Source organism: Rhinatrema bivittatum, chromosome 3 (genome assembly GCF_901001135.1).
Source record: "Rhinatrema bivittatum chromosome 3, aRhiBiv1.1, whole genome shotgun sequence".
In the NCBI taxonomy this organism is placed as follows: Eukaryota; Metazoa; Chordata; class Amphibia; order Gymnophiona; family Rhinatrematidae; genus Rhinatrema; species Rhinatrema bivittatum.
The window spans coordinates 310,107,425-310,179,513 of NC_042617.1; the positions used below are offsets into that span (position 1 = coordinate 310,107,425).

Sequence of the window (72,089 nt, forward strand, 5' to 3'; positions counted from 1 at the left end):
CGCGAAACCCGGCACTCACCTCCCACTTGCCTCAGGCCACGCCAGGGCTAGCAGTGCTCCAGCCGGGGCTTCCTGTGAGTCGTGCATACTCTGTGTAAGGCCATGCGTGATCATGAACATAAAGTGCGTGTGAAAGAATTTGCATGGGCGTCTATAGTGTGAGAGAGAGGGAAGAGGAGGAGATCATGGTAGGAAGGGAGGATAACAGGAGGTGGCTTGACAGCATTAGGCGGGTTTAGGACTGTGTACGGTGTAGGACCTGCCAAGCAGAGGAAACTGAAAGTAGTTTTATCCATGAGAAATGGTAGCCGGAGGGCACTATGGGCCAGGAGGTCTTTTTCACATTTCTCTCTCATGGCACGTGACAGAGGAAAATGGCAGAGTTGCTTTAGGTAAGCATTTCTATTTTTGCTGTGAGAAGAATAAAAAAGAGAGTGTGTCAAAATCGCTCCCCTAGTTTTCCTCGCTCTTGTTTTTTTCTTTTCTATGCTCTCCTAGGTTGGCCGAGTCCACCTTCTGATTTTTGGGGGGTCTAATGAAGACTGATTTATGTGCTGTTGTCAGATACTTCATGCATATCCAGCATAGCTCTCTGCTTCAACGGCAGGGGAGAAGAAAAAAGGATTCGCACTTACAAAGCGGGGAGTAGCTGGCTTGTTACGGCGGTTACTACCCCAAACCAAATAAGCCTGATACTTCACTTTCAATGCATATCCAGCATAGCTCTCTGCTTCAACGGCAGGGGAGAAGAAAAACTGATACTTCATGCATATCCAGCATAGCTCTCTGCTTCAACGGCAGGGGAGAAGAAAAACTGATACTTCACGCATATCCAGCATAGCTCTCTGCTTCAACGGCAGGGGAGAAGAAAAACTGATACTACACGCATATCCAGCATAGCTCCCTGCTTCAACGGCAGGAGAGAAGAAAACCAACCAATAAGGGCTGAATAACATAGTCTGGGTAAAACAAATAAGCATGGGTGTAGCTTGCTTATTGCGGCGGTTACTTCCCCTACTACCCCTAACTAATCAAGCTTGATATTTCACTTGGATGCAGCTCCATTACTGCTCTCTACATTAATGGTGGGGGTGGAAGGGAAATAGAACCAAAGAGCTAAGAGAAACAGATAAGTATGAGAGAAAATGTGTGAAGCTTGCTGGGCAGACTGGATGGGCCGTTTGGTCTTCTTCTGCTGTCATTTCTATGTTTCTATGTTTTCTATGTTTTCGATACCTTGAAATGTGAATGTTTTTTTTTACGTACATCGCTTAGGCCATTGTGTTACGCGATTAATAAATGTTAATAAAGCAAAGCGAACTGTGCATAAGCAATACATTTTTTTTCTGGCTAGATATGATCTGTATATGTATATATTTTTAGATTGACTGACTTCCTATATGTCTTTCCACAAGGTTTTCTTGTGATGTGCGATACTGTAATTTATTTTATTTATTTATTTATTTTAAATAAATAAATAATTTGAAAAAAAATGTAAAACCTGCCTCCTGTAGAATGGGATGCGCAGCTGCGGTGAGGACCTTCAGGAGATATTCCTTCCCCAGGCATATTGTGGTCTGAGGGCTTTAAAAGGAGAATGAAAGAGGGTGAAATAGCCCATTGTGGGCAGGTTTCATGGGGAGCGTGGGAGCACTAATGGATCATCTATGGAGTCTCCTCTTCTGCTTACCAAACAGCTGTGCCAATTATCTGTCTGACCTCCAGGAATGTCTCTGGAATACCCCCATTTTCACTCCCAGTTGCTGTTCAGCAAATCTTGAACACATCAGGATATGTAAGCCTTTGGAGCCCAGCAACACAGAATGAAATGAAGCCCAGGGCAGGGCTGGTGCTTCCGTAAGGCAAACTGGGCAGTCGCCTAGAGCGCCACATTTTGGGGGGCAGCAAACTCCTGCCAGCACGAAGCCCAGAGGGGTCCTGTGCCAGAAGCAATATTGCCAAGGAAGGGAGCGCTGTGTCAGAGCATTGGCGTCGGTAGGAGGGAGCGTGGGGCTGGAAGTGAGTTAGGGGAAAGGGAAGCACGGCCGAAAGTTTGCCTAGGCTGCCAAATATTCTTGCACCGGCCCTGGCCCAGGGGACTTAACGTTTGGAGGAACTGCAGAGGAGGTCTCTCAGGAAACACTTCAGACTTTGGGGGAAAGGAAAGGATGGACGAGGATGGGGCTTCAATTTGAAAAGGAAGGATCTCGGACACCCACTTTTACTGATACAGTTTTGTCATCAGGACTGAAAGGAAGAGGGAAGGAGGAATCTGGAAGGGCGAGGGAGTAGTGGACTAGCAGGGGGTGCTGCAGGGCAGAGGTGTGTGTGGGGGGAGGGGCAGGATCACATACACATTTTGAAAGAGAAAAACAAAATGTCCTTAATTCATATCTCTCAGGTTGAAACCATAAATAACTCTTTCATTCCCCTCCCCCTGATAAGACAGGCCAGGTCTGACTTAAAAAAAAAAAAAATTTTTCATTCTGTCTTCGCACATCCACACAGGACAAGGCAGCATGAACTTTCATATCTCTGACTCTTGTGGGGAGAGCTGTAGTTTTATTACCCCGCAGCAGTTAATGGAAAAACAAAAAAATTCCTAATTTCCAAGGTGGGTTGCATACAAAGTAAAAAAAAACCCAAACAAACAAACCACAAAACCAGTAACTGCTTGTTCCAGTTGTAACAAGCCAAGCAAAAAAATACAACAGAGGGCTAAGTAAACAAAACAGACATAAAATATTTCCAACAGGAGCAGGTCTGTGCGACAGAAGAGGAGAGGAAATGCAGGAGCCAGCAATGTGCCGGAAGCAGCACCTCCAGTCCCTCCTGCACCACGAGCTGGGGTCCCTGGCACACAAGAAGAAGGGGGCAGCTGGGCATGGAGCAACGCAGACTGGCAGCCCTCGCCCTCTGACCTCATCTACACATTCTAAGGGGAGGAACAGCTCAGGGCTAAAGAACACAGCTGGGAAACATCTGGATACACCGCAGGCATGAACTACGATGCAACACAGAGGTTTGAGGAAGGGAGAAAGGGAATTTTTATTGTTGCGGGAAGTGCTGTGAAAGTAGCCCGGTTATTTATACTGTACATCGTACCTTTAATACAGCGTTTCCCAACCCTCTCCTAGAGGCACACCTAGCCACTGGAGAGCCGGTGTATGCAAATCGACCTCATGCATATTCATTGAGGCAATCCTGAAAACCTGACTGGTTAGGTGAGCCTCCAGGAGAAGGTTGGGAAATGCTGCTCTAATACTCCTTTAACTAATAGTGCTAGCTGGCAGTAATAAGAATTCCCGAGTAATTTTTCATTACCTGTTGTTTAGACTGGAACTTAGAATCATAGCACTAACGAAGCACACGGGCACCCAACGCTGGGGTGCAGGGTCTGCTTTCAAAATTGCATGACAGCTTTTAAAGTGAAGATCCCAAAGAGTAGATCCACTCCTTGTTGCTCACTCCCAGGGATAAGCACTGGCTTTCCCCAAGTCTTCCTGGCTAATAATTGTTCATGGACTTTTTCCCCAAGAACTCGGACTCCAAACTGTTTTTAAACTCAGCTGTGCTAGATGCCTTGACCATGTCCTCTGGCAACTAATTCCACAACTTGATTGTGTGTTCAGCAAAATAAATATTTTCTACAATCCATTTTAGATCTGCTTTCTAAGGGGTAGGCAACTCCTATCCTGGAGGGCCACAAACAGGTCTGGTTTTCAGGACATCCACAATGAATATGCATGAGATGGAGCTGCATATTTATTTGTTTAAAATATTTTCTATACCGTCGTTAAGTTATATACCTTCACAATGGTTTACAATAAGGCACAAATACTAATGTTACAAAAATGACAGTGAATAGTACGATATCAAAAGTTATAAAAAGTGCCATCAGGATTCCGGTAACAGAAAATTTCAATATAAAGACTATTTGTTGAGTGACTTTATATCTTGTCCAGTGCATGCAGATCTATCTGGGCTCCACCTTAACCAGAGTGGAACCAAGCTGCTGGCACTAACTTTCAAAAAGGAGATAGAGCAGCTTTTAAACTAGAACAAGGGGGAAAGCCGACAGTCACTCAGCAGTGCATGGTTCGGAGAAATGTATCCTTGAAGGATACTAATGAAACAGGAGGGTTAGGGCATCCCAACAGAGAGGTTCCATTAAAAGCAAACATAGTCCATGTGCCTATATGTAAAAAATCACCGAAGCTATTGATTTCCGAATTATCCCTAACAACTAAAAAGCAGGTTGTTAATACAAGCAAAAAATGCACTTTGAAATGCCTGTATGCCAATGCCAGAAGTCTAAGAAATAAGATGGGAGAGGTAGAGTGTATAGCAGAAAATGATGAGTTTGACATAATTGGCATCACAGAGACTTGGTGGAAGGAGGATAACCAATGGGACAGTGCTATATCAAGGTACAAATTATATCGCAATGATAGGGAGGATCAACTTGGTGGGGGTGTGGCACTTTATGTCCAGGAGGTATAGAGTCCAACAGGATAAAGATCATACAAGAGACTAAATGCTCAGTAGAATCCATATGGGTAGAAATCCCATGTGTGTTGGGTAAGAGTATAATGATAGGAGTATCTACTGTCCACCTGGACAAAATGGTCAAACAGATGATGAAATGCTTAGAGAAATCAGGGAAGCTAACCAATTTGGCAGTGCAATAATAATGGGAGATTTCAATTACCCATCTAGACAGGTGCAGGACAGAAAGTGAAGTTCCATTCAAAATTCAAACGTGTATTTATTATATAACTGAATTTTCATAGTTCATTCAATACGGCAACTCCTTCAGGTAAACAAAGAATATTTTAAATACTTGTCCCCCGACACGGTCCGTGTTTCGTGTGAACTGCATCAGGAGGGACCGCAGTATATTATGATCTACAATAAAACGATACATATCAAGAATGGAACAAAATAGGCTGCAAAAAATATATATATACAAATGTAACGTGACAGGTACATACCTTTAAAGAGATCACAGGAGCGCGAGCGCCCTATAGCAATGACAGCCATTTAAAAGGAAAAAAAGGCGCGAAAGGAAAACCTCTCGCGAGAAGCTGGAAAACGCCGGAGCGCACAGCCACACACATGTCGAATTAATAGACTATTAATAAAATTGGTACCATTCGATCTCCTTGTTTAAGCCATTGGGGAAAACTGAATCCAATGTGAAAATCCAGCGCTGCTCTCTCCGTCCTAGCATCCCGGAAAAGTCTCCCCCTCGTTGGGGACATGCGACCACCTCCAGGACCAGGAAGGAGAGAGCATCGATGGAATGGCCAGCCTGGAGCCAGTGTGATACAAGAGGCTCGTCAATCCTGGAGGATCTGATATTACAACAATGCTCTATAATCCTTGTTTTTATCATACGCGAGGTTTTACCCACGTATAACAAAGGACAAGGACATTTAACCACGTAGACCACCCCTCTAGTTGTACAGTCAGTATTGGAAAACAGCTTAAATACCCGTCCAGTTTTGGGGTGTACAAATTCCCTCAATGGTTCTGTATGTCGGCACGTAGCGCAATGGCCGCAAGGGGAATGCTGACCCCTCCTATCAACTGTACAACTAGAGGGGTGGTCTACGTGGTTAAATGTCCTTGTCCTTTGTTATACGTGGGTAAAACCTCGCGTATGATAAAAACAAGGATTATAGAGCATTGTTGTAATATCAGATCCTCCAGGATTGACGAGCCTCTTGTATCACACTGGCTCCAGGCTGGCCATTCCATCGATGCTCTCTCCTTCCTGGTCCTGGAGGTGGTCGCATGTCCCCAACGAGGGGGAGACTTTTCCGGGATGCTAGGACGGAGAGAGCAGCGCTGGATTTTCACATTGGATTCAGTTTTCCCCAATGGCTTAAACAAGGAGATCGAATGGTACCAATTTTATTAATAGTCTATTAATTCGACATGTGTGTGGCTGTGCGCTCCGGCGTTTTCCAGCTTCTCGCGAGAGGTTTTCCTTTCGCGCATTTTTTTCCTTTTAAATGGCTGTCATTGCTATAGGGCGCTCGCGCTCCTGTGATCTCTTTAAAGGTATGTACCTGTCAAATTACATTTGTATATATATATTTTTTGCAGCCTATTTTGTTCCATTCTTGATATGTATCGTTTTATTGTAGATCATAATATACTGCGGTCCCTCCTGATGCAGTTCACACGAAACACGGACCGTGTCGGGGGACAAGTATTTAAATTATTCTTTGTTTACCTGAAGGAGTTGCCGTATTGAATGAACTATGAAAATTCAGTTATATAATAAATACACGTTTGAATTTTGAATGGAACTTCACTTTCTGTCCTGCACCTGTCTAGATGAATACTTGCTTATGTGCAAGGTTGGCTTCTGTTGATTGTTAGATTTCAATTACCCCAATATTGACTGGGTAAATGTAACATCAGAACTTGCCAGAGACATAAAGTTCCTGGATGTAATAAATGACTGTTTCATGGAGCAATTGGTTCAGGAACCAACAAGAGAGGGAGCTATTTTAGATTTAATTCTTACTGGAACACAGGATTTGGTGAGAGATGTAATGGTGGTGGTGCCACTTGGCAACAGTTATCATAACGATCAAATTTAAACTAATAACTGGAAGGGGGACAATAAGTAAATCTGCAGCTCTAACACTAAACTTTCAAAAGGTTCAACAGGCATGGACATCGTTTAAAAATACAATCCTAGAGGTGCAGTCCATATGCATTCCACACATTAAGAAAGGTGGAAGGAAGGCAAAACGATTACCGTCATGGTTAAAAGGTGAGGTGAAAGAGGCTATTTTGGCCAAAAAAAATCCTTCAAAAATTGGAAGAAGGATCCATCTGAAGAAAATAGGATAAAACATAAGCATTGTCAAGTTAAGTGTAAAACATTGATAAGACAGGCGAAGAGAGAATTTGAATTGAAGTTGGCCATAGAGGCAAAAACTCATAATAAAAACCTTTTTTAAATATATCCGAAGCAAGAAACCTGTGAGGGAGTCGTTTGGACCATTAGATGACAGAGGGGTTAAAGGGGATCTTAGGGAAGATAAGGCCATTGCAGAAAGACTAAATGAATTCTTTGCTTCCGTGTTTACTAATTAGGTTGTTGGGGATATACCAGTTCCAGAGATGGTTTCCAGGGGTGATGAGTCAGACGAACTGAATGAAATCTCTGTGAACTTGGAAGATGTAGTAGGCCAGATTGACAAACTAAAGAGTAGCAAATCACCTGGACAGGATGGTATGCATCCTAGGATACAGAAGGAACTAAAAAATGAAATTTATGATCTATTAGTTAAAATTTGTAACCTATCATTAAAGTCATCCATTGTACCTGAAGACTGGAGGGTGGCCAATGTAACCCCAATATTTAAAAAAGGCTCCAGGGGCGATCCAGGTAACTGTAGACCAGTGAGCCTGACTTCAGTGCCGGGAAAAATAGTGAAACTATTCTCAAGATCAAAATCATAGAGCATATAGAAAGACATGGTTTAATGGAACACAGTCAACATGGATTTACCCAAGGGAAGTCTTGCCTAACAAATCTGCTTCATTTTTTTGAAGGGGTTAATAAACATGTGGATAAAGGTGAACCGGTAGATGTAGTGTATTTGGATTTTCAGAAGGCGTTTGACAAAGTCCCTCATGAGAGGCTTCTAAGAAAACTAAAAAGTCATGGGATAGGAGGCGATGTCTTTTCATGGATTACAAACTGGAAACAGAGAGTAGGATTAAATGGTAAATTTTCTCAGTGGAAAAGGATAAACAGTGGAGTGCTTCAGGGATTTGTACTTGAACCAGTGCTTTTCAATATATATGTAAATGATCTGGAAAGGAATACAATGAGTGAGGTTATCAAATTTGCGGATGATACAAAATTATTCAGAGTAGTTAAATCACAAACGGATTGTGATACATTACAGGAGGACCTTGCAAGACTGGAAGATTGGGCATCCAAATGGCAGATGAAATTTAATGTGGACAAGTGCAAGGTGTTGCATATAGGGAAAAATAACCCTTGCTATAGTTACACAATGTTAGGTTCCATATTAGGAGCTACCACCCAGGAAAAAGATCTAGGAATCATAGTGGATAATACTTTAAAATCGTTGGCTCAGTGTGTTGCAGCAGTCAAAAAAGTAAACAGAATGTTAGGAATTATTAGGAAGGGAATGGTTAATAAAACGGAAAATGTCATAATGCCTCTATATCGCTCCATGGTGAAACCGCACCTGGAATGCTGTGTACAATTCTGGTCGCCGCATCTCAAAAAAGATATAGTTGCGATGGAGAAGATACAGAGAAGGGCAACCAAAATGATAAAGGGGATGGAACAGCTCCCCTATGAGGAAAGGCTGAAGAGGTTAGGGCTGTTCAGCTTGGAGAAGAGACGACTGAGGGGGGATATGATAGAGATCTTTAAGATCATGAGAGGTTTTGAGTAGATGTGAATCGGTTATTTACACTTTTGAATAATAGAAGGACTAGGGGGCATTCCATTAAGTTAGCAAGTAGCACATTTAAGACTAATCGGAGAAAATTCTTTTTCACTCAATGCACAATAAAGCTCTGGAATTTGTTGCCAGAGGATGTGGTTAGTGTAGTTAGTGTAGTTAGTGTAGCTGGGTTCAAAAAATTTTTGGATAAGTTCTTGGAGGAGAAGTCCATTAATGGCTATTAATCAAGTTTACTTAGGGAATAGCCACTGCTATTAATTGCATCAGTGGCATGGGATCTTCTTAGTTTTTGGGTAATTGCCAGGTTCTTGAGGCCTGGTTTGGCCTCTGTTGGAAACAGGATGCTGGGCTTGATGGACCCTTGATCTGACCCAGCATGGCAATTTCTTATGTTCTTATCTAGGATTGCCAACTTTTCTATAGACCAGGACTGGACAGTTGAGGACTGGGGGGTGGGGTGAGGGAATGGTACCCTCTCATTTGCATATATCTTAGATCCTGCCAGCGAATCTATGTATCTGCAGAGCCACTGGGAGCTGAGGGCTGTGCTGTCCAATCACAGCATGGGAAAGGAGGCAGGGATACAGCACAGCTCGCCTCCGATAGGCTCCGACCTGCCTTTCTCTTCCTCTAACTCAGAGGCTGTGGGAAAAAGGAGGATCCGCCTGAAAATCCGGACATTTAGTGTCCGGTCGGTACTTCTGACTATATAAGAACATAAGAACATAAGAACATAAGAAATTGCCATGCTGGGTCAGACCAAGGGTCCATCAAGCCCAGCATCCTGTTTCCAACAGAGGCCAAACCAGGCCACAAGAACCTGGCAATTACCCAAACACCTAGAAGATCCCATGCTACTGATGCAATTAATAGCAGTGACTATTCCCTAAGTAAACTTGATTAATAGCAGTTAATGGACTTCTCTTCCAAGAACTTATCCAAACCTTTTTTGAACCCAGCTACACTAACTGCACTAACCACATCCTCTGGCAACAAATTCCAGAGATTTATTGTGCGTTGAGTGAAAAAGAATTTTCTCCGATTAGTCTTAAATGTGCTACTTGCTAACTTCATGGAATGCCCCCTAGTCCTTCTATTATTCGAAAGTGTAAATAACCGAGTCACATCTACTCGTTCAAGACCTCTCATGATCTTAAAGACCTCTATGATATCCCCCCTCAGCCGTCTCTTCTCCAAGCTGAACAGCCCTAACCTCTTCAGCCTTTCCTCATAGGGGAGCTGTTCCATCCCCTTTATCATTTTGGTTGCCCTTCTCTGTACCTTCTCCATTGCAACTATATCTTTTTTGAGATACGGCGACCAGAATTGTACACAGTATTCAAGGTGTGGTCTCACCATGGAGCGATATAGAGGCATTATGACATTTTCCGTTTTATTAACCATTCCCTTCCTAATAATTCCTAACATTTTATTTGCTTTTTTGACTGCTGCAGCACACTGAGCTGACGATTTCAATGTATTATCTACTATGACGCCTAGATCTCTTTCTTGGGTGGTAGCTCCTAATATGGAACCTAACATCGTGTAACTACAGCTAGGGTTATTTTTCCCTATATGCAACACCTTGCACTTGTCCACATTAAATTTCATCTGCCATTTGGATGCCCAATCTTCCAGTCTTGCAAGGTCCTCCTGTAATGTATCACAGTCTGCTTGTGATTTAACTACTCTGAATAATTTTGTATCATCTGCAAATTTGATAACGTCACTCATCGTATTCCTTTCCAGATCATTGATATATATATTGAAAAGCACCGGTCCAAGTACAGATCCCTGAGGCACTCCACTGTTTACCCTTTTCCACTGAGAAAATTGACCATTTAGTCCTACTCTCTGTTTCCTGTCTTTTAACCAGTTTGTAATCCACGAAAGGACATCGCCTCCTATCCCATGACTTTTTAGTTTTCGTAGAAGCCTCTCATGAGGGACTTTGTCAAACGCCTTCTGAAAATCCAAATACACTACATCTACCGGTTCACCTTTATCCACATGTTTATTAACCCCTTCAAAAAAATGAAGCAGGTTTGTTAGGCAAGACTTCCCTTGGGTAAATCCATGTTGACTGTGTCCCATTAAATCAAGTCTTTCTATATGCTCTACAATTTTGATCTTGAAGATAGTTTCCACTATTTTTCCCGGCACTGAAGTTAGGCTCACTGGTCTATAGTTACCCGGATCACCCCTGGAGCCTTTTTTAAATATTGGGGTTACATTGGCCACCCTCCAGTCTTCAGGTACAATGGATGATTTTAATGATAGGTTACAAATTTTAACTAATAGGTCAGAAATTTCATTTTTGAGTTCCTTTAGTACCCTGGGATGCATACCATCCGGTCCAGGTGACTTGCTACTCTTTAGTTTGTCAATCTGGCCTACTACATCTTCCAGGTTGACAGTGATTTCGTTCAGTTCGTCTGACTCATCACCCCTGAAAACCAACTCCGGAACTGGTATCTCCCCAACATCCTCACTAGTAAACACGGAAGCAAAGAATTCATTTAGTCTTTCTGCAATGGCCTTATCTTCCCTAAGAGCCCCTTTAACCCCTCGGTCATCTAATGGTCCAACCGACTCCCTCACAGGTTTCTTGCTTTGGATATATTTAAAAAAGTTTTTATTATGAGTTTTTGCCTCTATGGCCAACTTCATTTCAAATTCTCTCTTCGCTTGTTTTATCAATGTTTTACACTTAACTTGACAATGCTTATGTTTTATCCTATTTTTTTCAGATGGATCTTTCTTCCAATTTTTGAAGGATGATTTTTTGGCTAAAATAGCCTCTTTCACCTCACCTTTTAACCATGACGGTAATCGTTTTGCCTTCCTTCCACCTTTCTTAATGCGTGGAATACATATGGACTGCGCCTCTAGGATTGTATTTTTAAACAATGTCCAAGCCTGTTGAACACTTTTAACTGATGCAGAATGCCTGAAAACCTGGGTGTCTGGTCCAAAACCGAACAGTTGGCAACCCTAGATCTATCTCATATATATTCATTGTGGATATCCTGAAAACCAGACCTGTTTGTGGCACTCCAAGACCAGAGATGCCTACCCCTGTGATGTTCATTTCAGGGCCTGTCCTCTTGGTAAATAGCATTCGCGTTAGCCTATTCCACCCCACTCATGGTTTTATAGATCTCTATCATATCCCCCCCGTCAGCCATCTCCTCTCCTAGCTGGTGCCCTAACCTATTTATCCTCTCATCATAGGAGAGCTGTTCCATACCCTTTCTCAATTTTTGTTGCCCTTCTCTGTACCTTTCTTAGTTCTACTATATCTTTTGTGTGATGGGGGTGACCAGAACTGCACACAATACTCAGGATGCAGTCACACCATGGATCAGTAAAGAGGCATTATGATGTTCTCCATTCCTTTCTGAATAATTCCTGAATAAAATAGTTTGGCTACCATGTTTGTCCACTTGAAAAAAAAAAAAAAGGTTACCAAATAAAAACTAAAAATGTATCAGGTGATACCTTTTCATTGGGCTAATTTAATATAGTTCTTGACTAGCTTTTGAGAGCTAATACTCTCTTGTTCAGGTCAGAATTCAAATGAGTAAACGATGAAATTACCAGGAAATATAAAGTAGTGTGGCTGCAATAAGTGGATCATAAAAGGCATGAGGGTGAAGGGAATGGGTTGGGGGTGAGGGTGAGGGTGAGGGAGCTTTGATGGGCCATCCAAAGGTGACAGGCAATATAATTTTATGGCTCATAATGTATTAGGAAACCTAAGGCTTTACTGAGTCCTTTTTTTTTTTTTGGTCAGTTCCAAAGTGTCTGATCATTTTGACTTCAAAAGTCTTGCGTTCCTGGATTGTTTTACTTTTTTTTTTTTTATTATTATCCTGATCATAAAATCACTGATGCAGAAGTCTGGTTCAGAAAAGTGCTCCCCCAATGGAGGTGTCGGCCTGATCTTCCCTGTGGTGTTTGATCTTGTGTCTGCATGAATGAACTCTTGCCTTTAATGTCTGGCCTCTCTCCCCAGTGTAGCATGCTCCGTCTCCTTTCCTGCATTGAATAATATGCACTGCATTAGAGGAGAGACATGAGTGGGATCACTTTATGTGGAATGTCTTTTCCATGCAGGTGATTATGGGGTCCTGTCACATGTCCTGGCACAATTTGCAGTGTGGTACATTGCAGGGGTATGTGCCATTTTCTTCTTTACAAGTGTCTGTCAGAAGCTTGCTGTTCACTCATTTTTTGCTTCACATTAGGTGCTTATCCTAAGGCTGATGCTAGTGGATCAGGGAATATGTCTTTCAATGCCTCATCTTCCAGTAGTAGTTGCTATGATTTTTCTTAGTTTTTCCAGCTCTGGGTTGTATGTAAATGCAAGGGGTACACGCTCTATGGGTTTCCTTTTGTTGTATTGCAGTAGATTTTAAATGAACACGCAGTTTTTTGGTTTTTTTGGAAATTATTTTGAGATTGTAGCCCTTTTGTTTAAAGGATTCAGTCAGGTATTCATCCCTGTCTTTTGGATCAGATGACATACGGTGATACCGTGTGGCTTGGCTGTGTATAATGGATTTTTTTTGTATGTGGAGGTTGGAAGCTGGAACTGTGACAACAACTGCATCTGTCGGTTGGTTTCTTGTATACAGATGTCTGTAGCTTGCCATTGTTGATCCAAACGGTTAACTCTTTCTGTGGAATAATCCATTTTGAATCTGATGATTAATGCATTAAAGGAACTGTAAAGTTGTTTTCAAGTCTTTTCTACTTCTGTGTAAGTCATAAAAATGTCATCAATATATCAGTAGTATATGAAGAGTCTAGTCCAATGTTTATTTAAAAATATTTCTTCCAGTTCTGCCATTAAAAGGTTGCCATAGTAAAATAAATGGAGGAGTTTAATATTTAGATGTAGATTTTGTGTTTACACAATCTTTGTATTTTCCAATATGACTTATTTTGCATATACTGGATATTGTTTTGTAGTGGATTTCTGGAATGGCAAATTGATATTCACTTGTTATATGTTTTAGATTTCTTCTGTATTAACACACACACACACACACACACACACACATATATATATATATATATAAGATTGGCATATTGTGGTGCCATCTTGGTGCCAATGATGGGTAGATAGATACCATTAATAAAGCTCAAGCAATTGTGAGTTAGGATGAATTTGATTAATTTTGTAATTGTTACCGGTGTGTATTGGGAACCCTGGCAGACCAATTATACCCAGTACTGGAATGCTCACAGGGGAAATATCTGAACTCATGGAGGGGATTTTCAAACCCTTGGTGCGTAACATGAACAGCTTTTACAAGACGCCACAGAATTTTCTGAACAAGTTAAACAGCATTGAACAGCTAGCACCTAACACTCTTCCAGTGACAATGGATGCAGAATCACTATACAGCAAGGTTCCCCATGCAGATGGCATAACATTTCTAAAGACATTCACCCTGGTTTATTCCCCTTCAGCCTCATATCATGATCTCTTCTGCCAGAACTTAATTTCCCCTGAAAAGTTTCTTCTTCTGTCTTGTTTATATGTTTGCGGTATTTGGCATTATGCCCTCTCTGCTCTAGGGTATCCATGTTTAGGTCCTTAAATTTCACAATTACAAGGCATATTGTGCAGACTCTGCATCATTCTAGCTCTGCTCTAACAGAATTGTACTTAATCACTGCTTGAGGCTCTTGAGGACCGGAGTAGGTATTTCATTACCCAGATATCTGGCTTTCTTTGTATTTTATTATTGTTTTATATTCTAGGCTTTAATGTTTTAGGTTCAGTGAGTGGATGGGTATGGGATGGGGAAGAAGGAGTCCCAATGTCATTTGAATGGTGGGGGGAGCAGAATTAGGAATGACAATCAGGCATGGCAGGTGAGCAGCCACATGCCTGCATACGTCAGAAAGAAAACTGGAAGGCTTATGGGAATGCATTCCAGCGCAGGGAGAAAGTTTATTCCAGCACGTAGGCGATAAACCCAGGCCTGGGAAAAGGGCCTCTTTTATAGAAAGGCTAAGTGCAGATTTCTGGCAGACTCCCCTCCAGAAGGGCATGATTCCTTCAATAAAAAAAAGAAATGTACACATACCAGTGAGAAGATCTGTCAAAGGCACTGTCAAAAAGGACAGGTAATAAAAGGCAGATGCACGCGCACACTCACTGCACCAACATCCCCACCCCTGAGAATAAACTGAGTCTCAGCTCATGGGTACTTTTCCCAGTGGGTACAAATACATGCAGAGTTACACAGAGCATATATTTGTGCTTACAGAGAGGCTTGGCTATGTTCTGATATGCAATGCATGCACATGCTGATGTTTGCGCCAGCCCGGAAATGTGTAAAAGGCCAAATTGATTTTAATTGTATTTCTCTGTTTAATTATAATTCCTGTTATTAATGTAAATGTAATTAACGTACATAATTTGAAGCCATCTTCCAACATTTGTTTTAAAAATGCCCATTTGCTCTGCAATAAAGCAAAGCTTGCAAGCAAAATAATTGTGAATCAACAAATGTGGAAAACTGAAGGACAAAATATTTATCAGAATATCACTGGTTTTTACTTAGGAACATATTTTGTAGGAAAATTTGTATTCACTCAATTGTTTTTTTAGAGGCTGCAGTACCTGTCCAAGAAATGCCAGAAATTGCAGTACCAGCAGTGGACAAAAGGTGTCAGTATTGTCTATTATGATAATAAGCTGGATTATCTATTATGATAATAAAATTGATTATCTATTATGATAAAAGAATGGATGTTTGTAGGTTTGTCTGGCCTATTATCATAACAAACAAATACTTACACTACCACTGTGTTTGTATATGTATTATATATGGCCCTGTTAAGCCAGTAGTCTGTTCTATGTGTATCATGGGGATCTGTCCAGTAACAGGAGGTTCTAGCACAAGGGTAGGCAAATCTGGTCCATGAATGCCGGAAGCCGATTGTGTTTCCAGAATATCCAGAATGAATGTGCATGAGAAGCATTGCATGCAATGGAGGCAGTGTATGCAAAAACATCTCATGAATATTCAATATGGATAGCTTGAAAACCCGACTGGCTTGAGGATCTTGAGGACCGGAGTAGCCGATCCCTATTCTAGGAGGTGTATCTGGTTGTTGAGTGCTGGTTTTGGTAAAGAATATAAAAAGGTGCTTCCCCAAGAGTCCACAGCCGAGTTGCGTTGAGAGAAAGGAGTTCTGAGGCTGAGGAGCACAGCCTGGGATGTTTTAGCCTTGAGGATTTCAGAGTTAAAGAGTTTTAAGGGTTGATTCTAGCTGGGGAAGCAAAGGGAGTTTTGCCAGGAGGAGTTAAGGACTGTTTTGGAGGTAAAGGATCCCTCGGTCAACAGAGATTCCTTGCTCTGCCTTGGGAAGTCCACATCAGGATGATTGTGTTGTGGTTTTTTTTTTTTTTACCTGGGGCTTGGAATAAGTAATGGGCTTTGGTGGGAACCTGGAAGGATGAGATTCCTTTGTGTCTGATAACTCAAGCTGCATGCGAGAACAAATGAGTAACCATTGTGAGTTCCTGTGAACTGTAGAAGCATGATTGCTGTTTTATGCAGTCTGGACTAGTGTTTGCTGGTTTTGATTTTTTTGAACTTGTCCATAAATTCCTGCTTTCTGTTCTGGAACAGCATTTTGACTGTGGCCCACTGCTTTTTTTTTTTTTTTTTCTGGTGTGTGACTCCCCTCAAGCCCTATAGCAATAGCCATTTCCCAGTGGTGCAGCCAGGCTTTTCCATCCCTGTAGTGCTTGAATAAGACTCCCTGTGAGGGGGGTGCTATATATATTTTAGATTTGATTAAATTTGATTACATCGGTGGGTGTGACGATGCAGTAAGAGTCAAGGGAACAGTACTGAGCCAGGGACTGAAGCTGATTGCTACATTTGGGATCAGGAGGGAATTTTTTTCACTCTTACAGGTTTTAGCTACAGATGCAGAGGGATTTTTCACCTTCTCTTGGATTACCATGTGCAGGGCCTGATTTACATTCGGTTTTTTTTCCCCCCATAGACACAGAATGAGATGAAAGCCTTAGTAAATCAAGCCTAGAGAGAGCCATTTGGCAGTCAGCAGGAGGTTGGATTTGATCAACCTCTGGTCTTCTTTCAGCCTAATGGACAACGTAACCCAAGTAACTATGGGGATTTCTTTTGCTCACTTTCACCCAGATGTACTAAATCTCATTCCTGCCCAGCAATTACTTAAATTAAAGAACTCTTAGCTTGCAAGGATATTTTTTTTTGTTTTATTTTTAAATTTAACCCTCCTGCTTTGGCGAAGGTCGTTACATCATTGTGTCCTCAGTGGGGATCGGATACCACAATGTTAAACCCCTCTGTATTGCTCAGGTTCTCGGTCTCAGCAGTAAGGCGAAGAAGGGGGCCATCCTCAGCTCATAGCTCAGCCCCACGAAGTAATACAGGTTAATATAGAAATTCCTGAGGCCTGGGACATTGCACCAATCTCTCTATATCTACCACCTGCTTTGGGTGATAATTCTAGTTCTTTCATTGGTGCAGGATGTTACCAGCTCCTGGTCTGGAGCATATCAGTGGGAAGAATGGTATTTGATTTTTGAGATGAAATCATTACTGGTTTGATCCCCCCGGGTCTGCCCTCTGCTAATTAGTAAACCCTCTCCATCATGCGGTTATTGGGGAAGTGCATTTGAATACATTAGAGATATTTGTGTGGTTAATCCCAGGCCTGCCTTGGTGCTGTTTACTCTCAGAGTGAGGGGATTAGGACCTATTTGAGTTGGATAACGGGTGGGAGAGGGAGGTGGGGGGGGTGGGGGGGGGGGGGTGGCAATGATTGCCCTGCATCTGTCTTTGCAAACCTGCTAAGGGATAGGAGGAGCGCTGAGCCAGCAGCACACACAGATAGCAATGTGTCTCCAATCTGTCTCTTTCTATTGATTTCATCAGTGCAATCTGCTGAAGTGAGACCTTACCCCACTCTTCCCTGTCCCCTCCCTGTATAAAACTTGCTTTGGTCTCTTAAAAGCTGACCTTCCCCCCATCCCCAACAACACCCTTTCAGCTTGAGGAAGAAACACCAAGCCAAGACAAAACCTAATTTTAAACTTTGTGCATTGTGGAAGGGATGGTCGGAGGGGCTGACTTCTGATTTTCTTTTCTTAGGGGGATGGTTCTAGTAGCCCTATGCGTCCTGCACAAAACCTGGACACTGTGCAAGAGTGTGACACATTTTACAAGACTCCCTAAGAGTCTTCACGTCCCAAGAAGGGACCTGTGGGCACATCCTCGCCTTTGGGTAGGTCTCATGGCATCACAACCTGCAAAGAAGCGCAGGGACAGGAAACAACTTTTTCTCTCAATAAATTCTTCTTGATGAATTAAGCAGCACAGTGTGATGGGGCAGGGTGAATTTATTTACACCCTTTCTCTGGTGCTGAATGTCACAAGAGGGCATTACCAGCACCCCCCGTGAAACGGCTGCAGTGCAGGTAAGCCTCTCAACGGGTGTGAGCTTTGGGCTTGCCTGGGCAGATGTGACAGTGGCAGCAGCAGTTTGTGTGTAGGTGCAACAATACGACTGCACCACCAAAAATAATTTAAGAGACCAGGGATGCAAACGATAACAGGAAAAGGATGATTGTAAGGGAGAAGGAGAATACCAGTATGGGAAGGGAAGAGAAGGAGACAGGGTGGGTGAGGCAAATAGAGCAGGAGCAATTATGATAGTACACATCGTTCCATCAGCTGCCACTGCTGCAGTGTGGATACTGGAAGAGACAGCAAAAGCACACAAGGTCCAGGATACCGAGTGTGTATGTGTGCTCATGACTCATATTGACATCTCTGCTCACCCCAGAATTCAATCAGGAGAATACCAGTACCTCCTCCTTGTGATAAAGGTCCAGTATTCTAATGACAATATCCTTTGTAAAGCAGCGTTGCTTTCCCGTAACAGGTGGTTTCCGAGGACGAGCAGGATGGCAGTCCTCACACATGGGTGACATCACTGGATGGAGCTCAGCACAGAACTTTGATCTCAAAGAATCTAGAACTTTCAAACATGCCCTACTGAGCATGTGCAGCTGTAGTCATCACCCTGCCCCCTAGGCAGAGTCCCTCAGTCCATAATATAGCTAATTCATGGAGAAACCAACTCCCAGGGGAGGCAGGTAGGTTTCATGAGGACTAACATCCTGCTGTCCTAGGAGGACACCTGCTACAGGTAAGCAGCTCTGCTTTCTCTAAGGACAAGCAGGATGGTAGTCCTTACACATGGATGAATCCCAAGTTATAAGCTGTCCGAGCAGACAAGTGGGAAACCGCACAGTGCTGAAAGCACCACCTCTCTCCCTTTTGACCGTGAGGCAGCTGACCCACACAGAGGTCTAGGCAGGAAAAGAGTTGGGTTCTACAAAAAGACGGAGACACAAAACCCCAATGCATAGCAGAGGCACCTAAGGCAGGGGAGTGATGCGAGTGCCAGCAAAAAACAATCTCCGCATCACGGAAAACATTAGAAGTAGAGTTTTGAATCAGTAAACCCTGACAACAGTAGGTCTAGAACCTCCTGGATACAGGAAAAATTCTAGAGATGTAAACAAGAGAAGGATTCTTGGACAAAGATTGCAGTTTCCTTTGGTGTTTCAAGACAACCGAAAAAAACAGTTGGGGCCTGAGAACTCCCTAGAAAGAAACTGTGGTCCACTGACATCTGAAGAACAGAATATCTCTGCAGAAATGTGCCCATGTTTAGCTAATAGGCATAATGGGCAGAAAACCCAAGCAATGCTTGGAAAAATAATCAGCAATAAATGGCAGATTCCGTGACAGACCCTATGTGCCAAAGCACCAGACATAGCTGACTAGCAGGAGAGCATCACGAGTTTCAGGGGATGAAAGGCAATCCCTGAATGGGATCGCTAGCCCAAACCCCTGAGCAAGGAGATATGTTAGGCCCTAAGCTCACCCACACTGCACCCTGTCAAAGGCAGGGCTATCCATTCTGTCTACAGGATAGTTCAGGTGAGCAGGAAGACCTTTTGGGCAACCTAGTGAAGTGAGAAAAGCTAAAGGCAGTACTGGCCAGAGCTTGGTGAAAATATAGGGGAAAAGTGGTGAATCTTTCCCTGCAGGTATACATTAAGATTTACCATGAATGGCCTAGCTTTTCCTCCCCTCCCCTCAACATACCAACTGGAAGTCAGAAGGAGCAAAGAACACAAGGAGGCAAACTGCTGGGGTAAGCACAAATCACTAGGCTATATAACTCAACCCCAAGCAAATAACTCACTGCCGATTCCAGTAGGGAGTTTCCTACCAAGATAGAGCCCTCAAGCCTGCTTGGAACAGCTGAAGCAGAGTGAATTCCACAGGGAATGGAGAAGGTACAGAGAAGGGCTACCAAAATGATAAGGGGAATGGAACAACTCCCCTATGAGGAAAGACTAAAGAGGTTAGGACTTTTCAGCTTGGAGAAGAGACGACTGAGGGGGGATATGATAGAGGTGTTTAAAATCATGAGAGGTCTAGAACGGGTAGATGTGAATCGGTTATTTACTCTTTCGGATAGTAGAAAGACTAGGGGACACTCCATGAAGTTAGCATGGGGCACATTTAAAACTAATCGGAGAAAGTTCTTTTTTACTCAACGCACAATTAAACTCTGGAATTTGTTGCCAGAGGATGTGGTTCGTGCAGTAAGTATAGCTGTGTTTAAAAAAGGATTGGATAAGTTCTTGGAGGAGAAGTCCATTACCTGCTATTAAGTTCACTTAGAGAATAGCCACTGCCATTAGCAATGGTTACATGGAATAGACTTAGTTTTTGGGTACTTGCCAGGTTCTTATGGCCTGGATTGGCCACTGTTGGAAACAGGATGCTGGGCTTGATGGACCCTTGGTCTGACCCAGTATGGCATTTTCTTATGTTCTTATGTTCTTATGTTCTCCACTAAGACAGGAAGCTGGAGTGCTGCAAGTGTAAATCCCTGTCAAACAGGATTTTTCACCAACCTGGAAACCCTAAAGGTACCAGGGCAGGGCAAGGGCGATCTCAGAACAGATTCCCCCAAGGAAGCACATGGTCCAGTAAATGGAGCAATCGTTTTATGAACTAGCACTCCCCTGTCCGCAGACAGGGTTATCCCTAAAATGGGGAAGTATAGCTTGCAAGCCACTGCAACCAAACAGCAGTATCTCTATTGCAGGGTCCCTCATCCCCCAACTCCCTCAGCCATGGATATGGCTGTAGGATGAAAGGCATACTAGCCAATTAGATGAATTAGAACCATCCTCACTGAGGTAAGGTACCATAGGCTAGAAAAATGCCCATTGAGCTCAGCAGGGAGCAAAGGTGACTCCTGGATGGGAGAAACCCCTATTCTTCACCGGGGAGCTACTCTGGAAGGCTCCTTCGTGAAGTAGACCTGCTGTGCCTTAGGACGACCTAAGGAGAGAGCTACTGCTAAACCAGCTGCTGCTAAACCAGCTCTCAAATCCCATGAGGAAGCCGTGATGTGCCTTCTCCGGGAAATGGAGAATGAGGGACACCTCTTGCAGGGTTGGACAACCAGGCATCCAGAGGGAAACCCATAAGTGTTGCCTTGGAACCCAGTCAAATTCCCCCTTCCTGAAAGGACAGGAAAGCAATGGGAATCAGGGCCTTCAGATCCTGAAAAACCTGTCAACTCTCCAGTTGAGAGTTGAGACACAATCACTGATCACTGAGGTTCAGAAGCGACCAATCTGCCACTGGCAGCCACCCTCAGGTGGGGAAGGCCACCACGGTAATCAATAAAGGGGCCCCAGCAATAATGGTCAGATGACCGCCACTGCTGTCCCCCGGCCCTGGCCTACAAGAAGATGCACCGATTCAAACAATCAAGGCTCCAGTTCAGCGATAAACCTGCCAGGGACAGAGCCCCAGGGCTTCCCCACAAAAGAGATTTGTGACATGGAAGGGGTCAAAAGACATATTCCTCTTCTGAGGAGGGAGAAGATTCCCAACACTACCCTCTGGTGCCTACTCCCATCCTAGGTCAGTCCTGTGGCTGCAATGCACAACCTGTTGTGCTTGCCATGAGGGAAACACACACACACACACACATACACATATCATAGAGAGCTACTGGAGAATAGAGCCATCCATTGTAAAAGCACGTTAACCAGTACTCATACAGTAGTATCCCATCCTATGGATGGCGACACACCTATGACCCCACCTGCCATGCTTATGTGTAGAATCCCATGGCACAGCAAGGACATAGCACCACTTGCTAGAGTTGGTGGCTGTGTGCTTCCCAAAGGCAAATCACAGAGTGTGGGATGACACCTTCCTCGCCAGTGTTCCCCAGCACTTAGTGGTGCAGAATTGACATGACAATGGGAGAACTCTGGCATGGCTGAGAACTGCACAGACAGGGAGAATGCTGCCTGCCACCACCCGAGGCGCTTGGTGTAGATGCTTTGCCATGCACTCCACTGCCACAGTAACTCCCAGTGGAGCGCATAGCAACAGTGTGATGACAACACCCCAGTATCACTGGGGCTCTGGGTATGGCATGGTGGTGGGTGGCGTTCTATGATGTCATCCCCCTCCAGTACCTGATAATGCTCCAAGAGGCTGGACAAAGCCCTTGAACTGAGTCAGGAATGGCTCACCGCCATTTTCCTCATGGAACGATAGCAGTGAAGTCCATGGTGACTGACAGAACCCATGATGCTCTAGGGTCATGTCCTGTGGCATCCAACTGTGACCACTGGTTCTGGCAGTGGTGACAGCGCCCGTAAGGCCCATAGCGCTTTTGAGCTCACCAACGATGGATCACATCAAGGGCACCAAACAACACTGCACCCAGGGTTTCGACAGCGCTTGACTGAATCTTGATCAGTTCGAATGTATATAGCACCATCCCCGACGCTTGGACCTCAACAGCCCAGAGGCATCCGCAGAGACCCCGGTGCCCAAAGGCATTGATGGACTGGCGGTACCAAGGATGTCAGGGGTGCTTGCCCAGAGGAACTGATGACTTCCAGTGCCATTGACTGTTCCCTTTGGCTCACCATTTGTCTGAGGATGTAGATTGTGCGAGCTTGATGGCATCCCTCACCAGCAGCTATGTCTGACAATAGCAGTCATTAACACCAATGGTGCACGAATCCAGGCAGGACCTTTGATGCTCCCCGATCCCAGCAGCTCAGGGCTCCTGAGATCATCGGCAATCATGCAGTACGATAGCCATAGGCCAGTGATGGGGACAGCACAATGTCACTCAGTGCCCCATCAGGACACCGACAAGGAGCCTCGAGGGCACCAGATTACTGTGCCTGGATGCCTCGGCTTACCAGAGTGCCTTGAGTAACTGGTGACCCTGGTGCGCAATCCATTCAAGACTGAAATCCCTGTCGCTCAAGCGTTTCAGTGGCCCTCAAGGGTTCTCAAGAGCCCTGGCGGTCGACAGCCTTGGGGAAGACCAGGGTGCTCAATGGTGATTCAGTGCCTTGTTGGTGGTGCTTGACATTGTTGAGAGTGGCAATGAAAGGCATCGTGGCCACCACTCCCAATGGGCTCCATGGTGGCCCTCACCTCAATGGCATCGAGGGCATTGATGGTATCAGGGCAGCTTCGCACCTCAATGGCATTGAGTGTTGCGTTCGTGCCTGCTATCCGCTCTCGCTCCACCCTCTCTTCCTGTGTGGCGACTCCCTCTGGGCCTGAAGGACAGCAGCTGCCGAGGTGTCTCCCTGCCGCGTCTTTCCGGAATCCCCGGGTTGGTCTGACGCTGCGGATCCACCATGTTCCTGGTGACGTAAGGGCGTGCGCGCTCCAGAGTTTATACTGGCAAGGGCGCGAACCTCGGGGGCGTTCCCCCGTAGTGACATCAGTCGCTTCCAACTTAAAAAGACTTTGCTTGCAACTACGAATCGAGTTAGCAAGTACTCGAATCATACTTCCCTTGGTTACGATTCATCCAAGCTACTCTGCCTTCTTGTACTTACCAGGGTACCTGCTCCTCGGGGACTCCTCTCTCTCTTCTTGATTTCAGATTGCTAGACGGGATTCGGCACTCGCTCGTCGAGGGCCTACATACCTGAATGCTTAGAAGACTCCTTTTACTGCCTGGAAGCAATCGCAGATGTGAACATTGTGAGTTCTATTACAGATAGGAACCGGTACTCACTCCAAGAGGGCCTATGTTTCTAATCTCCGAAGACTCTCTTCTGTCTAAGACGTTATCGCAGGTACAGAGATCATGAGTCATTATTGCAGATTGCAGATAGGAACCGGTACTCGCTTCTCGAGGGCCTAAAACTCTTCAAAGACTCTCTTCTATTCCAGAAGCCATCTCATACACAGATATGGTGAGTTCTCATTCCAGACTGCATATAGGAACCAGCACTCGCCTATGGCTCCTGTTCCTGAATATATTGAAGACTCTCTGTTGCATAGAAGCCATTACAGATCGCTACAATTGTGAGTGTATCATCTACTACTGGTTATGTATCCAGCATACCCTGTCTACTCACTACCTATAGTCTCTCTCTATAGCTCAGCAACCCAGAGTCCGCAATTCCAGTATCTGAGGGACTTCAGCCCTGCCGGGCACATCAGCTCACTACTGCCACCTCTGGTGGTTCTACTTCCTGTCTAATAAAGAACTATTTGTGTTTGTCTCCACACTCCAGCCTAGCCAGTGGTCCCTCTCAGGATATCCTCCTGGGGGTGCTGTCATCTGCCATCGGCCCAGGGATTCACCAATTTACATTAAGTGTTTATTCCTTGCACTGCCACTCTGTAGGAGCCAAACCACAACAGATCATTAACTCCGTCTACGGAGTATTACAAATTGCTAGCTCCTCCCCTTGGGGAGCAGCATTGAACATTGAGGCCACGCACTGCAATGGTCCTGAGGGCGGCCACTGTATCGAGGCCACGCAACTCGATGGCATCCATGGCATGGATAGGACTGAGGCATCCATAATATGGATGGGCCCGAGGCATCAATGCAGTAGAGATTGGTGCTGCTACTTTGCCACCTTGAAGCCCAAGTTACTCGATGACTCTGATGCATCGAGACCCCACATCCACAGGTGCCTATGGCACGAAGGCCCTTATGACAATGATGGTGGTCATGCACCCCGATGGCATCGAGGGCACCCCGGCACCTCAACGACATCAAGGGTGACCATGGCGCTCAATGGCAGACCTGGTCCCTGACGCGGTCCTGACATTGATGCATCAGATCAACAGTGCACTGGTCACAGATGTGCATGGGCAACTGTTACTGGGTATGGCACCGAAGGCACGGCAGCAAGCTGTTTGCCCAGGCTCCTGCTCACCCTCTCTCACAAGGAGACTGTACTGCCATCACCAGCAAACAGGAGGGGAGGCTACGTCATCCAGTCTCCTGCCCATGGAGACTAGATCCTTTGAATGTGGGAAGGATGAGCTCTTCCCCCCACAGGAACAGTGTATTTCTCAATCTCTGCACTATCTAAACCTCCACTGATGCCGATCGATTCGTGAAACAACATGGAACTCCTGCCTGTGTAGAACTCAGGCGAGTCCCCAGGCTCAGCGGCCTACACAGATCACCCACGGACTGCATTCAGTCAGTCCAGCCAGCACCTGACAAAGGTACAAAAACAGACAGCGCAAGGAGAGATATTAAATTGCCAGATATTAAATTGCCAGTGCAGTATTTATTTATTTTTCTTCTTTTTAAGGAATAGAAATAGACTGCCAGACTGCACAATGACTAAGGTCTGCCATGTGGCTAGCAGACAGAGGAAAGGAGAAAAAGGAAAAGAAATAAAACTACTGTAAGGTAAAGGAAAGAAAACAGCTGCAGGTCTAGAAAAAAATCACTTAAAAAAATTTGAGTAGAGAGCAAAGCTGAATACCATGACACACACAGCTCCCGCGACCATACAGCTCCTCGGAAAAAAGAGTCTGAGGGACTCTGCCTAGCAGGCAGGGTGATGACTACAGCTGCAGATGCTCAGTAGGACATGTTTGAAAGTTCTAGATTCAAGATCAAAGTTCTGTGCCGAGCTCTATCTGAAGATGTCACCCATGTGTGAGGACTGCCATCCTGCTTGTCCTCGGAGAATTATTATTATTATTATACATGGGAGAACCCTAATGTCCCTGGAACCATCAAGGGCTCAGTTTTTAAGGACCAGAAACAGAACACAAGAGTAGCCCAGCATATATCAGAGAAATAGAGAGTAGGCTGTGTTTGGGGGGCAGGTGGGAGAGGAAGGACGGGATCTTACCATTGGTTCTGGTTTGGCTCTGCTGGCTCTCTCTTCTCTAATTCTAGATATATTATCTGACACACACTTAACTGAAGCAAAGACCCATGTGCTATTGAACATTCATATCCATCATCATTGGATAATCATGTTAGTCCAATAAAAAGTACCACAACTTGCAAAGAATGTGCCTTTTTCCAGGAGCACTGTGTGTGGCGCGCAGATGGCATGGTTGCAAGCATTTCTGTAGAGGTCAAATCCAAGCCTTCAATGCATAGCTGGCGAGCGGAGCTGAGAAAGATTGAATCCGATTTGTTGAGTTTGTCTTTTCCAGCTGTAGCTGGAGATAAAGACCCATGCCATTGAAAATAACTGCAGAAGTTGAGATATCGGTTTGTTATAAGAGGATTTGAACTAGAAGGGATCACTGTACAAAGGAATTAGTCGAAGCGTTTCAGTGCATGAGACTCTCTCCTTGCTCCTCCCGTCACCCTCACCTCTCTTCCTCTGCTTTTCCCTTCTTCTCTCCTTATCTTGCCCCTTCCGTTTCCTCTCGCCTCTCCTTCCCTCCTCTCCTCCCCTTCTCTTCAGCTTTCTCTTTTCCCTCCCCCCTTTTCCCTTCTCCTGTCCTGTTTTCTTCTCTTGCTTCTTCTTCCTCCTCCTGACCCCCAGCCCTTCCTTTCCTTTCCGAGTTGGTTCAGCCTCATGTGTATCAGGTGGACTTCGCCACAGAGCCAAAACCTGTGAAAGAAGAGGTCAAAATGAAGGCTGGAAATAAAGAAGGAACATAATGTGCATCCTACGTTTTCAGTAGAAACATGAGGAAGGCATTAGGCTCAGCAGCTTGTGAAATCGGAAGGAATGTGAAATGGTTACAGTATTTAAGCTCTGTTCTGGTCCTGGATGGAAAAGTGAGAGCTGTAAGGCATGAGGTGGCCTAGAAAGCATCTCATGCAACCCTCACCCCAGCTGATGTGCATTGTGTACAGGCCTTGGAATGACATGCAACGCTGGCTAACAAGTCCACCTCTGCTCCAACAAACAGAACTACACAGAAGTGACATTTTACTTATTATATATTTCAAATAAACTCAAGGACAAAGGGATCATGATATGTTGAAGAGAGGGAGGTCAAGAGGAAAGGTGAGGAGATGCTTCTTTACTGGGAGGGTGGAAGATACGTGGAATCCCCTACCAGCGGAGGTAGTAACAACCAAATTGATGGCAGAATTCAAGCAAACCTGGGACAGACACCCAGGGTGGTGGTAAGGGCAAGGGAGAGAGATGCCCGGAGATGGAGTAGGATCTGCAGAGATACAGTAAGCAGGGGTAACTGGGTGCTCAGAGAGGCCAACGTAATGAGGTCTGCTCGGCAGAGTGCACACAGTTGTGTGCAAGCTTTATTGCCAATGCAGGATGGAGTTTTGTGCACAAAAAATGTGCATACAACAACGTGTGTACAGTTAGTGCTCCCCATGTAAATGTAATGGTAATGAATAATGAAAGCATTAGCTATTACCCCCCCACCCCCCAATGCAGAGAGGTGTGATGGCGTACCTTGTGTTTTCCTAGCGCTGTAAACTCAACTCCGTCTCTGAAGTGCAGTAAAGTTTCCAGGGCTATTGTTAATCTACAGTCCGGAGCTGAGACCTGGAGTCAGGATTTAATCTGCACAAATCATGTTTTTCTCTGTTTAAAAAGCATTTTTTTCCTAAATTTTTTGGGTTATTGTGCTTTTTTTTTTTTTTTAACCATTAGCTTACTGCATCTGGAATTAACTTCTTTTTTTTTTTAATGTGAGCGTGTACTGAATCTCAGTGCAGAGTTTTAATGCTCAACTTATCCCATCAGCCCCTGTTTCTCCTGCTGCAGGGGCTGATGCAGTTATTTACCTAGATAGTCGGGCCTGACTGAAAGCTCCCATCCTCAGGCCGTTTAGGGACACACACAGACTTCCACGGCATACTCTTAACTGGGATAGGGACTGTCATAGATATAAGCCCTGGGGCTGTGACGTGGTTGATGCAGCCTGGCAAGGTGAACCCACTAGACCCATGCTGAGAGGTAGTGGACACCCCCTTGCTGGGACAGGAGCTGGAGCTTCACCTGTACCAGCCCTGTTGAGCCTTTGGGTTCCAGGGGCTGACAGGGCTTAGGCAAAAGTCCCATAAGGAGCAGTCAAACTAAGTCAAGGTGCGGGCAGTGGTCAGGACTGGTAGCAAACAGACAGTGTCTGGGTCCAGGCCAAGGTCGGGGCAGGCGGCGAGCAATCAGTATCCAGGTCCAAGCTGAGGTCAGGGCAGGTGGCAATCCAGAAGTGAAGTCAGTATCTGTAGCAGAGGTCAGAACCAGGAGTCAGGCAGAGACAAGACACTGAGGACCAGGACAGGGCAAGGCAATGGAGGGGCAGGAACAAGGGCAGGCAAGACAGCAGGACAATGAGGCTGGACAAGACAATGAGGTGAGGCAAGGCACAACAACAAGGCACAGAAGGTAGCAATATGCAGTACAAGGCAGGAGAACCTGTTAATGAGGTGGTGTCTGAGTGCATCGCTGGAGTTTAAATACCCAGGGCCCGTGACGTTATCCTTGGGTACCACGGGGCCTATTAAGGAGCTGAGTGCGTGCATGAGCCTAGGAACCACTGAGGAGGAAGGCAGCATGGCGGCGGCACCAGCGTTGACAGCTCACCCCAGGATGAGTGAGAGTCGTCTGCGGCACGGCAGCCGTGGTCGTCCAAGCGATACAGGGAGAGGGTGTTCCTGTGGGGCCAGTGTGGGTCGGGAGAAGAGGCTGCTCATGTACATTGGTGCTATTTTGCCCATAATCAGTTGCCCGCTCAAATAGCAGCATTTGCCCGTGCGGACTTGCTGCTAATTTTCAAACGTTAAACTACCTGAGGTAGTTTCTCGCAGAAAATTAGCAGCAAGTGGACAAGAGGGTGCATGTAACTTGCTGCTACATGCACTATCCAAAAGTGCCCCTGTACTGACCACCTCCCCTCCCCCGCCTCCCAAAAGCCTCCATCAAAGTTCAAAATCCTGCACTCCATCTCAGGGCCGACAGAAGGTTGCTGTGTTTGGATGCCACCAGGGCATGACGGTCCTTGTGAAGCCCCGCTGCCCAGTGATGACTGCAAACTTGCGGTCGCCATCTTTCCTTTCCTGCTCCTAATGTGTTCACACTCCAGCAGGTTCGGATCCTGCCAGGAAAGTTGTTCAGAAGCACATTTTGCATCCTTTTCTTGCCCTACGTTCAGGCAGCTCACCTGAAATTATGCAGGAGGCTCTGTGTTGTCATCGGGCATGGTGAAAGCTGCCACACCATCGGCTGGTTCCTCATGACTCCCACCAGCTGTGCATTAAGGATCCCATGATACCTAACCAATCACAATACTTGGTTTGCATCAAGCACTGCATGACTAATTCTAATGATAACATTGCTGTTGCTATTATTAATAACTCTTTGCTACACAAAACAATCCGATGCCTTGATATATATATATATATATGTTTTGAGCCTTTTCCTTGAGCTAAATCAGAATTGGCCTCTATTGGACTACAACACCATCAGCCTTTGTTTGCAACACTACCCCCTCTGTTTTTATATGCCCTTCCTAAATCAGCCCAGCCATCACAGGAGCAGTCCTTGGCTGGGGGCCACAGGCCACGGGGCCCACTGAAACCCGCCTACTCTGAACCCTAAGTCTGGCCACGGGGGTGCCACCACTAAGTGTTTGGTTGAGGCTCCCTCCTCCTCCTCAGGGACCGTGAGAGCTTCCTCCGCAGCATCCCCAGCCTGGGAGGGGAGAGGAGGCAGGGAGCAGAGACCGGGCACGGGAACTGAACACAGGTCCTCTGCGTGGCAGTACCCAGCACTTGCCCTGAGGCACTGGGCCGGCTTTTCTGAATAGTTTTTTTTTTAAACAATTTGTGATAAGTTAGTGACCTTTGAAAAGGTGTGTTGAAAAAAAAAATATTTTTTTTTAAGTTATCAGTCAGGAGTTTGCATGCTTACATGAAGAATGTGTTTAGAATGGGGAATGGAGGGTTTGAAGGTGGTTTCTTTTGTTTTTTTTAATAGTTTTTTTGTGATCCTCTTTGAGTAGGGATTCATTCTAGGAAAGGCGGAATGTAAGTTTTAAATTAAATTAAACTAAAATTTGATGTTACCAGAAGGAAGTATTTATATCCACACAACACAGAAATACAAATCTTTTTTTTTTTTTTTTTTAATGTCTGCTTCAGTAGATAAAGAAATGTGTCCAGTGACCGGCACTGTGCCAGTTCTGGTTTTGTTTTATCCCCTTTGCATCTATGAAGCTGTTCCCAGAGATGAATGCACTGGATGTGAAACTAGGACTGGCTCAGCCTCAGCCTGCCTCTTACGACTTGGAGCTCACTGGTGACCTTAACGCTGGAAGGAAACAGGCAGCAGACTGGTGGTGCTGGAAACCATGGCTGGGCCTTCATGGAGCTTTTAGCTACTATGCATTAAGCATCTTAAAAGTTCATTTTTAACTGAAATTATAAGTGCAGCAAGTAGCTTTTCAGTAGTAACTTATCATTATTATTATGAAAGCCAGGGATAGAAGGAGGCGTGAGGAATCAAAGAGGAAGAAAGGAATTTCTTTTCATCTAAAAGTTCCTGTCTAGCAGTTCTGTGAGCATTGTCATAACCGGCTAATCTGACTCGAAACATAGAAATTAAATCCAGATGCAAGTGGCCTTTCTGCATTTAAAAGGTGCATTAGTGTTTGGCAGCCAAGAGCACTTCCCTCCTTTGTTTCTGAAAACAGTGGCGTCTGCACCTGTGTATCTTGTGGAAAAAAAAAAAAAAGAGAGAAGGTAATCAAATACAGGTGTCTTTCGTCCTCTCTTGAGCGGACAAAATTTGGCACTAGAAAATGATTTATAGGAGATAAGACCAATAAATCAGTAGGCAAAATGTAAAAAATGCAGGAATGTTTCTGCATTGAATCCTTTATCTCTTTTGGGAGTGGGGGAGTAGGAAAAATGGCTTGGCAGCTTCCTCCTGCTCCTTTAGGCTTTCCGCTTACTCTGGACCAGTCTCTGCTGGCTTATAAGTGCCATGCAGCTCCATTCACAGTTACCCAGTGGCATTTCCCCATTTGTTTTTGAAACCTCCCCTCTGTTGCAGAGACAGACCATGGCTCCCTCTGAAACCCAGCTAATGTCTGAGTCTGGCCAGTAGGTGTCACTGTTGTATAATGCCTGAGACATCCTTTCCTGCCATGGACTGGTGACAGGGTCCTTGGGGGCTGAGGTGTGGGCAGCCATTGGGAGATCAAGACTCTCTTAAGGTCCACCACTGGCACTAAACCAGCCCTCAAGAACTGGAAACTAGGCTCAAGGGTTCTGTAAGACGGTTTGCTCATTGACACGCAGTAACTTAGCAACAAGCCACAAATCCATTAGGCAGAAGTGGAGTCAAAGCCAGGCTGAGGTCAGGAGCCAGGAAATCCAAGCCATCAAAACAGACAGAAGCACAGGGTTAACAAGAAGCTGGTGCGTAGATCCAAAACCACAGGTGCAGCAATGAACCAGCCAGATCTTGAAGCATGGCCAGATGCAGGGAAGACATACGCCATCTTCTGCTGGGCCTATCAGAAGACAGTAAGCAGGCAAAGAGGGCAGACCACAAACACTTTAACAAAGAGAAGTCAGCTTAAGTGAAAGGCGATTCCCCTAGAGGCCTGACTGCTCATCCTTGGAGAGTGTGCCTCAAAGCTCCCAGGGTAGAAGTTCAAGACTAGCTGGACTATGAGTGCTGACTCTGCAGCAACCCCCAGCCCATGGATCGGAAACCAGGCTCTAGAAACCAACATAGGTCCCCACATGACCCAAACACAGCACTGCAAATAACCCAGCCCTCTTCCCCCTTTTTTTTTTTCTAAATGCTAAATTGCAATTATGTAGTGAAATTCTGCAGTGTGTTCATTTATAGCAGTTTGAATTTTTGGCAGATCTTCCTTAGTTAATGAAAGGGACCCCAACCATGAAAGGAAACGGTGACTTTCCAGCAGAAGAAGAGGTGGAGCAGGGAAGGAAGCTTTAATCTCTGTGGCTCCCTGCAATATACAAGTCAACTCCAGTTAAAGCATAAACAGGGGTTTATTCAAAGGTATTTAAGCAGAACCAAAATAATGACCTGATTTACATTTCTACAGGGTAGAAATATATAGCATAGGGATAATGCAAATACAAGACTTTCACAATACTCTTCTACTTACTGCAACAGCTATATGGGTATAATTACTCATGGGACACTCCAGGTCCACTAGCCCTCAAGTTGGCAGAACACTGTTGTATTCCCAGTTATCCTTTTTGAGCTTCCGGGGACCAAGCTCCTCAGGGGTGGGGCTGTGTGCTTAAGGCTGCAAGTAAACCCTTTCTGGGTTGCACAGCCTCCAATTAAGGCACCCACACAGTGGCTCACGGGCAGAGCTTTTGCACTCAGTGAAATGAAGACAAATTTCAGTTCAAGGCCAACCAGAGCGTCTTCTGGCTGCTAAGCTTCAAGCCTGACTGCCAGGGCCGGCTTTAGATGCAGCTACACAGTGCCCTATTGTTGTAGGGGTGATGATGCTGCTTCAAAGGGGCACCCCAACTTCCCTCCTGCTCCTTAGATCTCTGGGGGGATCTGCCCTGGGTGATAACAGGGGGAAGGGTGCTATTACCACCATCCCGCGGCGGCACGGAGAAGTAACATGCTGGCGGGGTTCCTACTCCCCGCCAGCGTTTCCCCAGAGCCGACAGCAGAAGGTCCTGCAGTGCTGCCAGCCTTTCCTTGGAGCTGGTGGCAGATGAAGAGGCCCTGCGGTGCCGCCGGTGTTTCTCCAGAGCTGGCGGAAAAAGAAAAGGCCCTGCTCTGGAGCCAGCCACCAAAGAAGAGGTCCAAAATGTGTATGAGAGAGTGAGAGACTGGCCCTGTGAGAGTAAGTGCCTGCGTATCAGAGGGGGTGTGTGTGTGTGTGTCTGTGTATTTGAAAGGGTGTCTGTGTGTATGAGTGTATGTGTGTGTGTGTATGTGTGAGGGTGCCTGTGTGTGTGTGTGTGTGTGTGAGGGTGCCTGTGTGTGTGTGTGTGTGAGAGAAAATGCCTGTGTGTATGTGTGTGTTTCTGGGAGAAAGCGTGTCTGCGCGGGTGTCTGTGAGAGAGTGCCTGTGCATGTGTGCCTGTTTATATATGTGTGAAAGGGGTTAAAGTCTGGGCACTCTCCTCCAAACCAGGACAATCTCAAGATGACTAGAAATCTAAAGTTCCCAGGTATGGTGAACGATTTTTTTTTTATCCTTGTTAGTTTTAATTATTAGATATGATGTGTCTGTTATTTTGAAATATTTTATTAGTATTTGGTAATTCTATTCATCATCTGTTTTGATATGTATAATTTTTTAGTATGGTTTTACAATTCTGATTGATTTATATTTCTTGATTGTATTGTTTTGAGGCATAGTGATGTTTGCTTTTCCATTATTGCACTGCATACAGAATCTGGCTTGTTGTGGTTTCCAGTTCAGTTTTTGTCTGCATGTGTGTGTGTTTGTGTAAGTGTGTGTGAGTGAGAGAGAGGAAGCATATATGTGGGTGAGAGACAGAGGAAACGTGTCTGTGTTGTGAGAGACACATAGGAAGTATGTGGTGTGTCCTTCACACACACGCGCGCTTGCTTCCTCTATCGCTCTTTCTCACACACACACACACACACACACACACACACACACACACACATACTCCCTCTGTGTCTCACCAAGCGTGCATGTGTGTGTGTGTAAGAAAGAGAGGGGGAGCATATTGTGTCATATATGACAATCTCAGGATGACAAATATGGAGAGTGGGAGATTTTTTAAATCCTTATTATTTGTAATTATTGGGTGTTATTTGATGTGTCTGCTGTTTTGAAATATTTTATTGATGTTTAAGAAATTTTAAAATTATATATGGGGGTTATCTGCCCAGATTCCAAAAACTTTAGGTACGCCACTGGGTGCCATTCTCCTCCATCCACACACAGAACACCTCTGCGCCTGTTGACCTCAAAATCAGTAATTATTGAAGCAGCAATGTATTCAAAGATAAAAATGTGAGTGGAGAAATAGTCCAACGGTTAGAGCAGAGGACTGAGAACCAGAGAAGTGTGATTTGAACCCTGGCTCTTGGTCCACTGCTTTAACCACTAGGCTACTCACTGAGACCTTGGGGCAAGTCATTTCACCCTCCATTGTCTCAGGTATAAACTTAGGGCCTCAGTTACTAAAGATTTTCCCTTAGACACGAAATGGGAGAAATCCTTTTGTAAATGAACTCCTTAGATAGTAAGCCCTCTAGGGACGAGACAATACCTATATAATTCGCCATGAGCTAGGATTTGGAAAGATGAATAATTACAACAAAAAATCCAAATTGTCATGGGCTCAGTATCTGCAGAGAGGGGTCATGGTATGAATAATGTGACCCTTTTACAGGTTATATTTTATTTTTCCTGGGAATTTCAATGTTATAACAAAACAATCAGTGGAAAAATGACTTTTCCAATGATTTTTCTCCTCTGTGTTTTAAGAAAGGTTTTTTTTTTTCCATTGATTTTTTTTTTTAATTATAACATTGAAATTCCCTGGCAAAATAAAATAAAAACCGGAGAGGAAGGTCCCTAGGTACGAATAATATCAGGAAGTATTTTGCCACAGAAAGGGTGATAGATGCCTGGAGCAGCTGCCCTGGGGAGGTGATGGAGGCCAAAACACTAAGAGGCGAACTTTAAAAGTCCTACGCACGCCAATGCTGGGAGTTATGTGCAGAAGTCGGGTTGGCACGTGCCACTTGGATTTTAAAAGGTGACCACATACGTGCGTATCCCCCGGTACGTGCACGACATTTTTTCTATGGAAAAGAGGCAGGGCGTGGGCATGGACACTCCTGGATATACGAATGAAACCAGCATGTAAATACTTACACACACACAAGCGCACGCCAGGGTCCCCTATCGCCTAACTTTACTTCCGGCGAGGATGGCGTGTAAGTCCTAAAACAAAAACTAAAGAGGTGAGTGGGGTTTTAAGGGTCAGGGCTAACACTAAAAGGGAGACTATTTAACTAGGGGACTATTCTTTACCTATTCTTTACCTGGACAAACTGGGAATGAACTGGGGAAACTGGTAATGGCGTCGTCGCGTGTGTTTTAAAATCCCCCCCACTGACCTGGTAGTGGCGGCATTTGCGTACATGCTCGCGCCCCTATAAAATCGTGAGCGCGCGTAAGTACGCTCAGCCTATTTTATACCAGGTGTGCATATACGCGCGTTTGTTGTAAAACGGCCGTGTCCTGTGGCGCGTACACGTGCGCCCGCGAGGCTGTTGGCAAATGACCGTCCCTGAGGATTCAGGATCGCCTCGGATAAACGCAGGGAATGTCCGCCTGTGAGGAAATGAAGGTGAAACAAGGATCTCCAAGTGGCGTGCGAGGTAGCGCACAGGAAGGGAGAATGGGTCAGACTGGGTTGGCCTCATCATCTCTGTTTAGTGCATTCACTGCTGAGGAATTTTCTGACTTGGGTCTGTAACTTTCCCCAGCTGTTCCTGAATCATTTCCATAATAATAATAATAATAATAATAACAGCATTGCTTCTTCTGCATTCCCCCCCCCCCTGAAAATGTTCATCCAGCGCAGGCATTTGAAATGTGCAGACAGCAGGGGTGATTTTCGTGCCAGGTTTCTGCTGGAACCTTTTTGAACTTTCTTCCCTTTCCTCGTTGGGAAGAAGCGGAAGGTGGAGGCTGCCGCTGGCCCCTGCCCGATTTCCTTTCTTGACAGAAAATTACCAGGCCATCTCTCCCCCAGAGTGTGGGTCTGGATCCTGCATGAGTTTGCATGCGCTGTGTAAATACCGGGACAGCCCTATTACCTCTGACTGCAATAGCCCAACTCATTTTTCCACGGGCTGGAAACGAATTGAGAAACTTGTGAAAAAAATTGTCTGAAACAACATAAGAACACGCAAGCTGGGGTCGGATCAATGGGCAGTGGCCACGGAGGATTAGTAACACCCAGCAGACCCAAACCAGAGTTCATCTGAGCGTCCCCTGTAGATATATAATTGTGTAGCCAAACTCATCTTTCTCATGTAGGGAACGTGCAAACAATTCAGAGGCAAGAAATGCATTTCTGGCCTGAGTGAAGGTCATTTCCCCTGCTATTCCTCACATAGGGGTGGGCAGTTCTGGTCCTCCAGTGTTGCAAACTGGCCTGGTTTTCAGGATATCCTCAATGAATATGCTTGAGATAGATTTGCAAGCACTGCCTCCATTCTGCCTGAGGCTGTTACCCGAGCAAAGCGGCGTCGCTGCCTCCTGCGGCAGCTGAGCCCCTGTTTCTGAAACCCCCTTCCACCCTCTCCCCAAGCACCCAGACCCTGATGCTCTCGTCTACCTTAAAACACCGACAAACCCTGCTACCCTCTTCCATCCCTCCCCAAATCCCCCCCCAAACCCTGACACTCCCTTCTAACCCTCTCCAAGCACCCACAAACCTTGACTTCCCCTTGCAAATCTGTCTCCAAATGGACACGGACCCCGACGCATCCTTCCAATCCCTGAAAACATCGACAGCCCTCTTCCAACCCTCTCTTCAAACACCCACAGACCCCCTTCCTCCTCAAACACACACAGATCCTGACACCCCTTCTACATCCCTCCAAATGCATATTTACTCTCCACTTGCTAAAAAAAAATTAAAGCGGTTTTGATGCAATTAAAAAAATATAATCAAGGATCTGGCCTCCTCTCAGAAACTCCCATCTGTGGGCTAGATTCATGCGGGTAGAGAGAGAACTCACACACATCAACCTGACATGGAAGGAGAGGACTGTGAAGGCTGATAGCATCCTGAAAGAGCCTTTCCAAAAACTTTCAGCACCCAAAAGCACCAGCCATCCCGAAAGAGACATGCAAACGGTCAACGGTAAACTGAGCAGCCAGAGAGCACATTTCTACCCTTCTAATGTTCAATTCTATTTTCAAAGAGACCTTGAAGATCGGTGTATGATAGGGACCGGGCCGTTCATGTTAGAGAGAAGCGGCTTTAGACAGAGATCAGTTGATTTAGCTGATACTGGTAACGTATAATTGAATTAGGCATTTATGGGGCATTTTCTACCTGCCATGGTTTGTAAAGGTCATCTGTCCTGAAGGCATGATCAGACCATCCTCATTCTTTTAAATTGGAATAATGAAACTGGGTTGGTTTTTTTCTTTTTTTTTTTTTTCCCATAGTGTTCCCCTGTGTTACTGGAGCTGGACTGCTAGCAGATCTTTAGCTCCAAGTAATAATTTGTCAACCTGCCACTGGATTCATGTTTTATGCTAATGAAGGCAGACTTTATTGACTCAGGGTGAGCCAGTGACCGGGTCAGACCCTTCCTGAGGCAAGCCAGAGGTCAGAAGGTCATGGGTGAAAGAAAGAGTATTTCGCTATGGATTTTCATCAGGGCAGTTGGAATTGTGCGTCCTCTATTAGAATGAATAAAAGTTGTTCTTGGCTTTCAACACCAACTTAGATTGCATAGTCTATGGCCCTTAGTTAAGAAAAAAAAACCTTTAGTTCCTCGATTTCAGCCTTTTGCTTAAGCTTGGCTGAATGGAAGCTTTTTTGGCAGCCGATACCCCAAAATGCAGGTGCCACAATAATAATAATAATAATAATACTGATGATTAAAAAAAAACCAAAAAACAAAGGCAAGCCCTGGCTCCATTGTGTAGGAAAAGAAACGCGCAGCGAATTTCCCTATTAATCTCGATTGGAAACGTCAGAAATACAGATCTCGCCTGTAACAGAGGAAGGCACATCCCGTGGGCATGTCTCGCTGTGCTATAATCCAGGGGTGAATTATGTTTCTTGACCGGGGTTAAGCTGGGAAGCAGATCAAAAAGTACTTAAAATAAACTTAAATGAGATGACACGGAACATTTAGTGTAGTGCGGCGCGCGCCTGGCCCTGGAAGGAGCTGCTCAGCCCAGGGATTTATTCACTGGAGCTAACCCTGAGCCTCTCCTCCACTTTGCGGGGTTTTTTTTCTCTGCCTTTTGGAAGGAACAAAGTTTAACAAGCCCCAGACACACATACGCACACGTCCACACACTCGGACATAAAACCCAAACACTTGTATATACATATATAATCTGTTTATTGATTGAGGTCATAGTTCTTTCTTTTTTTTTTTTTAAGGAGAAACCCGTATAATCCATTTTGATAGTCCTGGCAAACAGAGGTAGGCATTTCATTTATTTTACAGTTACCATTACTAGTTTTTGTTCTGTTGGTGTTATGCAGTGCAGCTATGAATGCTTCCTTTTCCAAGTCACCCTTACCCCCTTTTTTTTTTTTTTGGGAGGGGTGGGGGGTTAGTCCAGTAACAGGTCTCACAGCCCTCCCCAGTCTCCTGATCTCTGTACTCGTTTGCAGTCCCTCCCCCTCCCCCCGTTTAGAAGCATGAGACCGATAAGCAGGAGGTTTATGTTATTTGGGGGGGGGGGGGGGGGGTTGGTCAGTATTTTTTTTTAAATCAATAATAGAATGAGTGGGTGTGCAGCATCCTGAAAAGATTTGATTTTACTGGAAAAAAAAACCAAAACCAAAAAGATATTTTGCCTTTGTAACTCGGTCCTCAGCCTCTAAGCTAGCGTAGAGGCTTTCATCTCAAACAATGTTCTGTCTCCTGACGCTGCATAAATATTTAGAGTAATTTTCAAAAACGCTTTCCTCCTGATTTGCCGCTAGATAAAATCTTTGGTTGAATTTTTTTTTTTTTTTGCCGCTAGATTACGTTGGAGTGGGTGCATTTAATTTTTCACAATCAGATCGCTCGCTCTCTCTCTCTTTTTTTTTTTTTTAATTTTTATTTAAAGCATTGTGTAAAACAAAGAAAAAGTTTTAAGGACACGAAGCGGCAGCAGCGGCGGCACCACACCTGGAAAAAACTGTCAGTGCATTCGCAGCCCGGGATCAGCTGGAAGTGCAGAATTAAAACTTGTTAACCCCTCCTCCCAACCGAAACCAAACAAAAGCGGGAACAAAACTTTCTCGCAGAGGCAGAACAACAGTGTGGTTGCAAACGAGCCTAGCACCGAGCGCTGGTTCCCACAGAGGCAAGGTTCAGTAAAACTGAAAGGGGGGGCGCGTAGTCAACCAGCGGATGCTCAAAGGGTATTACCGCGGAGAAGTCGCTCTGTCTGAGCTGTTGCGATTTCCTTGCAAAAGAGCGTTATGAAGGCTATTTTTTTCCTGCAAAAAAACCCCCAAAACAAAACGTTGACGACTTTCTTTCAAGCTTTTAATTTTTCCCCCCTTTCCTTGGGATTCTTTCTATTAGGCCTTTTCATTCTCCTCCTTTTTTTTCTCACTCCCCCTATTTTTTCCTGAAATATAAGTCCTCTATTTTATGGCTTTTAAGGTTTAGAAATCTCACTGGGTTTGGCTAGCAAATCATTTCCCGGCCCTTGAACAAGTACTACCCAGCGCTTTAGGGGGAGAAGTCCTGGGCTTTCGTTCCTCTTTAGACCTCGGTGTTACGATTTCATTGGGATTCCCCATTGCAGACTTTGACAAAAGCACACTGCTAGCTCACTACCCTAAGGTTTTATCGCGATCGCCTAAGCTTTTGCCACTTTTTTTTTTTCTTTCGCCCATAAATTACTTGCTGTAAATTATTTTTGAGGCGGATTAAGTCTGTCATCCTAGTAGCGGAAGATTTCCTCCTTAATGAACTTCCTTGCTACGTGTACCGTTGGCTGAATCTGCCTCTTCCCCTACTCTTCTGTTTGTACCTTATCTACGGGGAGTACTCAGTCCCCATACGGAGTCCTAAGGTGGAACACTCAGTCCTTACTCAGACTTTGCTGGTCTATCCTGGGTGCTAAGCTCTCGGAACAAAGTTAAAACCAAAATAGTATCTGCCAAAACAAGAGCAACACTTTTAGAAATGTAACTATAGAAATAAAGGCTAACACTCAAATTAGTTAGTAGCAGGGAAGTCACTCTATTTCAGTCTAGTAGTTTAGCCCAAATTTAACTGCAAGGTTTTCTGCCCGTTTATGGCTAGCCCGAGGCCCCCTAATCAATGAGGTACCGAACTCCAGTTCTTGGTACTCACAACTTGTGAAGTTGTGAGTACCAAAAGACAGAACAGAATTATGCTTGACAATAAAGAAAAATAGTAACAAAAATCTTAATATGTGAAAATCACTGGTAAATTTCAGTTTTGTTTTGCTGGGATCTGGGTCGCTGGCCTTAAGAGATGACTAAAATATCCAGCAGAACTGGTCTTAATTCAGTGTCCATAAACTGAAGCCTTCCACAAACCATTATTCCCCAGTTTTTTTCAGATCCAGTCTGCTCTGCATCGGCACTGACTTTATTGGAGGGTAAGTGTACCTGCTAAGAAGCTAGCAAATATTTGGAACTTTGTGGAAGGACCGAGTTGTCCTATATATATTTATATATGTGCTAACAATAGGGACTGGATGAATTCACTGCTCTGTTTGATCCTCAAATCTTTGCATATTTGGCTTTTTTTGTTACTGAAAAAGCAGACATAATCAGGCAACATTTTACTAAATATTGTCTAAAAAGCGCAGCCTTCTGGGTTTCTATCGGTCTGTTCCTTGGGCCACTAGTGTACGTCCTTTCTTTGGTACAATATGTCATTATTACAATATATTATTTACTATTCAGAAAAAGGATAGGCGGAAGAAGTTCGTTTTGCACCAAAGTGATGTCAGCTGGGGGTTTCCTTAGAAATCATTTTTTTCTTGTTTCAACTTTGTAAGGCATTGCATGTTTGTCAAATCTTTGGTTTTCTTTGGTATCGGTATGTATAAGGTGCACTGACTGAAAGCGTTAAATATTTTACGACTATGCTCGGCAACGCTTCGACGCTGAACATATAGCTGAGCCTCCCTTTAACGCTAGTGCAATACTTGTCTGCATTACCTCCTGTATCAGCATTAACTGAGGCGGATATTCCTTTCCTCTTCCCCTAGCAGATTCCGTCAGAGATGCAGCAACGTTTGCCCTTGGTGACATCACTATTCACTCTCACTGCAACGACTATGACGTCACAGAAAGCAGGCTGTGACTTCAGAAGAGGGCCAAGGGGAAACCTTGCTGGTGGATGTTGGGGAAAACAGGGAGGAATACCAGACAGGAAAATAGCAAACAAACAAAAAAAAAAGTGGTCAAATACCCCAGTGTGCTTTTTGGGGAGATGATGGTCAGTGGGGAGGGAAGTGGGGATATTTTTCAGAATCTGATTTGGGGTCTGTACGGTACTTTTCATACATTCAAAAGAAACGAGTTCGTTCACCAGCTGAAACAGTATTCAGACAGCTTCGTCAGTGGTGGGGGTGAGGACGTCCCTGTTCCTGCAGGGAGAAGAGGCAGGAGATGCAGTGTCAGGCCTTTCCGGGGAGGACTCGTTGGAAGCAGCTGGCCCTCCAGGGAACTCTTCCCTCTCTCGCTTCTTCTGTTTCATCCTGCGGTTCTGGAACCAGATCTTAACCTGGGTTTCGTTGAGCTGCAAAGCAGAGGCAATCTCCACCCTCCTGGCCCGGGTCAGGTACTTATTAAAGTGAAATTCTTTCTCCAGTTCAGTCAACTGTTTTGTGGTGAAATTGGTCCTTGGGGTGACTCCACTAGGCTCCCTGGAAAACCCGCAGTCTCCGGATTTTGCTAGAAGAAAGAAATGTAGAGACATTTCTATTAAAAAAAACAAAACAAAACGTTTCACGAACTCTTCAAATTTGAACATTTAACTATAAGTTTGATCGACAGAAGTACAGTAAGCAACCAGTTTTAATGTGCTAATTTGAAATAATGCTTCAGGCAGACCTCGCACTAAGAGATGATATTTGAACCTATAGCTGTCAAAGCGCATAATTTAAAGTACTTCGGATTGGATTTGAACAATTGTTTTTCATATTCACGGGCCAAAAATAGCCATGGGTGTATGTTATAATCACATTAAAAAATAAAAAAAAAACTTTCCAGATCATAAATTTGCCTAAGCTACTCCCTACCAAATTTAGTAAATAAACAGCTCTGGCAGGCAAGAAAAGATTCAAAAAGGAATTTGACGTGGAGGCCTGCCCCTCAGCACTCCATTCTGTCTTTGAGATGCAGAATGAATGTTAAATAAAAACTCGGTGACATTTCCAATCGCAGAGTGTTTATTTTAAGTTGAAAGGGACAAGGCACAATGGGCCCCGAAGATATATTGAGAGGTGGTTTCCATCTTAGCAGGAAAAACCTGTCCTGCGCCTAGCTGAGCAAGCAATGGTTCTCAGTGCACACTGGCGAGCAGTAAATGACCTTGCCGAGGCACATAGTGTGGCAATTTATGCTTTGGTTTCCACGCAAATATCGATTTTTTTTCCCACCCTTGCACAAATCCTAAAAGCAAGCCTCCACCTAGGAAAAGCCAAATTGAGTTTAACTCGGAACTAATGGCCAGAAGGAGGGCACCCTGGATATAATAAGTCTGTTAGCGTTTTCCTTCCTCCAGAATGCAAACCGTTTGATCAAAGCGCTGCTCCTGGCCCATCGCCCTGCAGGAAGACAGTGGCCCAGGTAGGCACTTCAGCAGTCACACGCCTGATGCTCGGTTCTGCTCCTGCCGCACTGTCCTCATTCCTTCTGGTGGGCTCGCGTACGAAATAACTAAAAAGGCACTTGTAAAAAGTAACAAGAAGAACAATGGCACCCTGTATTTTTTCATGTGTGTTGTTTTTTAGAAGTTGGGTAAGTTGTGAAGCACTGGATTTTGGAAACTATATGTTTCAATCGATCAGTCACTCTATCTGTATAATCTGTATCTATCAATATATCCTTATCTGTACATAATACCTATCTACCTATATCCGTACTTTTACTTCTGTATCCTTCTCACCCTTCCCAGTCTGGCGAATAATAGAATGTGCAAACTACTTTGTCGAAGAACCAAGGAGAAAAGACTGATTTCAAGTACAATAAACCCCTGAGAGTGCATTTTTTTTCCTGCTCTGTGCAATTAAATTCAGCACTTGGACCAACACAACCCCAGATGCATTCATTGACAACTTCTAGGATCTGGTGTAATAGCGGAGGGGTGATCCGTTACTTGGAGGAAGCTCCCTCCTTTGATCTCTCCAGTTTCCACAATAAAAACAAGCCAAGGGCAGTAAACAAAGAGGAGCTGCACTTTTAGCTCAGAAGTCAAGCTGTTCAGTCCTTGAAAATTCAAATGGATCTTACTATAGTTGACTTCTTTAAATTTAGAAGTAATCCTTGGAATGAGTAGTGAGTGTATTTGCATGATATTCAGACAAAATGAAATTAAAAAAAAAATCTCATTGTCTTTCTTTACAGACAACTAGCTGTTTTTGGAAATATGATTTCCATCTCCTTTCCAAACTTTTAATAGTCACATTCTGTCATCAAACAGCAGAGGTGAATAAACGCATATACAAATGAAAAAAGCGTATTATTTACTTAAAAAAAGAGTATCTACAAAGAAGATACTTGTACAGAAAATCCAAGCCCTGATAACTTTTTAAGAATATATCGCATCCGATATAATTTCATTTAGTCCGGTTCTTTTTAGTCTTTTTTTACATTCCCAATTATCTTGAAACTCTCTTTTTTTCTTTTTTCCCTTTCCGTCCTACATTTCCTTTGCGTAGGTTTTGTACCAGTAAGCCATCTTATATTATTCTTCGACATTTCATCTTAACAAAAAATATTGCTAAAACTGATGAAAATATAACTTCTTACATTTGCTAATTATTGGATAAATGCCTATGATTTATACTCTTGCAAACATCAGTTCCTGGCATTGCATTGTGCAGGCATTCTACAAAAAAATGTAAACAAAACAATCTTACACTTGGAAATGAACTAAGAGCTCGGTCTAAAGAACGAATTGCCCCTTTTAAGCCCTTTAAGTTAACACTAGCGCTAAGCAGTTTCATCCCTTACCGAATATTTATAGAGATGGTCAGGAAGTTATCTCAATAAAGACTTTGTAGAAAACAAAAAAAGTAAAACGATTTGTAAAGTTTTGTAAATTTTCATAGCAATAAAAGGCTTCTAAAGTTCCAAAAGCAAATAATTTAAATTTGAAAATTTTAAGTTAAATACAATAAAAAAGGAGAAATTTTTTTGCCAATAACCAACAATAAAAAGTTAACAAAATGTTCAGATTATGGTAGATTTATATATTTTCTTTGTTGTGTATGTTTAAAAAATATGAATTTCTAGTTAATATAATATTTTAGCTAGAAATAAAATAAGTAAAAAGTTAGCAAAAATGCTAGGAATATAAATCAAAATATATTTTTAAGTTAAAATAAAATCCTGACTTTCTTTATCACGTGTTAAGACCAAAGCAGTATAAACTTTGAAGAAGAAACAATTTTGCTGATTTATTTTAAACAGTCTGCTTCTATAACAAAGTCCTTTTGAAACGTTGTTTTCTCAAAGTTTGTTTTAGCTTTTTAATTATTTTTTTTTAAGTTCTAATGGATCCTTCCTCAAAAGTGCAACATTTAAAAAGTCCCCTGTCAACATGAAAATAATACATACAATTATGCTACATCATAAAAGCTGCTTGTCTTATTTCATGTTGAAATATTTTCTTGATTGAAAATTCTTTTGGTTAGTCAATCATACTTTATTGTTTTATTATTCTCCATTTAGTATATTTAAATCAAGGCTACCAATCCATTAGTAGAACAGAAAAAAATGTCTTCACAGCCTAAGACTCCGATACAGATAATGCATCATTTTTCTCTATTATTTCATCATGTTCAAGGAAGAGCAAAATGTGTGTATGACTCACCTGTTTTGGGAGCATTTCGTTTCACTTTCATCCACTCAAAAGTTTTGGGGTCACCACAGAGTTCCCGAGAAGCAGGTCCCCTTTCTGATGCGGAATTATAACTGGACAGGGGCAGAGTCAAAGCATCCTGGCCACAGGCCTGATACTGCTCCAGTAGCCGCCCTCCACAGTGATGCCCAGAAAGACCTGCTGGATACCCGGAGGTGGGGAGGAAACTGGTCCCAGTAAGGTCGACGTCATGGGAGCAATTGGCTGGATAGTGGTGGAGGTAGCTTGGATTGTAGCCTTGGGTTGAGAAAGCAGATCTGACAGGTAGAGGGGGGTTGTAAATGGCACCTAGCCCCCCAGCAGCAGGGTAAGTAGGCTGAAGATGGGCTGGGTGATGCCCTGCTATTTGGAGTTGCCTTCCAGCAACAAAACGTCCTTCCCCTGCACAGCTGACGTTGCATGGCCTCTGTTGCAAATGCTGGAGCCTGGGCTCTACAGGGTAGGTCCCTGCATAGTGATCACTGCTCTCTCCAGCACAGATCAACTCTTCGTAAGTATTCATTTCTCTAGCATTGTCCTTCCCCAAATCAGGTCTAGCCCCTCATTCTCAGTCTGGCCCTGTTAAGCATGTCAAATTGGACACTTCCTTCAAAGAGCCAAGGGAGGGAGAGAAAAGCCAGCTGAAATTGGATATATTGGCAGGGGATCACGTGAGCAGCTCCTGGCCAATGGCCAAGGTTCACGGGCAGAGGCTGTTTGATGAGATAATGGCAGCAATTTGTAACTTTCAGACTCTCAGCCAACACTCACAAGAGGGATGATAGGAAATAGTTCCCACAACAGATCTCTCTCTGGGAACTAAGAAACGTACATATAATTTTTTTTCCTCCCTCAGAATGGGTCTGCAGCAGCAAAAAAAAGGTAAGTGCATGTGTGTGTCGCAGATTGGAACCGGCTGCCAGCTGCGGACATGCGAGCTTGCATCTCGCGGCGGGTGCGTGTGTGTGTGTGTGCTTTTAATTATTTGCCTTTCAGTTCTTCCTATTTTTTTGGTTAGGTAGGGGGACTGGGCCATTAATGTCTCATTGCTCCATCCTGACAGTGGCACTCGTGAGTCTGCACTTATTTTTTAGCACTGTCACGTCGGTGGAGCTGATCTGCATGCCTGAGCGTGTGTGCGCGTCAGCCCAGGGCAAGAGGGCTGGGTGCCAGCCCTGTGGGTGCAGGGGGGGTGCGTGGGCAACCCCCGAGATCGAGTGAACTCCTGCCCAGAGTGGGGGGGGGGGGGTAATTCGTGCTGAGTTTAACAACCCCCTCCCAATCGTTTTGAAAAGTTGGCTCTTTTGATGTAGAGCAATGTTACAATAATGAGCTCGAAACTTTCCGTGTACTGGGGGCCAGAGCCGCTCAAGTGCACTCCAGAGTTACCAGAGAGAGAGAGCTCCTGGCGCACCTTTGCTGAAAAGCCAAGAGATACCCAGTTGCAGTCTGATTGTATTTGTTTTATTTGTTTATTTAGCGTTTTATATACCGGCGCTCCGAGTGACGAGCACAACGGTTTACATCCTGACAAAAATATGATAAGACAGCCAATTCCAATCACTTGATGTGTTCACGTATCAGACATTTCAGCGGAAGACGCACACATTGAATAGGGTGGGCAGGGGAGGTGAGATATACAGGAATGAGGTAGCGCGGATAAATATTTATCCAGCCCCCACTTATTTACTGAGGCATCCTCCTATTATTTCACCCCCCGCCTCGGGGTTTTAGTTTCTCTTTTCGTTCCTATTTTCCTTTTTGCATGGTAAGAAAGAAAATGCTTAAACATTCCGACTTGTAAAGCATTGCTGAGATTTCTAAAAAAAAAATTGAGGTGGCGAGTGGTGGATTTTTTTTTTGGGGGGGGGGGGGGGGGGGTTGTATGCCCTGTGTGCCAACATGTGGGTCGCAGAGTCTTTTTATTATTATTATTGCAGCCAGACGGGAAGTCTGACCAGGATTATATTTCTTGTACTGGATATTTGGCTACAGTGGCTATACAAACGTTTTGAAGTGGTTAAACCCCCACGTGAAGATCTTCTTAAGCCTGTAAAATTACTTGGAGGCTACCTTCTGCCTTACCAGATAAAAGCGCCTTTAAATCATCCTTATTGTCTTTGTATGAGTTGGATTCAGCAAAGGTAGCGAAGAAATATATTTTAATAAGTGAGATTATATCCCTTGCATTTGCCATGGCTCAGCTCTCCCACTCCGGCCCTTCAACTTAAATCCAAGTATGTTGATTGGAAATCACTTTTAATTAGAAGGAGAAAAGGTAATGGTGGGCACTGCAAGAATTCATTTCAGTATGTTCTTATCCGGTTGAGGTACACGTGGGCCTTCTGCTGGGGCTTCACATTTTACGATCGGCTATAAATAAATACACGGCCACATGCCCGGACACTGGGCCAGACATACTAAGTATTCTCCCCATGGACACCAAACAGGAGGAAAACCTTTTGGTCCATCGGGCCCCTTTTGGAAACCTGAAGAGATGCTCTTGGGAAGTCCTTCTAGGACGATGGCAGGGGTTTGGTTTTTATTAAAGCGCAGCCCTGCTCGGCAGGCGTCTGTGCTGCTGCTGGCCTGTGACGGAGCCACCGCCTCGTTCCTCGCCGGTGGCTCCGTGGATCTACAGTGGCCCAAACTGGCCAGTGCATGTCAGGACGCGGGTGCCTGTGGTGGTGCTGCTGTGCATGGAGAGGGTGGGGGGTGAGTGTGGGCCGGGGTGGCGTGAAGGGCTTGACACCTCGGTAAAGAAAATAGATAGAGGAGAAGTGCTCACCTTCTAAGCCTGGAAAGGTTACTGCATTGATCTGCCCCCCCCCCCCCCCACCTTCCAAGACAGCTCACTGTTCTCCCAACAGCCTAATGACTTCCAACACATTGCTTTCCTGATTGCTCGTACTTCTGCGGCTGGGTTGTTGGTTTTTTTTTTTCTGCTTCCCCCTAGTCTGTAAACGTAAAACTGTTACCCCGGAGATGAATGAAGGATGCCATTCTCAACTCTTAACATGTGTATGTGTGTGTGTGTGTGTGTGTGTGAGGGAAGTGTTGGGGGGGGGGGGGGGGTTTAAGGATTTTTTTTCTCAAAGGCACACACAGAAAAAGCTGTGTGCCCACACTGGTATAAGTGACGAGCTATGGGTGGGAAAGGGTGGGCATATGTGAGCTTGGGAAGCTTGGTATGTATTGGTGAGGTGTAGGTTTGTGTGTGTGGGGGGGGGGGGGGGGGAGGGAGAAAAAGGGGAACAGTGAGGGGGATGAGGGAGGGGGGAAAGGGCCTGAAAAGAGATGGGCTCCAACAAGGATTTTTCCCAAAGGTACAAAAGGGTAGTATAGTTACACACACAGATGAATGTGGGTGTGGGCGTTTGTGAATGGCTGTGTGTGCATGGGTGGGTGTAAGGAGGTACCTGTGGGTGGATATATGAGTCTATATATGTTCTTGACAGGCTTTGTGAGTGTAAGTGGACGTGAGCGGGGACAGTGGGTGGGTGTATTTGTAGGTAATGTTTGTGGATGGGGGTGCATGGATGGGTTTATGGATGGATAGATGGGGGTGAGTGTTTTTATGAATATGTGTTTGGCAGTGTGTGTATGGGTGGTGGGTATGTAATTCTGTGAGTGGCAGGAGTGGAGATTGTAAGTGTGTGTGTGTGTGTGTGTGAGGGGGGGTTATGGGTGTGTAAGTAATGTATGCATATGTGAGTAAGAGTGTGTGAGTGAGTATACACATGAATCTTTATGAAAGAAGTTGAGGTGATTTAGATTTCTATAGCTACTAGTCTAATAAAATATTGAAGGCCTGCATCCTGCCATTGATTTTATGTAAAGTTGTTCTGGTAGGAATAAAGCTGGAACTCATTAGCTCTTGCAGCCATTCTCTGTGCTGAGTAGACGCTTGTCCCACTGCCCATCTGCTTTCTTCCTGCAGTGTAAGAGAGAGAGAGAGAGGGAGAGAGAAAGAGAACCTTGATTAATATTTACAGGGCTCTGTCTCTTTAATTCATCAGCACTCTCCTTGTCTGTCAGCAGAATGCTCCTTGCAGATGGGGCCTGTCCTAACCTGATCTAAGAATTCAGAGTCTTGTGGGAAATGCGGCGGGCACGGAGCCCTGTGTGGGCGTGTGAACCTTGTGCCAGGCTCTGATCACCACCCTAAGCCGATCTCTCTCTCTCTCTCTCTGGCTGTTTCACTTTCCCAGACTCCATCTGTGTCTCTCGCTCTCCGTTTTCTCTCCTTCCTGCCTCTGCTTTAGTGTGTCAAGTCTCCCATGTTCAGGGCGTTCCTCCACAGTGCCACAGTCTCGTTTTCTGAGTCTGACCCACGAGCCCGGGATCTGAAGCTGCAACTTATCTGAGCTAAAGGAGCAGCTCTCCGGCGCTCGTTGTAGAAGATTCCTGCCTCTTCTCCCTTCTTTTTCTGCCTTGTCTTCTCTCTTTCTTCCTTATTCCCCTTTCTTATTCCATTTATCCGTACCAGTTTACAATACCTATTCCTAAATATTTTGTCGAGATTTCCAGTAAATCTTGTCATAGAAGAGGCCTTTGAAGAAAGGGCATCCCTGTGACTGAGCCGCACTATGGAGTAGAAAAAGCTGTCCCACCATCTTTACTTGGCACCAGCCAGGACCCTCCTGGCTTCTACAGTATAAAGAATGGGGCTTTCTCCCAGTGCTACCCCCCACCCCTAGACAGACGGGAGCTGTGAAGCCTGCGCTATCAGTGCACATGATTGATTATATCTTGTCAGCTCTCTTACAGTGTAGAGGGGTGGGGAAGTGAGAGGGGGGAGGGGGGCTTAGGATAAAGCCAGAGAGGAGCAGCAAAGCTGCAATTCATAGGAGGATTCCAAATATTTAAATTGCTAATTATGCAGGAACAATCAGCTCATGTCCTGTGTAGGCTGATGCCTCTGATCCATGGGTTTCTGTTGGGAATGATGGAGAGCAAACACCCTCTCTTGTCTGGGGGGAGGTCTACAGCAGGATTTTTGTTTCAACTTTTTGTATGTTAATTCAGACCAGGAATTTCGTATGAGGAACTAAGATTTAAAGCTGAATGCTACTGACTGCATACATCTTCTCAGTGGTGGGATGTGGAAGGGGAAACCTGGACTTATAGTAAAGAGCTAATTAAGAAAGTCCAGACACTTGAAAGGTGGTGTTATAGAAGAACTCTTATCAGCTGTAAGGATGTGATCACAAATGAAAAGGAACATGAGATGATGAGAGGTAGATTAGTGGCAGAATACCTAGTCAAAAGGGAAAATGTGATTTGCTGGTGGAAAATTAGCTAATTTAGTACTGGAGGGTATTCTGGAGGCCACCACAGCATTAAAAACAGACAAGATCTGGAAACATGGATGAAAGGAAGAGTAAAGCTGAGCACAGACAGAATTGACACATTAGATTTGCCACCTTCACATGGAAGCAAGCCTGGATTTGTCTGAAGGCACACTGGGTCTCTGCCTAGGATGGCAAAAATTTGTGGCCAGCAGGCCGGCTTAACTTTTGCTGCCTTCCAGCTGTGCCAAATCTCTGCAGAGAGCAGCCCTTTGCTTTCTGATCTAGCTGCAAGGAACAGGAGAGGAGGGGTAAACCTGGAGCAGAAGGCAGGGGGGGGGGGTCATTTTGGAGAGGTTAGGAGTGTTTAAATAGATCACTGGGGGTGAGGAGAGGGGCTGGGAGAAGAGGGAGTATATGAGTCTGTGTGTAAAAGAAAGGGGAAAAGGGAAGGGGACACTGTGTGTGTGTGTGTGTGTGATAAAGATGGGACTGGTGCTGGGTATGTGTGTGTGTGTGTGTGTGTGTGTGAATATATATACCAGACTGGGAGGGAGGTTGGAGGGGATGTAAAGGGGAACAGCTTTGAAGCACATATGGGACACTTCCCTTCTCCTCTCCTCATATCACTGCAATCCAGATCCTCTCTCCCTTGACCTCAGATTCTATGCTGCAGATCCTGGAACCTACTTTTCTTCCTACCTCTCTCTTCTCCCAGATCCTACAATTCCCCCTTCACCCTCTAATCCCAGATCCTCCACCCTCTTATACACCCTCTATCTCTTTCTCCTCCTCCTCTCATTCCAGTTTCACCCCATCCCAGTCCATTCCCTCTATCTTCTCCCCCAACCCCATCCCCAGTCCTCCTATCTTCTCACTCTCCTCTCCCCAATCTTTAGTCCTCTCTCTTCAAATCTGTTTAATCATAAGAGGATTGTGAGAAATTGCAAGAGAACCTTGCAAGACCGAGAGACAGGGCATGCAAATTGTAGACAACATTTAATGTGGGCGAGTACAAAGTGATGCATTTAGGGAAGAGCCACCCAAATTACAGCTACACAATGCAAGGCTCCACATTGGGAGTCACCACCCAGGAAAAGCATCTAGGTGTCAACATGGATAATAAGTTGAAATCCTCTGTTCAGTGTGCAGTGATGGCCAAAAAAGCAAAATGCTAGGAATTATTAGGAAAGGAATGGAGAATAAAACAGAGAATATCGTAATGCCTCTGTATTGCTCCATGATTCAACCTCATCTTCAGTATTGTGTTAATTTCTGGTCACCACATCTCAAAATAGATACAGCAGAATTAGAAAAGGTACAGAGAAGGGCGACCAAAATGAGGAAGGGGATGGAGCATTTCTTCTATAAGGAAAGGCTAAAGAAGTTAGGACTCTTCAGCTTGGAGAAGAGACGGCTGATAGAAGACATGAAAAGAGGCCTACAAAATAATGAGTGGAATGGAACGAGTAAACGTTAACCAGTTGTTTACTCTTTCAAAGAGTACAAAGACTAGGGGATATTCAATGAAGTGATTAGGTAACGCATTTAAAACAAATAGGAGAAAATACATTTTTACTCAACACATAATTAAGCTCTGAAAATTGTTGATTGAGGATGTGGTGAAAGGTATTAGTGTAGCTGCGTTTAAAAAAAAGCTTTGGACAACTTACTGGAGGAAAAGTCCATAAACCATTATTAAGGTAGAATTTCAGAAATCCACTTCTTATCCCTGGAATAAGCAGCTTGGTATCTCTCTACCCCTTGGGATCCTGCCAGGTACTTGTGACCTGGCTTGGCCACTGTTGGAAGCAGGATACTGGGCTTGATGGACCTTTGATCTGACCCAGTATGGCAAGTCTTGTGTTCTTTGCCCATCCCTTGTCTTCTCACCCTCTGCTTCTTTCCTTCCCATCTCTGAGATCTCCTCCCTGTGCAAATACTTGAGATCTCTTGTTCTCACACAATAGAAACAAAATAAATTCTACAGGCACAAACAAGGTTGGAAAATTGTTTTTCTAATGTAATATACAAGATAGAAATGTCTGCCAATATGCTTCAGAATTTTCAAATTTCAGTCATAAAATAGCATGGGGTTGTGCATTAGATCTACTCTTTGTTGCCTGACCTTCTGGGAGGGGTGTGAGTGTGTGCGTGCGTGTGTGTGTGTGTGTGTGGGGGGGTGGGGGGTGGGGGGTGGGAGCGGACGTGCAGGGTTGACAGCACCAATAGTGCCTAGGGCACTGTTTCCTAACTGGTGTGTTGCAGGAACCTAGTGTGCCAAGGCTATAGTGCAGCTGTACCACAAATTTAAACCCCCAAAACACCCATATGAGAAGAGCTGAGGAGCAGACACAGTCTTTTTTGCTTTCTCTCCTGGCCTGCAGGATGTCTTCCTGCTAGCAACGTGTTGAATAACAGCACCTGTCTTCTGCTTCCCCCTCTGCTGGCTTTCCTGTGCAGTTGAAACTGCGTGGGGCCTGTAGTCTTGCGTGAGGTTTGGGCCTGTGCTGTATTACAGGGGCAAGCTGGCGGAGGAGGAAGAAGCAGCACCAGACAAGTGCTACAGGGTGGGAGAGGTAAGAGAAAATCATGATGCTGAGAGGAAAGGGAGAGGGAGAAGGAAGGGAAGGGATGGTGATAATGCCTGGGGGTGGAGGAAGAAAGAACAGTAGAAAAGGTGAAGATGATACTGGGGGTGGGGGAGAGAAAAGGGAGAATGATGTGAGTGGGGAAAAGGAGGGGAAGGTGATGATGCCAGTAGGTGGGGGAGAGGGTTAACAGGAGAGGAAAAGGAAGAGAAGGTGATGCTGCTGGGGGGAGTGGGAAAGGATGATTATGATGATGCCGGGTGGGGGGGGGGGGGGGGGGGGGGGGGCAGGGGGTTGTGGTGAAGGGAGAAAGAGTGAGGGAAAGGAGGAAATGATGATGATGATGATGATGATGAAGCCAGGGGCTGGATGGAGAGGGAATGGAGGAGAAGGTGATGATCATGTCAGGCAGTTGTGGGGGGTGGGTGGGAAGAGAAGATGATGATGATGATGATGATGATGCTAAGGGTTGGAGAAGAGGGAAGGTGATAACGCCAGGGAGTGGAGAGAGAGGAGTGCAGGGAGTGGGAAGGCGATGATGACGATGATGATATCAGGATGTGGAGGAGAGGGATGGGAACATAAGAATATAAGAAAATACCATACTGGATCAGACCAAGGGTCCATCAAGCCCAGCATCCTGTTTCCAACAGTGGCCAATCCAGGCCATAAGAACCTGGCAAGTTCCCAAAAACTAAGTCTATTCCATGAAAAAACAAAGGGAAGAGAGAAAGTAAGATAGTTGATAATGATGGGTTATGGAATGAGGGCAAAGAGAAGAGAAGGTGCTAGTATGAGGGGATGGAGGAGAGGGATGGAGGGGAAAGTGATGGTGATGATGATGGCAAGGGTGGTGGAGAGGGAAGGGAAGGTGATGATGGTGCTAGTGGGGTGGAGGAAGAAAGAAGGCAAGAGAAGTGATGAAGAAGATAAGGACTGGGGGGGGGGGGGGGGGGAGAGAAGAAAGGAAAGGTGATGATGGCCGTGGGTGAGGAAAGGGACTACAAGGTGATTCTGCTGAGGGAGAGGGAAGAGAAGGTGAAAATGGTCATGGTGTGCCACGATGAAGTGAAACTTTTGCCGGAAATACAGGTTGGAAACCGCTGGCTCAGGGGCAGCAAAACCCTAAATCCATCACAGCATTGGAAGATGGCATCTGATGGTGAGAGCCCAAACCAAGGTCCCTTGGAGGCATTCAAAGCTTCACATTTCTATAACTTGGGCCAAAGTCTTACACATCACTTCCTAAACTGCCTCTTATGAAGAAATTACCTGTAGTAAAAGGGGGGCTAGGGAAGACCCTGTGTGAACCGATCATCACTGTTGGGATCTAGGCGCTTCAGCGTCCAGCCTTCTCTGACCACTACAGTGTGTGCGGGTGCTTTGACAGTGTGAGGGCAGAGCTGATGCTTTGCTCACAGAGGTACCTTATTGACCTATGAATTCTCCAGAGGTGTTGCTGTGCCTGAGCTCTTGAACCCACAGCCTGCTTGGGCCTTTGCTTCCTATCAAAAATCTGGAAAGCTGACTTCCAACATCATCTCTCGATAATTCTCATGTTCATCCAAAATACAGATCTCAAGGCTTGCCAAGGATTTGGAACACACACCTCCTCTCCCCACCCACCACACCCCCCCCTCACCCCACCCCCCCAGCTTTATCACATATTTTTAATGATCGGTTTGTTCTCATCAAAGGATAGGATGGCGATTATTTAATTGTCTGACCCTGTCATTTCAGATAACGCTCAACTGTGTTCTGCTTGCACTGCCCTGGAAGAAATGGCTTAAGATTGAAAGCTGAGAAAAAAACTTGTGTAACTCACGTCATATGGAGACATGCATTGCCACAGAAAGCCAAAGACTGGGCCGGGTGATGAAGAAGGAATGGAAACAGACAAGGCCGGATGCCACAAAAAGCTCTCCCCCCTCATGCCGAGGGGCAGCACACATTTTGTACCCAGGGTCATCTGCCTCCAGAGCTTTGCTTTCACTTCCCATCCTCTGAGAGTCCAATGCACGTGATCAATGCAGCTCGGGCAAGACAGACTGACAATGAAGGCAAGCTAGAGAGGGCTAGCTAGAGCTAGAGAGGAGAGCGGTGATATGAAAAGGTAGTCAGTCTTACATTAGATGTGGGGACATTAGATGTGAGGCATGAGGGCATTTATGGTAATTTCTAGAAAGCAAATATGGGTGTAATAAATGCAAGCACATGAAAAGAGCTGTGTGGTGAGACCTGCGTTCCCGTACAAAAGGATTGAAAAGGTCCCTTCACTGAAGAGCTTAGAAGCATTCGAGTTGACTGTAGAAAAGCAAACAATTCTTTTTCTGATTTCTGCTGAAAAGGCTGTATTAGTCTAAAGGGGTTGGTTCAGTAATGGAGGTTTTAAGAGAATAGTCCAGTATAGGCTCGTTGAAACAAAAGGGAGAAAATCCCTCAGGTGCAGGGTCTTAAGGAAGTTGTCCATTGTGCATCTGACTTTTTTTTTTTTTTTTAATCTGTTTCCAAAAAATGTATCCATTGCAGGATACTTTAAAGAGTTCCTAGTATAAATGCTACAATGAATTCAGTGTTTTGCTCTGTTACTTCTGGATCATATCTGCTGATTTTATTGATTAAATCACCCTCTTTACATTGTTGCGGAAGGAACACAGAACACAAAGTTCAGGTTGTGTAGTTTGTCACCAGACAGTTGACAATGTATGATAATGACAGTCTTATGGCATCCTCCACATAACACATCCTAGGCTTCATATGACATTTTGTATGTGCAGTACCTGAGGAAAAGCATGCTTATCCAACAAACAAGGAACTGGAAGATGCAAAACAGAAACTCACAAGCAAATTGAAGGTCTTGTTATTCTATGGGAAAAGCCACTTTCAATAGGCAGCATGGCCCTCCCAGCTAATTATTTACTGTAAAAATTACATATGGAATCTACTATGAACAATGGACTATATGGAATGTAAATTTTTGATAAATAAATATATTAATGAAAGGAACTGGAATATTACTCTTGGTCTCTCTTTTTTTTTTAACTGGAATCCAAATTCAGGGCTTGAGCTATGAGCTAAGGATAGTCCCTTCATGGCCTTTTTGCTGAGATTAAGCAACTTGTACAATCATTTTTGTTGGGGGGGGGGGGGGGGAGGGGTTAAAGCCCTGTCACCTGAAGTAGTCACCATTGTCAAAACAGAAGGATTAAACCTTCTGCTAAAAAATTATAACAATCTGCATCTTTTTGAGATTCTTCATTTATAAAACTGTCCTTGCATGCATTCTGCAGCATTTTAAATTCACATAATAAGACAAGTAATTATATTGCCCTGCACCTATGATAAAAGGTATAAATTCCTTAAACTGCATCCCTGCAGGCGAAAATCACAAATGGCATCATACAGCCTGTTTGATTTTTTTCATGCATTCTGTGTGTGTGTATGTGAGAGAGAGATATAATACATGACATCATGACCGATATGAACCAATAGAATCTGGCGATTGTGCTGTAATGCGCTCAAGCCCACTGTAGGTGTGCAACCTGAAGAATTAAAAAAAAAACCAAAACAACAACCCATAATGAGGTGACTGACCTAATGAGCCAGTGGCAGTGCCAGGGGGGAACCCAAACTCAATTCCTGGACATGGGACATCCAGGGCTAGGGGCAGGGGCTGCAGCAGAGGGAGTCCTAGCTCTCACCTAACAGCGACACCTGCTGGCTGGTTCAGGGCACACTTTTCCTGGGCTAGAGCGGGAGCTGTACCGGTGAGTCAGAAGAGAGTTGCTGCAGTGACCGGGCTGGATGGAAGAAAAAGGAGGACAAGCCACAAGCAGTTGCAAATGAAGGCTCATGGCTTTGAGGCTCAACAGAGGCTTGTTCCAATGAGCAGCAAGCCCAAAGGAGGAAACTGCGAAGCCTCAAACACTCCCAAAACCCAGTAGAGCAGCAGGAATATATATATTTTTTAAACATTTTATTTATCTTCATAATCTGCAAGGAAGACAACCACCCCTTTTCCCTGTTTTACAATTCATTAAGTAAAGAATTCATGCAAAAGGAAAAGAAAACAAAATCCAAACTGAAAAATAATTGTATATTACTGAAAAGTGGAAGTGCATAAAATCAGGGTAATAATGAATAGCCTTCCACTAGAAATATCCAGCACTTCTAATTTTACCACTAAATTTTAGGAAATCTATAAAGCCCCCCAAATGGATAGAATCCAAAGTTTTCTCTAAGAAGACAAAAAAAAAACCAAACCCTTGAAACAGACTCTCCAGACTCATTTAAAGGCTATTTTCAATTTACTCGGACACAACATTTAAAATTTCTTACAAAGCAGAGGTGAAGGAGGTTAATTAGATCTTTTCATCTGTAGTTAGTAACTACCAGTTACCCTGTTTAACTATCTAAATAAATAAATAAAGCCTAGCACTTGAGTCAGGTCATAAAACTTTTGACTTGACCTTCAGAGCGCTATTGCAAAAGAAGCGGGGGCGTTGTATCTTACGTCCTCTTCCTAAAACGTTGGAGCCTTCGGTCTTGCCTATGCAGCGTGACCCTTGTGACCCAGAAATGTGGTACCCTTTTTCTCTGAACAACTACTTTTAAAATTCCATTCCTGTCAAGTTGGAACTACTATTATGTTCTCCTCCTTCTAAGGGATTTGCTCCGATAAGTTTAAAGTCTCCAGCAGAGAATCTGTTTTTAATAGATGTCTCCAAATGTTCCAGTTGTTCAAAAGTCTATCAGTTTTAATCTTTATCTTTTTTTTTTCCATGCTTTGATATGTATAATTTTAGCCTGGCAAATAATAGGCATTTATTAATCTTCAGAAAGCTCAGTGCTGAGATTTCTTTTTTTTTTTTTTAAACTTCAGCAAAACATCTCTTCAGCTTCTCTATTGCTGAAAAGTTCTCAGTTTCAGGGAAGTTGCTAAGTTTTAGATTTTTCAACCTTGAAGCATTTTTTTTCTTAAAAAAGCATTACCATGAGCCTGAAGAACAGTCACACTAACTTTTACATCTTCTTTCCTGAACAGAAATTTTGGTTTCTAAGGCCTGATTCATCAAAGTATTTTCCCATAGACACAGAATGGAAGAAGAGCCTTAATTGAAGCATTTTTTTTCTTAAAAAAGCATTACCATGAGCCTGAAGAACAGTCACACTAACTTTTACATCTTCTTTCCTGAACAGAAATTTTGGTTTCTAAGGCCTGATTCATCAAAGTATTTTCCCATAGACACAGAATGGAAGAAGAGCCTTAATTAATTAATTAATTAATACATACAAAATAATATTAATTAATTAATTAATTAATATTATTTTGTATACTGATATTCTGTACTCAATCATACCAGTTCACAAATATAAAAAATAAATACAATACAAAAATTCATAATAAAATTCATATGCAATATACAAAAACAAATCTAAAAATAAGATAAAACATGCCATAAAAATTAATAGCTTAACTGAAAATATGAAAACAGATAACAATAAGAATAGAAAGAAAAATATAAAATAAAATAACATTGATAAAACATAATGAAAATGAAATAAAAACAGTAGTAGTCTCGCCATAGGTTGATAACACAGCTTTAGATAAAAGCCTAAAATATAACACACTCAATCTCTTTCCAAAAGCCTTTGTTAAGAACCAGGTCTTAAGATCTTTTTTAAAAGTTTGGTAATTAGGTTGAAGTTTCAGTTCACTAGGAAGAGAGATCCATAAGCCTGGGCCTGCTCGCTCTCTAACTTTAGTCAAATGGGTGGATTTTACTGATGGAATTGTTATTCGCTGATTGTAAATTTCTCTGAGGTGTGTGAATTCGTAAGGATGCGTTCAACCATTCAGTATTAGCGTTATTGATGGATTTATGTATAAGGCAAAGCACTTTATAATCAATTCTGTATTTTATGGGTAACCAGTGTAACTCTTTTTGCGTAGGAGTAATATAATCAAATTTCTTTAAGCCAGTTAAAACTCTGGAGGCGGCATTATTGCAGCGGTCTCAGTGTAGTATCAGGCAGTTAGTTAGCAAGTTTTGAAGTCACCCTTCCTTCATCATAACTGCATATTCCCAGTTAACGCACAGGTGGGCCCTGGGCAAATTATAAACTAGTGGGCCACCCTTCCTTTAAAGAAAATACCAAACATTTTGATAAATCAAATGTATTAGTGATAGAAAATTAAAATAATAAAGAATAAATGTATTAACATGGTTTATTATTGTTTTATTATATAATTCACATTTTATTATTATACTCACAATTTCTTTTCTGGCTTCTAGTCTTGCAAATTCATCAGTGGTACTGATGAATCTGACCAGCTTCAAAATGCCATTCTCAATTGACATTAACATCAAAGCATTAACAGGCCGATGCAATATCGGCGCACGGAAAATGGATGCTCATGATTGAGCGCCTGCTCTCTTAATGCATGCTGATCAACCTCTCTGGGGCGCCCGATGCAATATGCAAATGGGCTGCCGTGGTAAAAAGGAGGCGCTAGGGGAAATTGTGCACTCCTAGTGCCTCCTCGGCAGCGGGCACCCAGGAGAGGTGGCTGTCAGCGGGTTAGGAAACGGACGCTCAGTTTTATGAGCATCCCACTTCCTAACCTGACCACTGGCACACTTATTTTTTATTTTCTAATTCTCTTTTTTCTGTTCCTCAGACTTAATATTGCCACGATATTAAGTTGGAGGAAGTATTTTCTGCTTTTCTGTAAACATTTGGGGAACCTCAAGACTTAATGCTGCTTGGGCAGGCGTTAATTTTTGAGGGTAAAAATGTGCGCGTCAGGAGCAGATATATTTTTTTTTTTGCATCAGGGAGGGGAGAATAGCTAATAGCCTCAACATGAATTTACATGTGGTGAGCACTATTACCTACGCACTTTATTGGATATGCATTTTGGATGTGCTAACTCTCATTTTGCATCGGGAGTTATGCATGCATTCAATTGCGTGTTAAGCTGTACGTTGCGGCCAGTGCATGGTAATGCATCGGCCTGTAAGTGTTGTTTTTGCATTGTAGAACTAATTTAATAATCCTATCAGCTAATGATTTACCTGCATGTGCATGTTTGTTTGAACATTATGTTTCACCTCTAATAATTAAATAATCAGAAAAAAACCCCCAATTAAAACATAATTGCAGTTGAAAATCTGAGTGGAGATTTTCAATAATTCCATGATCTTGGATCTAATCTCCCTCTTTGTGTACTCCTGAAATTCTGAAAAAGTTTATACCAAGTCTTAAATTTGTGATCATGATACTCTTTTTATTAGAAATTAATGTTGCCAACCTGGAACTCAAAATATACTGTCTAGACTAGAGGATGCAGGGGAAAGGGGGAGATATACAAATATTCAGTTATTTAGCAGACTTTCATAAGGTAAAAGGCGGAAGTGTTTTTCACAGAAAATAAATAATCAAAGACCGGTCATGATATGAAGATGGAGGGAGGAAATACTTTACTGAGAAGGCAGTGGATGCCTGGGCAGAATAGAGTATACTAAGGATAGACGCAAACCAAGGGGCCGATGCAATACAGTGCACTCAGCCGAGCGCACTGTTTAACCCGCTGTCAGACACGGGTTAAATAGGCGCTAATCCACCCCTAATGCAATAGGAGGATTAGCACCTATTTAACACGCATCCGATGCGGAGTGAATGGGATAGCGCTCATCACATGCAAATGCATGTGAATGAGGCTATTACTCATTCACTCCAATGCAAAAAAATAAATGTGCATCTCAGACGCACATTTATCGCTCAGCTATTAACGCCTGCCTGGAGCAGGCGTTAATAGCTGAGCGCACTGAAAGAAAGTACAGAAAAGCAGAAAAAAAAAGAAAAAAAAACCTTCTGCCGGCTGCTTTGAAGACCGACGCTGATATGCTCGGCATTGTTTTTCATAACCGGCCGGCTGCAGTAATGAAAACCGACACCAATAAACTTGGCGTCCGTTTTCATAACCGGCTGATTGCAGTTATGAAAACTGATGCTGAGTTTATCGGCGTCGGTGTTCATAACCGGCAGACCGCCGGTAACCGCGGGGTCGCATTAGCAAGGAGGCGCTAAGGTCACGCAAGCGACCCTAGCGCCTCCTTGCCAGCGCGACCCCAGCGTGCCCATGCGTGCGTTAAGAAAGCTGGTGCTGAAAAGTCAGCACCCGCTTTCCGTGAATAATATTGCATCGGCCCCCAAGTAAGGTCCGTGGCGACCTAGTAGGCAGACTAAATGGACCAAGAGATCATTATGTGCCGACAACACTATGTTACTATGAGACTTTTACAGTTTTTTTTCTCAGTAGATCTATTCTTTACAGCCCTACAGCATAGGGCTGGGTGGTAGAGAACCAGCACTGGGATTACATTCCCCTGACCACACTGCAATCCATTATCTCCCTTGCGTACTTCAGGTTGGCTTCCCTAATTATTACTGACCCTTACCTCCTGGGTTTCACAGGTGCTGGACACTAGCAGACTACCCTTTCAGGGTAAGGTCCTAGAAACATGCAGTCCCTCTTCCTTCTGATAATAATTCTGTCTTCCTAAACTCCCTGTGCATATCCAGTGCAAAGTACAAACATGGCACAAGTTTAGTAGGCATAAATATTGTCACCTGCATGGTGGTCTTTACCTAAATGACTCCCACAGTGCACATGGTGGTCATCATACGAGAATGCTTATCTGCTACATAGGGAAAGTCTCACAGAACAGTTTTTTGTTTAATTCTGTATCACATTCCTTGGGTGCCATCTCTATTTTCCATGCAAGTTGTTTTCTATTTTACAGCTCCATCTTTGGATTTGTTTGATTGTCCTCTATATTACACTTGCTTCCGAATCAAGTGGAATTCCGGCCGTGTCCCAGGTCATTGTGGGTAATTGGTTGTCTTTGATGATGATGATGATGATGATGTGCTCAAAGACTTGGGGTTTTTTTTTCCCCCCAATAGATACGAAATAGGAGAAAACACCATTCAATGTCATTCTCAGGGTAGATAGCAGCAGCCATTTTTCTGCAGTGCCAGCATTTGCCAAGCTGGGGAACACTGTCCCCTTTCTCAGCAGGCAGCTCGGCATGCGTTTCCAGTAGTACAGCAGGATAATTCAGGTCCAGCACCATCTGTTACCTCGTGTTCAGTATGCCTTTCCCAGTTTTGCCCACAGTGACATCATCTGCAGTGCCTCATGGCAGGCTGAAGGTCTTGGGAACTAAGAGGGGCCTCTGTCTTGCCACCATTGCCCTATGCTTTGAATGTAAACTTACGTTTGTCTTCCTGGAAGCCAGGCATATCAAAGGCATGAAATGAAGGAGAAGGATTTTTATTTTGTGGTTTGTGAGACTTCCACTCTGATACTCTGGATGCTGAGGTCATGGCCAACAGCCAGTAAATTACAGAACTGGGATGAAAAGCAAGAACAGTCTGATAAGTGCTGTGTATTGGTTAAATGCTTCTAATTTTCATATAAAAGGAAAGACACTCAGAAGCTGTTCTGGGACCTGACATTGAGTTGTTGGTTTTTTTTTTTTTTTTTTGTTTAATGTAGCTGCGCTGTTAGAGTCCCTTTCTGAAAGCTCAACACCTGGCCTCCATATGTGAGGTCTGCATGTGATTCCCAGGCCCTATCTGCTCAGTTTTCTCTCTATAGAATTTGCTTGCCAGCCCACGCACTGCTCTGTGGCAATGGATTTTTCTGCTATCTCTGTGTTTTCCTGGCTCATGACATCATTAGACAAAGTTCACCTCATACTAAAATGGTAGTGATTGTAAATGGCTTTTACAATTCTGATTGTGGTCAGAAAAATGCTTGGGCTTGCTGGTTCAAATCCCAGCCCTGCTGCCAAATCAGTGTGTCCATAGGGTGAGTCACTTTATCTCCCTGTGCTTCAGCTCTAATCCCAACTCTGACACTGACTCTCTGTGTGACCTTAGGGTGAGTTTCTTTGTGCCACAGCTCTAATCCCAGCTCTGTCACTGACTCTCTGTGGGACTTTAGGGTGAGTCTTTATCTCCTTGTGCCTCAGCGCTAATCCCAGCTCTGTCACTGACTCTCTGTGTGAATTTAGGGTGAGTCACTTTATCTGCCTGTGCTTCAGCTCTAATCCCAGCTCTGACACTGACTCTCTGTGGGACCTTAGGGTGAGTCACTTTATCTGCCTGTGCCTCAGCTCTAAGCCCAGCTCTGTCACTGACTGTGTGACCTTAGGGTGAGTCACTTTATCTCCCTGTGTCTCAGCTCTAATCCCCGCTCTGACACTCTGGGTGACCTTCAGCTGAGTCACTTTATCTCCCGGTGTCTCAGCTCTAATCCCAGCTCTGTCACTGACTCTCTGTGTGACCTTAGGGTGAGCCACTTTATCTCCCTGTGCCTCAGCTCTAACCCCAGCTCTGTCACTGACTCTCTGTGGGACCTTAGGGTGAGTCACTTTATCTCCCTGTGCCTCATCTCTAATCCCAGCTCTGTCACTGACTCTCTGTGTGACCTTAGGGTGAGCCACTTTATCTCCCTGTGCCTCAGCTCTAACCCCAGCTCTGTCACTGACTCTCTGTGTGACCTTAGGGTGAGCCACTTTATCTCCCTGTGCCTCAGCTCTAACCCCAGCTCTGTCACTGACTCTCTGTGGGACCTTAGGGTGAGTCACTTTATCTCCCTGTGCCTCAGCTCTAATCCCAGCTCTGTCACTGACTCTCTGTGTGACCTTAGGGTGCATCACTTTATCTCCCTGTGCCTCAGCTCTAATCTCATCTCTGTCACTGACTCTCTGTGTGACCTTAGGGTGCATCACTTTATCTCCCTGTGCCTCAGCTCTAATCTCAGCTCTGTCACTGACTCTCTGTGTGACCTTAGGGTGCGTCACTTTATCTCCCTGTGCCTCAGCTCTAATCCCAGCTCTGTCACTGATTCTCTGGGTGACTTTAGGGTGAGTCACTTTATCTCCCTGTGCCTCAGCTCTAATCCCAGCTCTGTCACTGACTCACTGTGTGACCTTAGGGTCAATCACTTTATCTCCCTAGGCCTCAGCTCTAATCTCATCTCTGTCACTGACTCTCTGTGTGACCTTAGGGTGCATCACTTTATCTCCCTGTGCCTCAGCTCTAATCTCAGCTCTGTCACTGACTCTCTGTGGGACCTTAGGGTGAGTCACTTTATCTCCCTGTGCCTCAGATCTAACCCCAGCTCTGTCACTGACTCTCTGTGGGACCTTAGGGTGAGTCACTTTATCTCCCTGTGCTTCAGCTCTAATCCCAGCTCTGTCACTGACTCTCTGTGGGACCTTAGGGTGAGTCACTTTATCTCCCTGTGCCTCAGATCTAATCCCAGCTCTGTCACTGACTCTCTGTGTGACCTTAGGGTGAGTCACTTTATCTCCCTGTGCCTCAGCTCTAATCCCAGCTCTGTCACTGACTCTCTGTGTGACCTTAGGTTGAGTCACTTTATCTCCCTGTGCCTCAGATCTAATCCCAGCTCTGTCACTGACTCTCTGTGGGACCTTAGGTTGAGTCACTTTATCTCCCTGTGCCTCAGCTCTAATCCCAGCTCTGTCACTGACTCACTATGTGACCTTAGGGTGAGTCACTTTATCTCCCTGTGCCTCAGCTCTATTCCCAGCTCTGTCACTGACTCACTATGTGACCTTAGGGTGAGTCACTTTATCTCCCTGTGCCTCAGCTCTAATCCCAGCTCTGTCACTGACTCTCTGTGAGACCTTAGGGTGAGTCACTTTATCTCCCTGTGCCTCAGCTCTAACCCCAGCTCTGTCACTGACTCTCTGTGAGACCTTAGGGTGAGTCACTTTATCTCCCTGTGCCTCAGCTCTAAGCGGTAAAGAAGGTCAAATGGAGTTAGTGTCTGAAGAGATTAAATAGACCTAATTTTTGACTCTTTGGAGCAGATAATTTGTTGAAGATTTGAAGATGATCAGATATCCAGAGAATCCTTGAGGTAGTAGGACGCACAAAAATCTGGAGAGTCCCTGAGGCAGCAGCACTCGAAACGTGATATCTGTTGCGGTCCTGACCGCGAGCACCACGACCAGGCCCTTACATCCTTGTTCCGGGACCTGCTCCCGCCTCCGGAGCCCTGGCTTGCGGCCTGTTTGGTGGCAACCCCGCTGGGGCTGCGCCGCCGTGAAGGTGCCTGAGGACGCCCTGCTCCTAGGTGCGCATGCGCGCCACTTGGACACCTTTCTAGCCCGTTTCCCGCCAGTGGTGACTCTGCCCAGTTCCTGATGTCAGACACCGCGGCCTTGATAAGCCGGCCCCGGCCATCCAGTCCTCGCCTTGCAACGGGTTAGCTTCCCGGTTTCCTGTTGCGCTGTGCCCCGGAGTGACTCACTTGGCTTCGTCGCTCCGTTCCTGCTACAGTACTTGCTTGGTTCCTGTTTACCTGCTACAGTTTTTGCCTGGTTCCAGTACCCGAGTCTTGCTACAGTTCCTGCCTGGTTCCAGTACCCAAATCCTGCTACCGTTCTTGCCTGGTTCCAGTACCCGAGTCTTGCTACAGTTCCTGCCTGGTTCCAGAACCCGAGCCCAGTTACAGTATTGTTACTGTCCTAGTCTGGTTCCAGTTACCTGTCCTGATCCATGACCCGCCTAAGTCCCAGCGGCCGGGCCCCTATGGGCTCCTCCCGGGGGGGGCTTCGGCTTCCAAGAGTGAAGCCACCTAAGTCCCAGCGGTTGGGCTCCTACGGGCTCCTCCCGGGGGAGTACCAGCTTCCAGGGTGAAGAGCATCTATGTCCCACCTGAACATCTGCCTCCCGGCCTGCTGTTCATTAGAGACATTGACCATCTATTCCCAGTCTCCAGCAGGTCGGCCCAAGGGTCCACTTAACTGAGACTCCCACAACAGATTGCAAGGCCATGGACTCGGCGGATGCGCCTGTTCTTTTGGACCTGCCAGGGTTGGCCCAGCAGCTGCAGTATCAACAACAATACCTCGATGTCCTTACTGGTTCGGTAGGGGAGTTGTCGGCCTGATTGGATGCCAGGGCCTCGTCTACCCCAGAACCAGCACCCGAGGGCCAAGATTCGTCAGTGACCCAGCTGCTGGCACCCTCCCGCTACGCTGGTGATTTAAGGACCTGCTGTGGCTTCCCGAACCAATGTTTTGTACGGTTCTCCCTGTTGCCTCGGCAGTTTCCCTCGGATGCGGTGAAAGTGGCATATATTATCTTGTCCTTGCTCGATGGGAAAGCCTTGATATGGGCTTCTCCCCTTTGGGAAAACAATGATTCTTCGCTAACGGATTTACAACTGTTCATCACGAACTTTCGCCAGGCCTTTGATGAGTCCGCCCGAGTGTCTGATCTGCTGCAACTTCGTCAGGGGGCTTGCTCCTTGGCAGATTATGCAATGGAGTTTCGGACTTTAGCCCAGGAAGTAGGTTGGCAAGATGGTAATCTTAAGGCCATCTTCCTGGAAGGCCTCTCCAGACGCATTAAGGATGAGATTGCGGCTCGAGATCTGCCGGAGGACCTCAACGCCTTGATTGAGATGGCTGCTCGCATTGATCGCCGCCTACAGCAACAGGCCAAGGAGCAGCAATCCTCTCGCCACAGTCCGGCTCGTGGGCCGAGACCTGCGCCCTCTCCTAAGAATTCTCGTCCAGATGCTCCCACCTGTGAACCCATGCAGCTGGGACGGGCCCCGCTTTCTGCTGAAGAAAGACGTCGCCGTTCGTTGAAGTTGTGTTTATATTGTGGCCAGAAGGGCCACTTCTTGGCACGCTGCCGGGAGCGTGCAGAAAACGCCAAAGCCTAGGAGGTCGGGAGAAGCTCCTCCTAGGCTGTGCTACAGCTCCTCAATGTACAGTTCCTGTTACTCTGGAATACCCCGGAGGATCCTTTGAGACGATGGCGTTTCTGGATTCCGGAGCCGGAGGTAATTTCATCCTGCACGACCTAGTCTCCCAGTTGCGGATTCCTACGCATAGACGGGAGGTCCCGTTATGAATTACCTCTATCCAGGGGATGCTCCTTCCTGGTCCCGTCCACATGTCCACGGCACCCATTACGGTCCGCACCGGGGCGATCCATTCGGAGGAGATAGCCTTCCTAGAGTTGGATAAGGCTGTCCACCCTGTGGTGCTAGGGTTGCCGTGGTTACAGAAACACTCGCCCACGATTCAGTGAGATACGCTACAGATTGTTAAGTGGAGTCCCTTCTGCCTGGCTAATTGAAAGTGCCTAAGACTCCTGCACTTCAGTTGTTGCACTCTGCCGTGGGTCCCCCTGCACCTTAGGAGGACTTCATGGATGTATTCTCCAAGACCAAGGCGGAGATCCTTCCGCAGCATCGTCCGTATGACTGTGCTATTGACTTGCTACCTGGTACTATGCCCCCTCGAGGGAGGGTTTATCCCTTATCTATACCTGAGACCCGGGCCATGTCCGAATACTTTGCAGAGAATTTGGCCAAGGGGTTTATCCGCCCGTCCAAGTCGCATGCAGGGGCAGGCTTCTTTTTTGTCAGCAAGAAAGACGGCTCACTGAGGCCGTGTATAGACTATCGAGGCCTAAATTCGATTACCAAGCAAGACCGCTAATCGCTCCCGTTAATCCTGGAGCTCCTTGATCAGCTTCAAGGAGCGAAGATTTTCACAAAGTTGGACTTACGAGGAGCATACAATTTGGTCAGAATCCGTCCTGGAGATGAGTGGAAGACTGCGTTTAATACCCGAGATGGGCGTTATGAGTACCTCGTGATGCCTTTCGGCTTATGTAATGCCCCGGCGGTGTTCCAGCACCTGATGAATGAGGTGTTACGGGACCTTCTGAACACCTGCGTAATTGTTTATCTCGACGACGTGTTAGTCTACTCCCAGGACCTGCCGTCACACTGTCAGCATGTCCGTCAAGTGTTCAGATACTTAGGGAGCATGGTCTGAACGCAAAACTGGATAAGTGCAGCTTTGAGAAGACCTCCCTGCCATTCCTGGGCTGCATAGCCTCTGCAGCAGGCTTTCAAATGAATCCTGAGAAAGTGGCGGCTATTAAGAATTGGCCCCGGCTGAGGGGTCTTAAAGCGTTGCAATGCTTCCTCGGCTTCTCCAATTTCTACTGTCACTTTATTCCCAATTACTCTCGTATTGTGGCTCCGTTAACTGCCCTCACCCGAAAGGGGGCTAACGCGGTGGATTGGCCAACTTCTGCCTGCCAAGCTTTTGAGGCCCTCAAAGAAGCCTTCTTATTAGACACCTGCCTTCGTCATCCGGATCCCAGCCGGCCCTTCGTGGTGGAGGTTGATGCCTCCAATGTGGCCGTAGGGGCCGTACTGAGCCAGTACTCTGATTCTGGACAGCTGTTGCCCTATTCATATTTCTCAAGGAAATTCTCCCTGGCAGAGAGCAATTACTGTGTTGGTGACAAAGAGTTGCTGGCCGTGAAACTTGCCCTGGAGGAATGGAGACAGTGGTTGGAGGGAGCCAACCATCCAGTTACGATTTACACTGATCACAAAAACCTAGCATTCTTGAAGCAAGCCCAATGCCTGAATCCAAGACAAGCCCGGTGGTCGCTGTTTTTTGATCGGTTTGACTTTACCTTACGCTACCGACCCGGCTCTAACAACGTTCGAGCTGATGCGCTTTCGCGCTCTTCTGAGGTCGAAGAGACTCCTGACACACCTCAGTATATCTTGGACCCCGTGAAAGTAAGTCTTGCTGCAACCTTGGTGTCCTCCCAAAGGAAAACCGTCGTTCCGTGTCGCTCCTGGAGAGCAGTTCTCGCTTGGACCCATGACTCCCTCACTGGGGGTCATGCTGGTTGGAAAGGGACTTTAGACTTGTTAAACCGTTTCTACTGGTGGCCAAGCTTTTGTGGGCTCATGCCCTACTTGGGCTGTTCAAAAGCCGCTCATCAGGAAGCCCAGGGGCTTGTTGCAACCATTGCCCATCCCGGTGGAGCCTTCAACACACATCTCCACTGATTTCGTCATGGATCTTCCTGCTTCTGAGGGTAATTCAGTCATCTGGGTAACCGTGGACCGATTTTCCAAGATGGCGCACTTTGTTCCCTTGCCAAAACTACCTTCTGCCCCTGACCTGGTTAGCCTGTTCGCTCAGCATATCTTTAGACTTCACGGTCTCCCGCAGGATATATTCTCCGTTCGAGGACCGCAGTGTACACCTCGCTATTGGAAAGCCCTATGCAAACGCTTCAATGTGCAACTTAGTCTTTCATCTGCATTCCATCCTCAGAGTAATGGGAAATGGAATGAACCAGTCGAACACTGAAGACTTTTCTCCGTGCCTTTGTGAACGATGACAAGATAATAGGTGCAATCTACTCCTTTGGGCGGAGTTCTCGTATAATAATCACATGCATGCTGCTACTGGAAGTTCGCCGTTCCTCGTTGTTTATGGGAAGCAACTTCGACCGCCCCTACCTTCGCCTGAACCTAGTGCACTCCCGGCAGTGCAACTCTCAGCCCGCCAGCTTCGGTCCTTGTGGATCTCTACCCAGGAAAAGATCCGTAAAGCCGCCCTGTCTGCCAAGGAGTGGGCGGAGAGGCATCGTCAGCCAGCACCTATCTTCCTTCCAGGAGACCGTGTCTGGCTTAGCACCAGAAATCTACAGCTATGTATTCCGTCTTGAAGTCTAGCTCCGAAATTCTGTGGGCCCTTTCGAGTCGCCGAACGAGTGGGAGCAGTCTCATACCATCTACGCCTACCCTCCTCCATGCGCATACATGATGTATTCCATGTGTCATTGCTGAAGCCTCTTGTGTTGTCCAGATACCACTCTCGGGCTCCTGAACTCTCGGACCCTTCAGTACCGGATGAGGTTACGTTATCAAGTACGTGAAGTTTTGGATGTCCGGTTCCACCAACGCCGATGGGAATACTTGCTTGCCTGGGAGGGTTGTGGACCCGAGGATAACTCTTGGGAACCGGCCAGGAATATCCTCGACAAGGACTTATTACGGCAGTTCCATCTGGATCACCCAAGTAAACCTGGACCGGCTAAGAGGGGGCGTAAGAGGGGAGGTACTGTTGCGGTCCTGGCCGCGAGCACCGTGACCAGGCCCTTACTTCCTTGTTCCCGGACCTGCTCCCACCTCTGGAGCCCTGGCTTGCGGCCTGTTTGGCGGTGTCCCCACTGGGGCTGCGCCGCCGCGAAGGTGCCTGAGGACGCCCTGCTCCTAGGCGCGCATGCGCGCCACTTGGGCACCTTTCTAGCCCGTTTCCCGCCAGTGGTGACTCCGCCCAGTTCCTGACGTCAGACGCCGCGGCCTTGATAAGCCGGCCCCGGCCATTCAGTCCTCGCCTTGCAATGGGTTAGCTTCCCGGTTTCCTGTTGCACTGTGCCCCGGAGTGACTCGCTTGGCTTCGTCGCTCTGTTCCTGCTACAGTACCTGCTTGGTTCCTGCCTGCCTGCTACAGTACCTGCTTGGTTCCTGTTTACCTGCTACAGTTCTTGCCTGCTTCCAGTACCCGAGTCTTGCCTGGTTCCAGTACCCGAGTCTTGCTACAGTTCCTGCCTGGTTCCAGTACCCAAGTCTTGCTACAGCTCCTGCCTGTTTCCAGAACCCGAACCCAGTTACAGTATTGCTACTGTCCTAGTCTGTTTCCAGTTACCTGTCCTGATCCACGACCTGCCTAAGTCCCAGCGGCCGGGCCCCTACGGGCTCCTCCCAGGGGAGCTTCGGCTTCCAAGGGTGAAGCCACCTAAGTCCCAGCGGTTGGGCTCCTACGGGCTCCTCCCAAGGGAGTACCAGCTTCCAGGGTGAAGAGCATCTACGTCCGGCCTGAACATTTGTCTCCCGGCCTGCTATTCATTAGAGACATTGACCATCTATTCCCAGTCTCCAGCAGGTCGGCCCAAGGGTCCACTAAACTGAGACTCCCACAACAATATCATGTCGGACTCTAGACTCTGGATCCCAACTAACGGGAAGTATTGCATTTGCAATTTCTTTTAAGAAAAATTTCAAAAAAAGACATTAGATATGTATAAAACATTTTTTTCAAAAGGGCCAATGATTAAAGGTGACCCCGAGCGGTGAAAAATCAAGCAAAAATAAAGCTTGTTATCCGTGGGGTGATTTGAAGGTCCAAGATATTAATTACTAATTATATATTACAAAAATATAAAACATAAGATATTGGAAAAGCTTTTTTTGGTATTGCATAGATAAAAGTTTAGATACAATGTTTCTTACAATATTATTATTTTCATTGATCAAAGGACAAGTTTGAATGCATTATTGGGGACCTTCAGGTGAGTCACTTTATCTCCCTGTGCCTCAGCTCTAATCCCAGCTCTGTCACTGACTGTCACATCAGAAGGCGTCTGACATATTTTCAGAAGGCGTTTGACAAAGTTCCTCATGAGAGGCTTCTAGGAAAAGTAAAAAGTCATGGGATAGGTGGCGATGTCCTTTCGTGGATTGCAAACTGGCTAAAAGACAGGAAACAGAGAGTAGGATTAAATGGACAATTTTCTCAGTGGAAGGGAGTGGACAGTGAAGTGCCTCAGGGATCTGTATTGAGACCCTTACTTTTCAATATATTTGTAAATGATTTGGAAAGAAATACGACAAGTGAGGTAATCAAATTTGCAGTTGACACAAAATTGTTCAGAGTAGTTAAATCACAAGCAGATTGTGATAAATTGCAGGAAGACCTTGTGAGCCTGGAAAATTGGGCATCCAAATGGCAGATGAAATTTAATGTGGATAAGTGCAAGGTGATGCATATAGGGAAAAATAACCCATGCTATAATTACACAATGTTGGGTTCCATATTAGGTGCTACAACCCAAGAAAGAGATCTAGGCGTCATAGTGGATAACACATTGAAATTGTCGGTTCAGTGTGCTGCGGCAGTCAAAAAAGCAAACAGAATGTTGGGAATTATTAGAAAGGGAATGGTGAATAAAACGGAAAATGTCCCAGCGGGACACTTCTTCATGTTTTCTGGGAATGTCCGGGTATTCAAGCATATTGGGGGAGGATTGTGCAATATTTGAGGGGGTTGCTAGGGGTGAATATGTCTTTATCTCCGTATATGATTCTATTTGATTGTATTCCCAACACTGTGATTCGAGGGGTGGGTCTTCGTTGGTTTGTTCGGAAGGCCTTTGCAGTGGGGAAGAAGGTCATTCTGATTAATTGGAAGGAGCCAACTAGTCCTTCATATTGGATGTGGAGAAACCATCTCCATAGAATGATGCAAATGGACAACATGGTCTCTAAATCCAACCCCCAGCAGCGTCGCCGATTTCTACAGGTGTGGACTGTTTACATACAAGCTCTTTCTCATCGAGCAAGGAGTCTCATTCTGAACTGTTGATGGGTCTTGCCTCAGTATGGTGTCCGGGAGAAAATCCTCAGCGCGGGATCTACTGTAACATGGATTTTATTTGTCATGACGGGAACAGGGGCGGGTTAGGGTCGGGGGAGGGTTGTTAAGAGACACTGACCAGTGGTCATTCCTTGGGATATACTTGAAAACTGACGTATACCTGTGATTTTTGTTGTACTATTCCTTTTTGCAATTAATAAAAATTGTTTATCATAAAACGG

At 45.1% G+C, this 72,089-nt stretch overlaps 1 protein-coding gene and 1 long non-coding RNA gene across 2 annotated transcripts; one reads left to right on the forward strand and one right to left on the reverse strand.

Annotated features, from left to right (window-relative positions):
* Positions 1–37,927: 37,927 nt before the first annotated feature.
* On the reverse strand, positions 37,928–45,312 carry LOC115087691 (homeobox protein Hox-A1-like). The gene is made up of 2 exons (XM_029595187.1): positions 44,632–45,312; positions 37,928–41,486 (listed from the first exon to the last, which is right to left on the reverse strand). The coding sequence occupies exons 1-2, from the start codon at positions 45,179–45,181 to the stop codon at positions 41,137–41,139; spliced, it is 900 nt and encodes a 299-aa protein (XP_029451047.1). The 5' UTR covers positions 45,182–45,312; the 3' UTR covers positions 37,928–41,136.
* Positions 45,313–45,354: 42 nt separating this feature from the next.
* Positions 45,355–55,546, forward strand: LOC115087697. The gene is made up of 2 exons (XR_003855580.1): positions 45,355–45,540; positions 54,281–55,546. It is a non-coding gene; the product is annotated as an uncharacterized LOC115087697 (long non-coding RNA).
* The last annotated feature ends 16,543 nt before the right edge of the window (positions 55,547–72,089 follow it).

Bases quoted from the DNA above. Each gene is read 5' to 3' on its own strand.
- LOC115087691 (XM_029595187.1), bottom strand. From the start codon at position 45,181: ATGAATACTTACGAAGAGTTGATCTGTGCTGGAGAGAGCAGTGATCAC. The intron at 41,487-44,631 runs GTGAGTCATACA...TCTTTCTTCTAG, and splicing joins ACGAAATGCTCCCAAAACAG to CAAAATCCGGAGACTGCGGG.